The sequence below is a fragment of the Onychomys torridus genome, chromosome 13, assembly GCF_903995425.1.
Source record: "Onychomys torridus chromosome 13, mOncTor1.1, whole genome shotgun sequence".
Lineage (NCBI taxonomy): Eukaryota > Metazoa > Chordata > Mammalia > Rodentia > Cricetidae > Onychomys > Onychomys torridus.
Genome location: NC_050455.1, coordinates 41,663,545 through 41,724,492, shown reverse-complemented (window position 1 = coordinate 41,724,492; position 60,948 = coordinate 41,663,545). Strand labels below are relative to the sequence as shown.

The window sequence follows — 60,948 nt, the reverse complement described above, 5'->3', positions numbered from 1 at the left end:
CACCAGACAGTGGGAGTCAAAGGGTACTTCAGTGTTTAGCTGGAAGATGCTGCAAACAAGCTTACCATTTCAGGACCATGTGACAAGCTGACGATTATTCGCTATCTGAGCAGTATGTTGAACAGGCAATCTTAGAGAAGCCCAGTGTATCATTGTCTCCCTCCATGCACCTTCCTTTCCCTCATGCTGTGCCCTGAAGATCTTGGCTTTGTAGATGCCAAAGACAAAGAATGCAGTTTGATCGGCCAAGTTTACACACCTCTTCAACTGTATATTGCTGTTACCCAACTGGGGGAAAATTAATGATGCCAGTCATAAATTATAATTTCATCATCATTAGGCAATGCACATCAGTCATCTAAAGAGGGCACACAAAGACTTTGAGAAGCTGCCAAAGACACAGTACATTTCACTTTCCTTCAAATTTGTTTTTGCTGTCCTTGGCTACTCCTCAAACCATGGTGTTTTAATATGGCACCAAATCCTTGTCAATCATGACTACAGATGACCTACTTTCAGTTTGAAATAGAGACAGAGGCAACAATAAAACATTTGAAGATGACAAGATGAGCTTAAAAAAAAAAGAAAGAAAGAAAGGAAAAGATACCCATGACATATATGACTGAAACACAAAGACCATCCTTTGTTTTGACTCTCTAGCCCAGATTGGCCTCAAACTTGCAATGATCTATTCATTCCAGCTTTCTCAAGTGCTGGGATTACAGGCATGATTATATGCCCAACCTCTCCTAAATCTTAAATTGGGCATTTATAATATTCTCTTCTTTACCTAAAATGATCAAGATCATTGTTCCCTGATTTAAGGTTGTTTTATAAGACAATATATAAACTTCATTTAGCTATTCAATGTAAGAACTTGGCATTTTCTATCAAAACATTTAAAGAATGACAGTATTAACTATATACATTTAGAAGTATTTCTTCCTATTAAGAAGATCCCTAACATGTTAAATACTCAAATAATTACTAATATTTCACAAGTAATATCATTTTATTACTATAATCACAAAATCATAATTTCTGTACAGGAATGTATAAGTGAACATTAATCAATGCATTTGCTAATTTGCTTCATAATGAGGGTAAACATACTACAGAACATAAAAGAAATAAGATTGTAAAATTTTCTGGCCTTGCGGTGCAATTTTTAGTGCGATTATTTAAGACACAATAGTGTTCAATTCAGCAAAATATTGCAGAATGTCATGCCACAGTCCACTTAATTCAAAGAGGGTCAGGACATGCAGCTTGTAATAAAATGTCAGCGCATATGTTTTTATATATAAAAAAACCACATGTAATTCATAAAATATATAGTGGTTTATTTAGATGGTCTCTAGATGATCTCACTGAGGAATCCAATGGCTCCTTAACAGGGATAACGTTACCGCTAGGCAATAGCTTTGGCTTCAGGTAGGAATGCCTCCCAGTACTTTATCAGCTGTGGGCGATAATAAAAAGATATTTTCGTTACATTTTTGTCATTTTAATGCATATATCCTTTTAAGAAAAATATATACATAAACAGCTAACTCTAATTCAGTCTTTTAAAATTTACACATATAACTGTATGTACTTATGGGAATCACCTGTTCTTACTTGTTTGAGAAAAGGTCCTACAGTTAGCTCAGGCTGGCCCTTAAGTTTCAGGTTTTCATGCCTCAGCCACTCCAGTGCTGGGATTATGGGTGCAGCACCACGCCTTGCCTGTGTGTGGGTTTTGTTTGCTTTGTTTTCTGATGGCTTTTTCAAACAGGCTCTCCCTACTGTGTAGAACTGTCTGGCCTTGATTTTGTGGCAGTCTGTCTGCCTGTGCCTCACTGTGCTGGGATTATAGGTGTTCATCACTAATCCTGGCTGCATATGGTTCTTAAATGGATCATTTCCTCACCAGATGTCTTATCAACAGAATTAATATGTAACCTATTTAAACATTACTCCTAGCTAATTACAGATCCCAGTATAAACAACATAATATCTATTTTTATACTTCTTAGATATATGCAAAATTATAACAGAAACATACTATTATTAAATAGTTAAAACCTGACCATTTCCAACATAAAACAATAACACATCCTAATTTCTTGTGTATTCACATTTTGTATTATTGATAGTTTAGGGGACTAGAATAAGGGAGAAAAAAGTCAATACTGAGTAAGGAAGGAAAACAGGGACTGGAAAAACTAGCTGCCAGTCCCTGGGTCACTCAGAAAACAGACTGACTGTATACTAAAAAGCTCAATTAAAACAACTTCTTTGGGAACAAATTCATCTGACTTAGGTTTTTTTGTTTTGGGTTTTGTTTTTGTTTTTGCTTTTTGAAGACAGGGTTTCTTAGTGTAGGCCTGGCTGTCCTGTTTGTAGACCAGGCTGGCCTTGAACTCAGAGATCCACCTGCCTCTGCCCCCAGAGTGCTGGAATTAAAAGTGTGCATAACCACCCCTGGCAGTTCCATTTTTAAAAATCTAACTTTAGGGCTGGAGAGATGGCTCAGAGGTTAAAGAGCACCAAGTACTCTTCCAGAGGTCCTGAGTTCAATTCCCAGCACCCACATGGTGGCTCACAACCACCTGTAATGAAATCTGGCACCCTCTTCTGTATACATAATAATAAGTAAATAAATCTTTAAAAAAAATCTAACTTTATTAGCCCATTTGAAAATTATATTATTTAGTCCTGGTTAGCCTGAAACTTACTACACAGACCAGGCTCACCTCCAGGGTGCACGCCCCTTCTATATGCCAGGATCCAGGCTTGCACCATTGTGCCTGGCTTGAATTTAAAGACATAACATAGTATACAGACAAGTTTCTACTTCTGAACATTTTAAAACTGGAAGAATTATTCCTATTAAAGACACTAAGTTATTTGATTTGTATATGCAAGACTGTTTTTAAAGATTTTATCTAATGTATCATGAAAGCTCATAGTCCTAGGTTATACCAGTTAATAGTATTCAAGTACCAAAAATTCCAAATAAAACAAAATTATCAAAATACTACAAAGAAAAAAACTTAAAAAGATTTAGTTTTCAGCCTAAGTTTCTACCTGTTGTGGAGGAGAAAAATTTACCAGGAGCACTTACTCCAGCAATCAGTCAGGTAAGGAAAGGAAACCAGGGCTGTAAAGCCAGGGGTCATGGTGTACTGCTACAACCCGAGCACTAGGCAGACTGAGGCACAAGGACGCAATTTCCAGGGTACCCTGAGGTATATTCAGAGGCCATCTCCAAAACAGAATGACCCTCCAAGGTAAGGGGAAAGCTGGTATTTGCTTTCGTGTGTAGGTGTTCTGTCGGAATGCATGTACAGCTGACACAAGTTCTGGGAGTCCAGAGAGGTTGGTGGATCCACTGGAACTGGATGGGACTGCTATGTGGGTGCTGAGAATCGAACCCGTTTCTCTGTAAGAGTAGGGAGTGTTCTTAACCGCTGAGCTATCTCTCCAGCCCCTCTGTGACGTTTTAGGAACTAATTTTGGGATTGTCTATCTCTGTGTATTGTTCAGTAGAGGCAAACGGACCCAAGATAGTTTCCAATTACTTCAGTATTTTCCCCTTTGTTGTCCGAGCTTTCTTTAGTCCACGTTTCATTTCTCCTCCAGCTTAAAAGCCTTTAAACTAACTTTCAGAGAAACCCTGGAAGCTGTAAGGAAAATGAACTTACCTGTTGCTGTGTTTGTACTAATGACTCCAAGTACTTGATGATAACAGATTTAAAATCTTTCACTCTTTCTTTCTGTTAAAGTACAATACATTAAAAAGGGACATTAGTGGGAAATTAAATTGAATTTTACCACAGAGCTGCAGCAAAAATTTTAAAAGTAGAGAATTTTGATACATGCCTCAAATCTTCCCACTTCTTTTCGAATTGTTTTCGAGATCTGCTCAAAGTCTCTTTCTCCTTGTTGTACTTTTGCCTCCCACTAATGAAAACAAAACAAAAAGAGGGACAATTGCTTACTTTTATCTAGAAAACAACTGCACTGTCATGACTACTCATTTACCTTAACCCAACCTAACATAACTCAGTGGAAACACTTGCTGTGAGAGCATGACCATCAGTGTTAGATTCTCTGGAACCCGAGCAGATGCCGGGTGGGCATGGCAGCTTGTCTGTAACTACAGCACCCTGCAGGCAGAGACACAAGACCCCTGGGGAAAGCTGGCTAGCTAGGCAAGTCAAATCAGCAAGTTCTGGGTTCAAGTGAAATACTGTGACTCAATACAGAGGTGAAGCATGATAGAGTAAGACATCCAAACATGATACTCTGGCCTCCACATGCATGCACACACATGTATGTCCATGCATATACACCTATGCCCACACACGTTACAGATGCATACATGCACACCCCATACACATACACACACACACACACACACACACACACACACACACACACACACACACGCCTTTCACTTCCTAATGGTACAAATACATGTCAGCTTAAATTCCATTAATAGTCCATTGCTACATTTATTTAAGATTAGAATACTTTAATATTTAATGAACTATAATGTCCTGCCAGGTGTGGTAGCTCCTGCCTGTAATTCTAACTCTGACAAAGAGGACTGTGAATTCCAGGTTGACCTAAAATTAGATCCCATCTCATACGGCTAGATCCCATCTCAAAACCAACAAATGAAAAGAGCCACCTTCCCAATGCCCATTAGACACACCTGGAGGGATTTTGAGTATAAAGTTCACTATCAAATAAAAGTCCTGTAGTTCAATTTTTACAAATTTTTAAATATACCAACAATATTAATTCCAGTAATACATGTTTATCACAATTCATATGGTCATGGAAATACTTCAACATATGATAAACACTTTAAAAACATTTTGTAATGGTAAAATGACTAAAATTTTTAAAAAGAGGAACTATTTATTGTCTAATGAAGACTCATCAATAATCATTAAATTCAGTATGGTAACAACAAAATGTGACTAGTGACCAATGAAACAGCTAAAATAAAGATTTAAGCAATGAAATGGTATTTCCCCACTATGTAACCAAACCACTGGTCCATATTCTGCCAAGAGCAGGTGTACTTATTTGTAGTAATATAAAGGTTGTCCTACCTCTTCAATTTCCTTATTGAAGCATGGCAAAAAAAGTGTATAAATTATAATAAACTTATACAAATTTATTAAAATACCATATATAATACATATATATGGGGGTTAATATTGCCCAGAGAACTAAACGTGGGTAGGTCTACCTTTAAAACCATTTTTAGACACAAAATGAGTAACCATCTGAAATCAAAACAATTTGAAAAGAAATGTCAAAATACAAAGGTTAACTTTAGATCGCTTCCTTGCATGCTTCTTTATACATTTCATAAGCATGTGAGGTAAGAAAGGTCCCTCGAGACTTCAATGATGATAAAAATGTTAAATACTTCTAACTAACCCACATAATTAATACATAAAAAATATGGAGAAGTAGCTAAGTGCTGAATGATTCAGAAAAAAATATGAAAAATTATGCATATATGAATGACATGAAAAATCTGAGTAAAGAAAGTATCATTTATTACCTCTCTTATTTCATTTTTAGCTTGTTGAATTTTATCTGGTTTATTAGCAACCATCATTTTTGCCTCAGTTTCACGTTTTTTGAGCAAAGTAATTTGAGCATCTTCCCATTTCTGCCAGCATTTCATCCTGTGGTCAAATACACCCTAAGTGGACGACATAAGGATATTAAGCAACAGTGTAAAAATACTCTCACTACAGCAAGTATAATACTGAAATCTATGACGTCAACTATTTAAAATGTGATCGCAACATTTAGAGACAATGAAACTATGCTCGCCAATGGCATTTTCACTAGCTTTTAGGATGTTAGGCTCGCAATAAGATGTAAAAGAGTTGGACAGTCTAAATAAAGATGTATTTAATGAAAAAAAAAATTACAAGTTCTTCTACTGAACAATATACAAAACAGATTTAAATGTTGGAAAGACAGAAATTAAAAATATAAAATGGGCCAGGCTAGGCCAGGCCTACCCCTGTAATCCCATTACCATGCGGCAGAGGCAGAAGGACTGTTGCTAAGTCTGAGACCAGCTTTGTTTATGTGGAGAGTTCTGAGCAAGCCAGGGCTACACAGTGAGACATAGTCTTAAACACACACACACACACACACACACACACACACACACACACACACACGGGGTGGGGGGGCGAAGAAAAAAAGAGGGGAACCCCAAGTAACAGGAAGTGAAGTACTAATGTCATAGATGACTCTAATAGAAAAAAGCAAACAATAAACAAAAAAGTAAAGGCCTAAAAAAATGGGGAAGAGGTGAGTCCTGTGCATGGTGTAAAGGGCCAAAGAACAAACCAGCAGCAGAATTAAATGAAGAAACTGACAGAGACTCTACCAGAACAAGTCACCTAATCCACGCTTCTTTTCAAGGGGTCTGTCAGAGTTCGATCAAGGGAATGAAGAAGTAAGTGAGACACAGACACAGGAGAGCAAGAAGAACGTGGACAAAAAGAAATGGGACGACACAGCACAGGACAGGATGGGAAAACACACTATCACGTTTTTTCTTTTTTCTTTTTCTTTTTTCTTTTTTTGATTTTTCGAGACAGGGTTTCTCTGTAGCTTTGGAGCCTGTCCTGGACTAGCTCTGTAGACCAGGCTAGCCTCGAACTCACAGAGATCCACCTAACTCTGCTTCCTGAGTGCTGGGATTACAGGCATGCGCCACCACCGCCCGGCATGAAGTTTTTTCTATCTTGATATTGAATGTATGTTAACATTACGTTAAATATTTACTAACTCAGTAAACGAGCAAATTATTAACAAACTAGGTAAATTAAAAGGCACTACACCAGAGACAGTTCAATTTTAAAACATATTTTAGTCAAGAAGCAGTAAAAGCACCCACCTTTAGCCCCAGCACTTAGGAGGCAGAGGCAGGCAGATCTCTGTGAGTTCGAGGCCAGCCTGGTCTACAAATAGAGTTCCAGGACAGCCAGGAGTGTTACACAGAGAAATCCTGTCATGAAGGGAAAAAAAGAAGAAGAAGGAGGAGGAGGAGGAGGAGGAAGAAAGGAGAGAAGAAGAAGCTGGAGCAGCAAATAGCTGGGTCTTATGGTTCATGCCTGTAATCCCAATAACTAACTGGGAGGCAGAGGTGAGAGAGTCACGAGTCCAAGGCTACCTTGGCCTAGATCCTGCCTCAGAAAAACAAAACAAAAGTGGAATATCAGGAACTGGACCCGAAGGAAGCACAAATCTGCCGGGCGGTGGTGGCGCACACCTTTAATCCCAGTGTTCAGGAGGCAGAGGCAGGCGGATCTCTGTGAATTTGAGGCCAGCCTGGTCTACAGAGCGAGATCCAGGACAGGCTCCAAAACTACACAGAGAAACCCTGTCTCTAAAAACACACAAAACAAAAAGAAGTACAAATCTTACTTAGTTCAAGCCTGACCTTGCATCTAGGAAGCTCCTCTTTTGTGCAGTGTACCTCTGTAGTATGTGCTAATCATCCTCAAAGTATTCCTAAATTCAAATTATGATCATATTCATGCCATCTTGACAGGAATAAAACAAAAGGCCAGTTAATATCAAGTAGGTATTAGAGACAGGCATGTTTTGTTTTTTTTTTTTAAAGGAACTATGTAAAAAGAAATTAACAATTAATTCAAAGAAAAAGAAAGAAATGGCATAGGGCTAGGTATGGCTCTGTGGTAGAAGGACCTGGGGTTGATTTGAAGTACTATAAATACTATTGGTTTTTGTTTTTTTGTTTTTTTGTTTTTTTTTTTTTTGAGCTGAGGATTGAACCCAGGGCCTTGTGCTTGCTAGGTAAACACCCTACCACTGAGCTAAATCCCCAACCCTTATAAATATTTGTTTTTAAAGAAAAAAACAAAAAAAGAAGTAGCAGCAGCTAGGCATGGTGGGACACACCTTGGGAGGCAGAGGCAGGCGGACTGCTATGAATTTCAAGGCCAGCCTGCTCTCTCTACATAGAGAGTTCTAGGACAACCAGAACTACATAGTGAGACCTTGTATCAAAACAAACAAAAGCAAAATCGAAATTAAAGAAAAAGAGCTGGGGAGTTGGCTCAATGTTTAAGAGAATTTGCTGCTCTTTCAGAGGACCTGGGTTTGGTTCCCAGAACCCACATAGTGGTTCACAACAGTCCACTACTCCAGTTCCAGGGGATTTAATACCCTCTTCTGACCATATAGACACCTGGTAAACATGAATACATTTGAGCAAAACACTCATACACATAAAATTAATAGATCTTAAAAAAAAAAAAAAGAAAGAAACACAAAGAAAGGGGAGGGAGGAAGATAGCGACCTGACTGTAAACAGAAATGCCATTAGGAGGCAGACAAAAGGAATATGTGGTAGTTGTATACAATAAAACTGAGTTTCATATCTCTATGTATAAAACCGTTGGTCAATAATTCTACTTCTAGGGATTTTTTTTGTCAAAACAGCTATTGTCAAAATACCTTATAAAACTTTCAAGTTCAAAGTCATCCTTAATCATATGGTTTCTAGGCCAGCCTGAGGTATATGAAACCCTACCTTAAAAACCAAAAATAGCCGGGTGGTGGTGGCAGTGGTGGTGGCGGCGGCAGCAGCGGCGCACGCCTCTAATCCCAGCACTTGGGAGGCAGAGGCAGGTGGATCTCTGTGAGTTCGAGACCAGCCTGGTCTACAGAGCTAGTCCAGGACAGGCTCCAAAGCTACAGAGGAACCCTGTCTCAAATAAAAAAAAAACAAAAACAAAAACAAAAACAAAAAAACCCCAAAAAACAAACCAAAAATAAATCAATAAAGTGACATATGTATGAATGGTGATCTGGAGATAGCTCTAAAACGGATTGAGTGTAAGATGCAGGCCAAGAACAGTGTGCTTCCTCTTGAGAAAGGGAGGGAGGGGTCTGTGGTACGTGCTGAAAAAGGACAAAACAAGTAGGGACGGGAACAGAGATCATCTTCACGTCCACGTGCAGCTAGTCTTTCATGAAGACACACAGGACTCTTAAGACAGTCAAACTGCTGTCAGAGAAACTGGAGGTCTTGGCTGTGGAGAGATGAAATGTGCCCTTTGGGCTGTCTGGGCTGTCCTGTTACTATCTCAGGACCCCTCCTTTGTGCCAGGCAGCTGTGCTGACCAGTGTTTTGGTGGCAGCAGATCTGAAGAGCTCTGTCTGTCTGCCTTCACAGAACCTGACCACAGCTCTGTGACTCTATAGTCCATCCTTCTGCACCATTTCTCAACACACCTTTGATACATTAAGTGGAAAAGAATTTTGTATGAAAAAAGAATTGTTTTCATATAAATTTAGGTGCCTCCGGATTAAACAGAGTTAAATAACTCTTCCCAAGCTTAGCTGACTGAGGCACATCTTTTGATGCCAGTATTCTCCAAGAACCTTTGGAAAACATGGACATAACTAGTTTCAAAGACTGTAGGACCCTAACAGAAGATCTGGTGTGGGAAGAACGCTTTGTCTTGAGGGTCAGCACAGGACTGCCCTGTCAGTCACTGACTAGTCAGCAGGCCTAGCCTGCCATGGAGCCTTTCCCTGGGAAGCTCTTCTCAGCATGGCCTCAAAGACACCGTCAATTTCTCCTCTGACCCAGGGGTGTCTTTTCTTAAGCAGTTTTGTTTGGTTTTGTTTTTTAAGATTTATTTATTTATTATGTATACAGTGTTCTGTCTACATGCATGCTTGCAGGCCAGAAGAGGGCACCAGATCTCATTACAGATGGTGCTGAGCCACCATGTGGTTGCTGGGAATTGACCTCTGGAGGAAGAGTCAGTGCTCTTAACCTCTGAGCCATTTCTCCAGCCCCTTGTTTTGTTTTTAAAGACAGATTATTACTTCTGTATATGTAGAACATGTGTAGGAGCTTCTGTGGAGGCCAGAAGAGGGCATCTGATCCCCAGAGGCTGGGTGCAAGCCAGGCAACTGTGAGCCATGCAGTATAGGTGCTAGGCACTGAACTCAGTTCTTCCACAAGTACTGTTGTTCATTGAGAACCATCTCTCCAGCTCCTATTTTTGTGTTTGTTTGTTTGAAATAACAGCTCTCACATCTCTCTAGAACAATCAACAGATGATTAGACAGAAATAGGAATCACCATCTGGTGGTACATGCTTGTAATCTAGGCAAATGGGAGGTTGAGTCAGAAGATCAGGGGTTCAAGGCCAGCCTTGGCAACACAATACTCTCAAAAAACAAGAATAAAAAGATACCAGGTCTTGAAAACCAGGCCAAGATGAGGTTAAAAATAAAAGCTGCTGGGCTGGAGAGATGGCTCAGCAGTTGAGAGCACTTGCAGCTCTTCCAGAGGACCCAGGTTCAATTCCCAGCACCAGCATGGCACCTCACAACTGTCTGTAACTCCATTTCCAGGAGATCTGACATCTTCACATCAATACACATAAAATAAAGTTAAATAAAAATAAAATTTAAAAGATAAAATAAAAATAAAAGCTGTCTAATACAATAAAGAATGCACTAAAACTGTAACAGCTCTAAACAAAAGAAAAAACTCACCAGAAGCATAAGGAGTTATATAAAAGAGTATATAAAGTTGGTAATTTTTGTCAGCCCTAAGAAAGCAGCATTTGGAGGTGCTGAATTCTCTAGAGATAGATAGCTCATAAAATATCAATAAATAGGCAGTGTTTTCTCCATAAATGAATACTAGTTTGCACAAGAAAGGAAAGAAGATGGTCTCATTAGCTTTCTAAAATGTTTGAATTCAAGGTAAAGCAGAGGGTTTCCCTCATTATGACTTTTAACCATAACAGTAACTCAAAGACACTGTAACATCACAAAATATCTTCTGAAAAATGTTGACAAACTGATAACTCAGTATGAGAGTATGAATACTGAAGGTATTTGCACAACAGCAATTTTTAACTAGATTCCTTCTGCAACTATTTAGAAATAAGTTTCTTTAAAATGTAATATCATTACATAATATAATCTATGGTCTAATTTAGTCTCACTTCATCTATAAATACATGTACATATTTGAGTACAGAGACAGAAAATCCTTTTAGTGTCCACATTCATGCTAAAGACCTTCTGAACCATTAAGACAATAACCATGCCTACTTTATCCTATTTCTTTTTTGTAAGCTCTCAAGACAGTTCTGGCTTTGTAGACCAAACTGGCCTTGAACTCACGGAGATCCCCCTGCCTCTGATTAAAGGTCTCACCACTGCCTGGCTTTTTTATCCTACTTCTTATGAGAACAAACCTGGTAGGCAGCTTCAGTTACTGCTAGAATAAGCAAATACATGCAAATAGTCACAAATTTGAATATTAATATGTAAATAAATGTATACTGTTTTCAGTATATTTGGCATTCCTTAGACTTCTTACATTTTTTGGTTGAGGCTACCCTTTCTCCAGCCCTAGTTTTCTTTTTCCAATGTGCATTGGAGTTTTGCCTGCACGTATGTCTGTGTAAGGGTGTCAGAAACCTTGGAACTGGAGTTACAGACAGGCGGGAGCTGCCATGTGGTGCTGGGAATGGCATACAGGTCCTCTGGAAGAGCAGCCAGTGCTCAAAACTGCTAAGCCATCTCTCCAGCTATCCTTAGACTTAAAAACTGTTTTACTGTATGTACTATCCATGTCATAAGAAGAAATTAGTAAGTTACAAGTACTCATTTTGAAGTTAGTAGTGCAGTACAGGATTTGCACTTAAATGTATATCTAGTAGAAAACCAAATGAGCTTGTGTGTGTATTTGCTCGAGCATGTGTGCACACACACACATGCACTTGCTGTATAATCCAGATCGGCCTAGAATTTACTATGTAGACCAGGATGGCTCTGAACATGTGATCCTCCTGCATCTGCTACCCAGGTGGTAGTATTATAGACAATTCGTATTGCGTCTAGTCTAAATTATTTTTAAAGAAAATGGTTTAAGTAAAAGAATGTAAGAAGCTTGTAGAATAGGGCTTACTTTCACTGCAGCAATGAGCCGAATGTAGTCACTAAGAAGTTCTGAGAACATGTAAAAGTCGGCAAAAGCTTGTTCTTGATGTAACTGGTCTATCTTCTCCTCAACCTCTGCAAGCTGAGACAAGGCTCTAGACAGGGCAGTGTGGTCCTCAGAATTACCTAGCATGGCAGCACTCTTAGCAAAGGCAGCCGTGTTGGCTGAAAGTTCTGAAATAAAAAAGCATTTAGTATGTATTAGTAAAATTTTAATATTCTCTCTAAATGGTATTTATTCGTGAATTTAGTAAATTTTAAATTACTATGAAACAGCCAATAAAATGCCTTGGGCCTAGATGCTAGTAGAAGCATCAGTGCCATCTGGAGGAGCAGCTGCAGCCCCACAACCCTCCAAAACAGAACCACAGCTATGCTTTCAGATGGTGAACTGTGTCTAAATAATTCAGTACCCTGCCTTCCCTTTTTCACCCCAAAGTGCTCATTTACTCTCTTCTGCATTCTGTTAAAGAGCTAAGTGTGTTTCTAGAAGAAGTGTGAAGATAAAAATGAAAGGAGCTGAAGAGATGGCTCCAAGGTTAAGAGTTTGTACTGCTGTCCTGGAGGACCTAAGTTTGTAAACCCACACACCAGCACACACAAGTACTTATAATTAAGGATAATAAGATCAACAATTAATTTATACTACTCTTTGGCATTTAAACATGTCAATTTTTAATGAGAATCTTATCTACTCAGAAAGAAAAACAAACAAGGTAAACTTATAGATACAATTTATATCAAATTAAAAGAAAAAAAAAAAGAGAAAAAATGCTGGGCAGTGGTGGCACACACCTTTAATCCCAGCACTCAGGAGGCAGAGGCAGGCAGATCTCTGTGAGTTCAAGGCCAGCCTGGTCTACAGAGTGAGTGCCAGGACAGCCAGGTTGTATATTTACAAATTATTTGTATATAATGCAAAGTTAAGCTACAACTATTAAGATAGAAATAATTATCATTCTAGGGCTGGAGAAATGGCTCATCAGTTAAGAGCACTGGCTGCTCTTCCAGAGGACCCAGGTTCAATTCCCAACACCCACATGGCAGCTCATAACTGTCTGTAACTCCAGTTCCAGGGGATCTAGCACAAATATGTATGCAGGCAAAACACCAACACACATGAAATAAAAATAAATAAATCTTTAAAAAATATTTATCATAAGTAATTAGTTTTATTACTGCTACCTTAATGAAATCTATTAAATATTATGCAACATAGTAACTTAGAAAACCATTATTAATAGTCTTCAACTAAAAATACCAAACAAAAATCCAACCCAAGAACCTTGTGGATTAAAAAAATTAAAATTAAAAATTTCTATCAACTTTTTACTCCCTAAAACCTAGTTTTAAATATCATGGTTTGGACTTCCTAATTTTTTTCTGTCTCTAGCCCAGGCTGGCTCTCAACTCCTGACTGCCTGGCTTATATGATGGAGCTCAAGCCCAGGGCCTTCAATAAGTACTACCAAGTAAGAGATATCCCCTAAATATTATGGAAACATAAGCAAAATAATTCATGCAGTTTTTCAAGAAATAGAGACACGATACAAATACTTTGAGGGAAATCTGTAAATATCAATATTTAGTCTTCCTCACCATGGGTCAGAGAATTGAACTCAGGTCTCGTGAATGCTAAACAAGCGCTCCACCACTGAGCCATAATCTGAGCCCAATAAATACAAACTTTAGCATCTCAAATTTATATTATGATCAGTTACTAATAAGACATTCTGATCTATTAAACTATAAATGTTATATATCAAGAGTTAATCAAATGAGTAATAATTTTAAATTAAACGTTTTATAAGCCTTTGATTTTTCTAATTTTAAACGCAGTTAGATCAAACTACAGCAGAAGTTTTGAACAGTATTGAAACAAACTACTCTCCTTTTCTGTCCTGATAGTCTCACTACGTACGCTGGGTTAGCTTCAAACTCACGGCAATTCTGCTTCCGTCTCCTAAGTGCCCCACACCCAGCACAAAAAGGCTCTGAAACCACCGTTTTCTCCTCCCCATAATCACATAAAGAGTATTCACTTTAACAAGGCAAACAAACCTTTTCTATGACAGACCAAGGCTTCAACACTAGCATGAAGTTTCCGAAGTTGCTGGTCAAGATTCTCAAATTGTTGCTGCTTTTCTTCAAACCACTAAGAAAAAAAAATGAAAAACGGAGCTAATTTAGGACGAATGAACCATTGTAAATTAGGTTACCAATAGCAAGCTACCTTCCTTGTGTTAGAACAGCAAATTAGCTGTATATAACCATGGTGGTCAACTGATGTAGTTGAGAACTGAACTCAATAAGCAAATTAATATCCTATTTTCTGCTTGTACAGCTTTAAAATGCAATTGTTGGGCTCATTAATTCATTTCATTATTCAAGTCGAAAAATCAGCTCTTACTGCATCCGATTCATTCATCTTGATTGTCATTTTGTTGACAGCGTCGGCAGCCTTGTTCACCATCCTCAATATTCCTGCCCCACTCAGAGCCTGTGTATTAACTGCTCTCGGCAGCTGGAATTGAATGACAAATAAGGGCAAACAAACCGGTTAAAAGCCTAGAGATTTAACTGGGCACAAAAGGGATCCCCCTCCCAAAATAAAGAAAAGAGAGAGAAGAAAAGAGAAAAGAGGCTGTATTTTCTTCACCCTCATACATTTCAACAGTGAGATCTAATTTCTCAAATGCACTACTTGTACATTCTCAAAGGAAAACTTAAAAAATAGACTTTCCATTTGCTTTCCTTCTGCACGTTTACATTTAGATAGAACAAACGCTGTTTGTCAAAATGCATTAAGAAATTGCCAGGCTCTAATGCTGGCCACCTGTCTGCAAGCACCAACAAGCTGCTGTGAGCAAAGACGCTCCTGAGAAAAGTCCCCCATGCTGCGAGGACTATGCTTGTGAGCTTCTAGAAAATTCTGAGACTCAAGCAAAGTTTTTTTAAAATCTCAAGCAGTAACAATTAAGGCAGTGACAGTGGAATTATTTAGAATCTACTTGATTAAATCCAGTTTACATTTTTCAAAAGAGGAACTGATCAACCTCTATCACTAAAAGGCGGCATTTCATAATTTAATTAAGCAAAATCCAAAGTCCCCAAACATGGTCTTACTGTGTTCACTGAACTAATTATTTACTGACTAACCTTATATTAATTATAACAAATGCAAGTGAGACAACTTAAAGTAGAAATACCTCTGAGCTCTCCAAGAACTGTCTTAAGTCGGGATCCTGAAGCAAGGTTGGATGCTTTACTGTTCTTTGAAGATACCTATATTTAAGAGTTGGATTGATCCAATGTTAGCACAATTTTAAATTGTGTTTCAATAAAAGAATAAAGTAACTAGGCAAAAAAATCTTCAATCTATCTCTTATTAGTCTGCAATCACTATTTATCTAGAATTTTACACAAACTGATAAGGCATGGTGGTACACACACAGCTTAATCCCAGAATTTGGGAGGCAGAGACAGAGGGCAGGCGAATCTCTCTGAGTTTGGAGCCATACTGGTCTACATTGCAAGTTCTAGACTAGGTATACATATGAGACCTTATCTCAGGGAAAAGCACTTTCCAGAAATAGAATAAAAGGGTTTTGTTCATTTTTAAAAATTATCTATTTTATCTGTTAATGCCTACCTACATGTGCCACATACATGGCTGGTGCCCATGGAGGCTAAAGCTGGACTCAGAGGCAGTTGGGAGCCACCATGTGGGTATTGGGAATAAACCAACACCCTCTGCAAGGGCAGCAAATACTCTTAACCTTTGAGCTATTATCTCTCTGCTGTGGGATGTCTTTCTGTATGCTGTGAATATATGCTGCTCCCATTGGCTAGTAAATAAAGCTGTTTTGGCCTATGGCAAGAAAGCTTACAGCCTGGCAGGAAATCCAAGCAGAGATACAGAGAGAAGTGCTGGGTGAGAGAGACACAAACCACCGTGCAAGGAGCAGCAAGATGCTAGGGACTGCTGGGCTGGGTGGGACCGGAGCAACATCTAACTACATTTTGGAGCCCTGTCCGGACAAGGCACAGACATGCAGTTTTTACTGTTCAACAGTGCTTATACCAAAAATAGTCAAACAAAAAAATTAACTTAGGGCTGGAGGGAAGGCTCAGTAATTATCAACAGCTGGTCTTGGAGAGGATCCAGGTCTGGTTCCCAGCACCCACATGGTGGTTCACAACCATCTGTAACTCCAGCTCCAGGAGATCCAACCCACTCTTCTGAACTCCACTGGCACCAAGCTTGCATGTGGTGCCTATACTTACAATCAGGCAAAACACTCATATACATTAAAATAATTCTAAGTTAAAAAAATCGATTTAGACAAACTAAAACTAAATTATTAGGTAAGATAATAAGTATGGCATAATTAAAATAGTAGATAAATATGGAATAACTTTCTAAGAATCTAAATAATTTATATTTGCTGTATTTGGGAAGAAGAGTATGGTTCAAGGCCCCAGAAATGTTCTATAAGCATTTCTCCATGGAGGACCAGTCTTCTCCCTGTTTCTGTTTGTCTTTTGAGACTGGGTCTTCTTTCTTTTTCTTTTCTTTCCTTCTTTTTTTTTTTCTTTTTTGGTTTTTTTGAGACAGGGTTTCTCTGTGTAGTTTTGGGGCCTGTCCTGGAACTCACTCTGTAGACCAGGCTGCTCTTGAACTCACAGAGATCTGCCTGGCTCTGCCTCCCAAGTGCTAGGATTAAAGGCGTGCACCGCCGCCACTGCCTGGCCAGACTGGGTCTTTCTATGTAGCCCAGGACATGCCTGGGCTAAAAGTCCTTCTGCCAGTTTATTGAACACTGGGATTGCAGGAGTGTACACCACACACGGCTTCTCCAGACACTTATCAAGTGTTCCGGCAAGCACAACAATTTCCATGTATGTTTCCCTCTTACAACTACAGCATTGTTCAGTGCTCTTGGTGATTACGATGTAATCCTAACATCAATTTCCTGCTTATGAGGTGGTATAGACGCAGGTGTCATGCTACTAGTCTACAAAGCTGAGGACTAATGATAGCATGGTAACAGTGGTACTATGACTTGAAATTACCTCTCCAGGGCTGCTCTTCGTTTTTCTACAAACTCAGTGGACGATGAGTCTTCTTTACCTACTTTGACCTTGGTCATACCTTTGAAGAAGTTGGATGAAATTTGTAAGAATTTTAGATTATGAAACAGGTCATCATAATATCTTCATAATCAAAATATACTCTTAACTTTATAGTAATGTCCCTATGTTGGCATTTGGGATCTTATGTAAAGAGAAACCCATTTTGTAGAATTACATCCCATGATACATTAATATCTCTAATGAATAAATATCTATGACAGTAACATGTATATAAAGTATAACTTGAGCTCTATTTGTGGGTTTTGAATTTATACAGTAAGTTTATACAAAAGTTTACATAGAAATTTCATTATTTGTGGTATTTCACATTTTAAAAACACAAATGTTTTGATATTTCAAGACTATTTTCTCCCTAGACCTGACCTAAATCCTCAGCCTAATTTTTTCCCTACATTTCTTTTTAGAATGTCAGTATTTACTTCTGTGCATGTGTGTATTTCATTACATAGATATGCAGATAGGTGCTGCAGAGACCAGGTGAGGACAGCACGTCCTCTGGAAGCAAACTCCAGTTCTTTGTAAAAGCAGCAAGCACTTTGCTGAGTCATCTCCTCAGGCCCCATTCCTACATTTCAACACGTAAAATGAGTTTAAAAAACTACAGTCACTGAATGTCAATAGAGGTCTTTATGATAAAGTGTGTTAAATGTAACTGATGAATTTGCTAAATGTTTTTCCCTGCTTCAGAACTAGCCTGTTCTTATTTGTCATGACCAGTTCTGTTGTTTTTGCCTTTATTTTTTTGTTTTGTTTTTCCAAGAGGGGTTGGGGAAGAGAAGGGACGGGATAAGAGGAGAGGAGATGAGAATCTGTGGGTTTGAGGCCAGCCTGGTCTACAGAGTTCCAAGACAGCCAGAGCTACACAGTAAGATCCTATCTTGAAACAACAACAACAACAAAAAAACCAAAAACTTAGCCCAGAAAGTTTTCTATTTAAGTATCAAGAAAAAGATATAACAAATAACAAATTCATTTGAACACATCAAATTTCAAAATTATAAATTATAAAATGATTTTAGGCCAAATACTTAATAAAATTAATGGTCAACAAAATTCATTTTAAATATATTTCAGAGTAATAATTTTGAGTGTAAAGAAAATTAAAATGGGTCCATTAAAAATCCAGGACTTAGCTGGGTGGTGGTGGCATATGCCTTTAATCCCAGCACTCCGGAGGCAGAGGCAAGCGGATCTCTGTGAGTTCAAGGCCAGCATGGTCTAAAAATTGAGTTCCAGGAAAGGCTACAAAGCTACAGAGAAACCCTGTCTCGAAAAACAAAAACAAAACAAAACAAGCAAAAAAGCAAAAAACAAACAAACAAACAAAAACCCCAGGACTTAAACAGACTGGTAATAACCTACAAATTTTAAGATATAAGTCTTAAAGTAGAATAATGGGGGCCAGTGAGATGGCAGAGTATATGAAGATGCTTGCTGCCAAACCTGACTAACCTGAGTTCAGTCCCAGGTATCCACGTGAAAGGAGAGCACCAACTTCCCTGCACTGTCCTGACCTCCAAATGCATGTGGTGGGAAGAGTGACATCCCCTCAACAGGAATTAAAGTAGCTAAAGTTTTATAATAAAGATAATCAAGGCTTTCTGATTCTTTTGAAATGTTCTGAATTTGGTAACTAAGCCCTTACTGCTGATCACAGTAGAAATGTTTTTTGTTTTAGTTCAGGCAGGATCTCACTAAGCTTGGCTGGGAACTCAATAAGCTAAGATAATTCAAATAGCTCTTAATGAGCAAAGCTAAATTGAACTTCTCTTTGGACAATATATAGCTGAGCACCAAATAGCACCTAGCTCTTGGAGAAAACATTAACACTTTAGCAACATTAAGTATCACCAGAAAAGGACTCAGTAAATTGGTATCCTTTTTTTGGTTTTTCGAGACAAGGTTTCTCTGTGTAGCTTTGCGCCTTTCCTGGAACTCACTTGGTAGCCCAGGCTGGCCTCCAACTCACAGAGACCTCCTGCCTCTGCCACCTGAGTGCTGGGATTAAAGGCGTGCTCCACTACCGCCCAGCCATAAATTGGTATTCTAATGACCTTAGAAAGTTAGTTTCTAACCTCCTTCATTTGATCAATTTTCAACAACCAGATATTTGTACGTTAGGAACTAAAACTATGACCCATACATTCTTCAAGGATGCACAAGATCATTGCAGCACATATAAACCTGCACCTCTAGACAGGAGCCCTGATTGGGGATGATTAAGGGACACATAAACCAGAACAGCTAAAATTGAATTAGGAATGGTGAAAAGTAATATCTGACATATGCTTACCTACTATACTCTTTTCTGGAGCTGGTGGCACAATGTAACCAACATGTAAATATTTACTTGCTAATTTGCTATGCAAACCAAGAAAGTCACTGAATCTTCTTTTGACTGAAAACTCACTCTTACTGAACATGGAAAGAGAAGTCTACAAATGAAGAAGAAGTATTTCACATTGTTAATAGAAAGCTATCATTTACAAATTAATGCTGCACACAACTGCAGGTATAGTCTGCTCTATTTTGCAAATAAATGCAGAATACTTAGTGTGGCTTATATATAGATAAAGACAATAACAACAACTAAACTAAAATTTAGGGCCTTAGACAGTTTTTTGGTTTTTCGAGACAGGGTTTCTCTGTGTAGCTTTGTGCCTTTCCTGGAACTCACTTGGTAGCCCAGGCTGGCCTCGAACTCACAGAGATCCTCCTGCCTCTGCCTCCTGAGTGCTGGGATTAAAGGCGTGCGCCACCACTGCCCGGCCAACACTTTTTTTTTTAATTAATGTAAGAGGCTAGAAAACACTTGCTTTATTCCATGGTTAACCTATAATACCTTCTCTACCATATTTTTGCTATTAATTTCACCCTTTTGTGGTTTTGAATCAGACAAGTCTTGATATACAGCACCTAGGTTAGCTTTGAACTCATGATGCACAGGCTACTGATTCTTCAATATTTACCCATGGCTCAGACCTCCCAAAAGGAGCTCCACACAGATCTCACTGAGCTTAAACTCACTGAATTGTCCCTGCTAGAGTAAGAGTCTCGGAAGGACAGCACTTTCCTCTCCTGTTTCCTGCTAGTCCCAGGTGCTCGAAACAGAGCCAATAAGCAAAACTCACCCCACCTCACTGTGTCCCTCCCCATCTTGTCTGTCTTTCTCCAGCCACAAAGCTCCTGTATCATAAATAACTATCTTCCCTACTGCTTATATTCCAACATTATTGATTCTCCTACCTACATAATTAAAAACAAACATTTATTTTGATTACTTTCAAAACTGTTTCTTCAGTACCAAGTGCCAATGCCCTCCCTAGGTGCATTTGTTTGTGTGTCTCAAGCTGGCTTAGAACTCACTATGAACTTCTTTCTGCTCGTCCTGTCCCTACCTACCTCCTGAGTGTTGAAGTCACAGGTGTGCACGACTTCCCCTGATTTTCTGTATACTGGAGAGTGAATCCAGGACTTCATGCATGTTAGGCAAGCACTCTCACCAACTGAGCTACACCCCAGTATAAAGTTAAGATCATCATGATAGACCGCCTTCTGTTCCAAGATTTAATCCTTTAATAACTGCAGTGGTCTTTTAACTAGAAATCTTGACCTGTACTTGGATCCTCCCAGTTCACCCTGAGTTAAGACAACCGTCCTAACAAAAATCTAACAGTGCCATGCTTGTGACTGAACCTAACAGCTCTCCTGCATGCTAAGGATAAGATCAAAACTCCTTATTGTGGCCGCTCAAAACACATGAGGTGAATCCAGTCACAAGTCACTTACAGACAAGACTCTAGAAAACACAAAGGCTTGACGCTGGGCTCTTACACAGCAAATCTTTTTGCCTGAAAAAAGCATCCTGCTGCTCCTTGCCATTCCTACTCATCATTCCCCCACCTATGTTTCACCTTAGAACTACTCTGGCTATGCCTAACCTTCAAGTCTACATTAGTTTACTTCCTGCATATGCTGTTCTTATACTCACATCCTCTCTACTACACAGAGTGATTCACTTCATTAAAAAAGCAAAAAGCTCACCTTTGTTGTTACTCTATATGCCATGTAAGCATTCATGCCATCACCTATAAAGAAAAAAAAGTCAAAGAGTATTATTACAATTCAAATGCTTGGGCTAGAGGCGGCAAAAGGTAGACTGCTTGCCTAGTGTACGTAAGACCCTGGGTTTAATTCTTAGTACCACCAAAATAAATTAATTGAACTAAATGCTTTAAAATAAAAAACAGAAAAAAAAAATTAAAAGAAAAAAACACCATAACCATATATTTAAGTGGAAAACTATAGGATCTAACAATCAAAATAACAAAAAGAAGTACAAAAAATAATAATGACTCACCAACTTTTTCTGGATCTGACACACCAATTTCTATATCAAAAATATCTCCATTTGCTTCTTCTTCAATCTATAAAAGTATATTTTGGTGTTAAAAAATTCCATTTCTCTTGAAGGTAACCGGCAGCTGTCTAAGTAGATTCGTGGCCCTGTCAACAGGAGGGAATTTATGCCTAGTACTGCAGTTCTAGCCAGCTCTCTCTGTTCTAAAGAGATCCTACCACTGTCATTTCTCCAAACCAATATAATGTCCAATTGTATTCTAAATACTCCTCCTTATACCCACAAATAGGTGTAGCTCTTTCCCATCATCAAAGAAGTTTCTTTTTGCAAAAGATGGAGCCTATTACAGAGATCTACAACTAGTCAACATATAGAGAATGAGAGACTGCCTTGTGCCCAGACCAACGGACAGATCTACAACGCAACCCTACATCTAAGACTCAGGAAAATCACGGAAGAGGGCAGAAAGACTCTAAGAGCCAGAAGATCACTGCTAGATACTGTCTTTAGGCATGACAGGAAAGCCACACCCATGAAATCTCAGCAATATGATTGCCTCCACAAGATCTGCAGATGATAATATCAGCTGACATGCCAATGTGGGTGGGAGAAATTTCACAAGATCCCTACCTTTAGATGAAAGGTACAGATAATCACTGGCTGCCCAGAGAGGGAGAATCTGTGTTCTCTAGGGATGAGCCCACTAATGGGAGATCCAATACCAAGTGGACAGTCATAAAACACAGTACTCATGTATGAAATTTTCAAAGCACACAAAATTATAAAATTCCAACTTATATTACTGTTACAGTACCAATGACTAGTTTTTACTATTTCTGTCTACTAGGGTCATATCACAATAGTTTAAAAACAAATATGCTGACTGTAAACAAACAAAACACTCAAATAATAAAGATCATATAGAGAACAGAAAATTTTGTCTTAACTCTTCATATGTATGTATAGAAAAAAATAACAGAAAACTTTTTAAAAAGGGGTGTGTGTGATTTTCTAACTATTGTGACTTTTTTGCTGTTGCTGTTGTTTAATATGGATTCTCTTGTTCTTTTGCCTCTACATCCTGTGTATTGGAATTAGAGTGTGCTCCACTATACTCAGTTAATGAATGCAATCTTTAGATTTAGAGTAATAAATGCTAATGCCTTACTTTTATTTAGTTTCCCTACCCTACAGATTTGACTAGTCTACCTAGTTAACTTAGTCTAGGGTTCCAGTTTCTGGCTCTCTAGCATTGGGATTTATGTTAGTTAAGGTATTGGAACCGCACGCGCACGCACACATTATCCACTAAGTCATTATCCCAGCCCCACCCTTGCCCTGTAATTTCCAGTCCTGAATAACTAAAAAGAACTCATTACTTGAACGAGTAGAAACTTAAATACTTGTAGAAATTATATCTAAAACCAACTTTAACAGAATGATTCTGCTAATTATCTAATAAAAAACACCTTTTTTTTTTCCTTGAAGACAATAAAGGCCCGTAAAACTCAATTTTCAAAATCAACAAGTAGGAAAAATAACTTGATGGGACTACAGAGAGACCCTTTTGAAGGCGCTATTTAAAAACAAGCATTTGGGGATGGAGAGGTGTCTCAGCTCTCCTAGAGGACCCAAGTTCAATTCCTAGCACCCACATGATGGCTCACAACTATCTTTAATGCCAGTTCTGGGGGGACGACACTCTCACACATACATGCAGGCAAAACACCGAAATAACAATAAATAAATTTTTTAAATTACAAACAAAAAACCAAACAAAATAACCAAGCATTTCAGCCAGTCCCATGCCTTTGATCCCAGGTCTCAGGAGGCAGAGGCAGGTGAATTTTTCAGTTCAAGGCCAGCCTAGTCTGTATAGTGAGTTCCAGGACAGCCAGCGCCACAGAGAAACACTGTCTTGAAAAACAAAACAAAACAAAGAAACAAACCCAAGCATTTCAAATATTTTACTACAGAAAGAGTTTGCAGAAAGGTCAGCAGGAACTTAACTCAGAGGTAGTGTGCCTGCCTACCATAAACAAGGCCTAGATTCTATTCACAGCACTGAACAAAAGCAAAAAACAAAGGACAAGAAATCTCAGAGCATTAAATCTCCAAAATGTCAAGGCAATATTAGTAATATAAAGCTATAACAAAAGCATATCTCCTAACCATCTTTCTTTTCAAAGTCACGTTTTTATAGAGACATTAGCTAATCTTCTCTACCTGGACACCGTGATTTGGAAAGATGTACTAACTGTTAAGTGAACTCCCCTTTGTAAGCAGCACCCAAATGAGAGATGCAAGCAACAAGTCTACTTCCAGCTTGCCTACCAGAGACGCCTCTTCACCCTGCTAATGCAGCTGCTACCCTATATTTAACGCTGCACATACTGTTCACTAATTTTATCTGTTTTTAGTGTTCATCTCATGGAATCATGCAGTGTCAGTACTCGTTTATTTATATCTTACGACTTTCCCTTTGTATTACTTTGGGGAGGTTATTCACATTTGTATAGTCATTATTTAATTACATTGGTTATAAATTTCCAGTTGAATAATTTTTAAATGTTTTATATTTAAAATAATCTCCATAGCATGATTTTTTTTCTTCTTCTCCAAATGTGTCATTTCTTTTCTTTTTTGTTTTGTTTTGGGGTGTGTGTGTGTGTGTGTGTGTGTGTGTGTGTGTGTGTGTGTGGTTTATTTTTAATAATTCTATCCTTTATAATAAAGTAGAAACGGTATCAGGTCATGAGAAAGCAACTTTAACTGATCTGTGCCTCTTTAAAAAAACAAAACAAAACAAACTAGGGGCTGGAGAGATGGCTCAGAGGTTAGGAGCACTGGCTGCTCTTCCAGAGGTCCTGAGTTCAATTCCCAGCAACCACATGGTGGCTCACAACCATCTGTAATGAGATCTGGTGCCCTCTTTAAAAAAAAATTAAAAAAAGGGTTGGGAATTTAGCTCAGTGGTAGAGCACTTGCCTAGCAAGCACAAGGCCCTGGGTTCAATCCTCAGCTAAAAAAACCAAAAAACCAAAAACCAAAACAAAACAAAAAACTAAAAGCTTAAGGCAGTTCATTCAAATAGAAATAAAGACAGGCTTGGGCTGGGCATACAGCTCAGAGGTAAACCAGTTTCCTTTCATGCAAGAGCCCCTGGGTCCAATCCTCAGTGCTATAAAAATAAATAGGGGCTAGATAGCAATCTTAAGTATCAACAGTACTCACTATCCAAATAGTACTCACTCTGTCAAAGAAAATCACTTATAGCACCACTTAAGTACTTTCACCCATCACCTGTTCAACAAAGGAACCTCAGAGGCATACACTATTATCCTAAGACCACAAATGTCAAATACCTCGATTTAATCACTAACAGTCTTCTTTTTTGGTAGCTCTGGGGACAGAATCTAGGATCCTGAGCATATGAAGCAATCACTCTACCACTGAGCTACACTCCAGCTTCAAACTCTTTGATTTAAGAAGGTTAAGTGGTAGGGTCTGGTGGGATGGAGATTTATTTAGAGAAGCTAGACCAGGAGCACTGTTGAGTTTTCAGCCAGTCGGGATACTGAGTCTCAGGCCAGCACGGGCTACAGACTCAAAAAGACCCTGTCTCAAAATCAAATCAAACCAGAACAAAAAGGATGTGTGTGTGTGTGTGTGTGTGTGTGTGTGTGTGTGTGTGTGTGTTTAATGCCAGGTCTCACACTATGTAACCCTAACTGGGTTAGAACTTAATTGTAGAACCAGGCTGTCTTCTAACAAACAGAGAGCTACCTGCCTCTGCCTCTCAAGTACTGAATTACAGACATGTGGAACCACATCTTTTTCTTAGAGTTTTACCATCCAAAATGTCTGAAAGGCTTTGATTAGGAATAATTGAACAGGAGAGAAGTGCTGGGTAAAGAACAAAGATGTGTATTCTTTCCACATTAACCTAGATTAAGAAAACCGTCTGCATACCTCTTCCCTGGATCTATCAAAGATCACGGGAGCAGAAAGGCTCTTTGACTGGATTCTAGGAGCAGTGAGTGCAGTGGGCGTGACAGGAGTGACTGCAGGCGAAGGCTCGGAGGAGAGGATAGGCTCCCTTTCTGGACTGTCCAAAGACACTTCTTCTGTGGCTTCTAGACATAAACGAAACAAGTTAATCAAGGAAATTACAGCATATAGCAGTTCATGAAATATGAAAAACACACCTACAAGCAAGTCTCAAAAGTACCATGATTTATAAGTTATCACTACAAGGGATTTTATGCAACTAATTACTTAGTTGTTTATGAAAATTTTACAACAAACAGGAACTGGGTTGATTTTTATGAAGAACTGTATTAAGTCAGCTTAATTATCTATTCTAGGAGAAAAGCAATGATGTGCATTAATTCCACATTCATTTGTGTTTGGATTGGTAATACATCTTACATGTGGTAACTTACCTTTCAAATATTTTATTCATGCTAATATGATTATTTCACACATATAAAAACAAATTTTATGGAAGAAAACTACCTTTAACTATCCCAATTGGGATTGAAAATCTGTTATGGGGAAACCCACCAAGTTAGTAATCCAAAGCAATTAATTGCCAAAGATTACTGGATATTAGTTGAATATACAAATATGACACAAAGCAAAGAGATGTTTAAGTTTTAATTTTAAATGCTCATTCACTTGTAATATCTAAAATTAAATATATTTAAAATCAAACCACATCAATAAACTGAAGTCTACAGACTATATAGTACTGTGCTAAATGCAATGAAGAAACACAAAGAAATGGAAAAAAAAATCATACCTGCCCTCAGGGAGTTTATAATCTAGTTGAGAAAACAAGACATGTGGAATGTTAAAAAATAATAAGAGAATTAAGAGAACAATAAAGAATGTTATAAGACATTCAATTACTATATAAACGGTAGAACAACACTATAATTTGAGTAGATAAAGGAGTCAATACTTCAGGGTGTGGAAAATCAGAAATAGTCTGTGACTCTGATTTGAGATGGTTTAAATAAGGTATAGGAAGAAGTTGGAGAAAAATTCCATGCAAATAGAATAACAGCGTAAGTAGAAGCAAAAAAAGAAAAGAAAAAAAAAAAAAAAAAAAAAAGGCCAGGACAGTGAAATTTAATCAGTGAGCCTAAGACAAAACAGCCCTGCTGGTTTGTAGAATTAATACCAAGAAGATGAAATTGTAAGGCAAACAAGGGATTAGACCAATGGTTTTCAGCCTATGGTTTCTGGATTCTTGGGACTTGGGGAAGCAGTAATTGTGGTCAGTGAACCACTTTTAGCAGTCAACTTGAAATTGCACAGCTTTACATGTTATCAAATTATTTGGACTGGCTATTTAATGTTGACAAGATAGCTAGTATGGATCTCTTCAAATTTATGTATTAAAAGAAAAATGATTAATAACGAAAATCTTCCAAACTATGGTAACCAAAGGGGAAAATATAAACTGCAGATACAACAGACTGCATATGCCTCTGACAAAACAAGATAAAAGCTCAGACCACTTCAGGTTTTGTAGACATCTTCTTTTTTTAAAGAAATGAAAACAGGGCCAGAGAATGGTTCACTGGGTAAAGGTGCTTTCCACCAAGCCTGACATTTTGAGTTTGATTCTCGGGTCCCACATGGTAGGAAGAGAACTAACTTCTACAAGTTATCCTTTGACCTCCATGCGCGCGCGCACACACACACACGCGCACACACACACACACACACACACACACACACACACGCACACGCACACACACACACACACACACACTTATAAACATATAAATGTAATAAGAAAAAAATGAAAGATGAAAATAGTCAACAGTAAGCTTGGCATGGTGGTGCTCGCCTTTAATCCCAGCACTTGGGAGGCAGAGACAGGTAGATCCCTATAAGGTTGAGGCTTGATCTACCTAGTGAGACCTTGTCTTATAAACAAAAAACAGTTAGCAATGTATGAAAGTAAAAAGTAGTACATCAAAACTGGGCATGATGGGCTGGAAGGATGGCTCAGTTATTAAGCACTCTACTGGTTCCCAGAACCCACATGGAAGCTCATCACCATCCATGACTCCAGTTCCAGGAAATCTAGTGCCTCTACAGGTACTGCATGCACCTGGTAACATATACGAATGCAGGAAAAACACTCCCACGTGTAAAATGCTTTTGTAAAAAAAACCGAGGTGTGAGAAGTTTGCAGAGCCCCATCAAGCCCACGAACCCCCCGAGGAAGCACTGCTACAGCAACACCCCATGAGCAACAATAAACCAACAACAGAAATGCACTGACATCAGGGTAAACTCAGCGGTTCTCAGCTTGGGGGTTGTGACCTCTCACAGGGGTCACAAATCACATAGTTACACAGTGAAGTAACAACAAAAATAATGCTATGGCTGGGGGTCACCATCACAACATGAGGAACTGTACTAACAGGTCGCAGCATTGGGAAGGTTGAGAACCACCAGTTTAAAGCCATCTTAAGTTTTTCAGTGACATTTTACTACATTGATGCAAAGTTTGGGGTGCTAGTACTAGTAGCTGCTTCAACAACAAAGGACAGGAAACTTTAAGTGGGCTATGCGGGATCTAAGCAACTAATGCGGAAAGAGAAGAAATCAAATTGATAGGCATAGATTCAGCACACTGACGGTCTGCCTCAAAATTTTTGGTGTTTGGTTTTTAAGACATGGTCTGGGCTGGCAGTGGTGGCACATGACTTGGGAGGCTGAGGCAGGTAGAGTTATGTGAGTTCAAGGCCAGCCTGGTCTATAGAGCTATTTCTACGATAGTCAAGGCTAACAGTAAAACCAAATAAAAAAAAAGTCATGGTCTCATGAATCCTCCAACTCACGTCACTGAGGAGCATCTGCTCCTGCAGTTGCCACCCCACATGCTGGAACTGGAGGTGTGTGTCACTGTGTCCAGACTTGAAATGGGTGACATGACTTCTAGCTTAAGTAAGCAACTACAAATAGAGAGGGCTCAGTTCCAAACAGAGGAGCTAAAGGTTAGGGAAGATGGAGAGCTGTAACTTGAGGGTGAATACACAGTGATTTTGTCAATATTCAGGCTTTCTTTTAAGATGTACCAAATTGAACACACTTGGTGAATATCTTATAAGGAAGTAACAACATGTCACAGTTAATTTTTTTCAGTATGATGCTGATATGAACTACCCATAAACTATATAAGTTATCTAAAACACAACAGCACACACAGCAACACTAGCTGGTTTCTTTTTGGCTTATAAAATCACAATGGCTCCTTTGCTTTAGCCAAATCTGTATTCTATGCACCGAAAATGTTATTACTACTAGACACAAGTTTCATCATCCTGATAGCATATGCTGTATACAGGTTCCTAGCATCATACTCATCCATAGAAAAAGTGATCTGCTTAAATGCATTATAAATATGAACCAAACATTGTATAATTTTTTAAAAAGATGTCATTATAAAACATAGTTAGGTTAAACTGTAAAACATAAAAAATGACTTTATTTAAAATTTTGTTGTGTGAGTCTGCATGCATGGTGTATGTATGGCAGTGCAGGAATACATGCCAGAGAGTACATGAGAGGTCAGAGGACAGTTTTCAGAGTCAGTTTTCTCAATTTCCTGAGAGTTCATTGGATCAAACTCAAAAATAGTCAGTGTTGTACAGAAAGTACTTCACCCACTGATTCCTCTCACCAACCCCAGATTATTTAGTCTGTAAAGCAATACTGACAATACGCTGTTGTTCTTTCTTTGACACAGAATCTTGCTAAGTTTCCTGATCTTGTTATTCATTATATAGCCCAGGCTGGCCTCACACTCTCAACAACTTTTGTTACAGGCTATCAAAATGGAAATTATATGGACTTTTGCAATAAAGAATTGTACCTTGAAGTACAAATGTGAATTTAACAAGAAGTTGTAGATTTTCAACATTGAACACAAACTCCTTTGTTACAAATAAATATTTATGCTTCTAAAAAAAAAAATGTACCTCAAAGCATAATTTATATCAAGGGGAACAGAGCTTATGGACCACTACAAAAGTTGAGAACATTAATTACTTAAAGCTTATTATATAAATTATGTTGCTAAATAAAAAAAAAATTACTATTTTAATTTTGTGTCAATATTAAAATTTTAATTTTTGCTTTTCAATATTAAAATGCTAACTTAAATCTTAACTTAATTTTAAGGCATAACTATTTAGAAGAGTCAAGCATTTTTTTAAGTTAGAATGGACTACACCAAATTCTATCCTTACATCCAAAACAAACTCAACCACCAGCTTACCTAACAACAAACCTATAACACACAGAGATTGTTTTTTTATTTTTTAAGTGTATGGATATTTTGCCTGCAGGTATATCTATGAACTACATGTGTGCCTGGTGCCACCAGAGACCAGAAGAAGGCATCAAATCCCCTGTTAACAGATGGCTATAAGCCACCATGTGGGTGCTAGGAATCAAACCTGGGTCCCATCCCTCTGGAAGAGCTGTTGAGGTATTTCTCTAGCACCCATATAGTGATTCTTAAATCCATACTTTGATTTTGCTTTGTGACAACTTGTAAGAAACAATAACAACAAAAACAATAGAGTCATTGCTACCTCCCAAGGGTATGGTCAATACCATGTATCTATTTTCAAATGCTTAAAAATAAAGGGCAGTTCTGCTTCTCTTACTGGTCTGTGTGTATTCTTACAGAGTGAACTAACTCGATAGGCCCCAGCCGCTAAGTTTTTGTTTTGTTTGGGTTGGTTATAGGTCTTCCCTTATAAGCCAGGCTGACCTTGAACTCATGGCAATCCTCACGCCTCAGTGTCCCAAACAGGCATCAACCATGCTCAGATTCACTTTTCAGGGTGTTACAAGAAGAGTGCCCATTAAGACACAGAATTTCAGTTGCCTTACAGAGTATTCTAAAAGCATATACTATTATACTTGGCTATTACTAAAAAAAAAAAAAAATCAAGATATGACAATTACCTGCAAAAAGATCTTCTCTGTCATCGTCTAGTATGACTTCTACAGGTTTGGAGCCGTTGGAATTTGCACTGATATCTTCTGCAGGAAGACTGGCTGGTTCAGGAGAGGATGGACTGGACTGTTAAAAGAACAATAGTGGACAATGGATTGGAATGCTTCCTTGCTTTTTACTGTATCTCATAAACTAAAGAAATACAGCATTCTCTTGATTAGAGAGGAAAACAATGCCAGACAGTGGTGGCACACACCTTTGATCCCAGCACTTGGGAAGCAGGCAGAAGCAGGCAGATCTCTGTAAGTTAGAGGTCTACAGAGTGAGTTCCAGGACAGCCAAGGCTATACAGAGAAACCTTCGAAAAACCAAAAAAAGAAGAGAAAGAGAGAACCTTGTTTCTTTTTTTTTTTCTTTCAGAGCTGAGGACCAAACCCAGGGCCTTGGGCTTGCTAGGCAAGCACTCTACCACTGAGCTAAATCCCCAACCCCAAGAACCTTGTCTTGAAAAACCAAAAAAAAAAAAAAAAAAAAAAACAACCAGAGAGGGGGGGGGGGGGGGGAGGGAGGGAGGGAAAGAACAGCTACTTAGATTTTCTTCTCTGAGGTTCAAAATACACTTTAAGCAATGCCTTTGCTCAACAGTCTCTTAATATCATCCCTTTAAAAGCACGTATTTATCATCTTTAGTTATGATTAACAAAACCATACTATCCACAATACAACAAAATTTGGAACAAGTTCCTTGATTTTTAGAGTCAGGGCTGGAGAGACGGCTAGGGTGTTAAGAGCACTGACTGCTCTTTCAGAGGACCTGGGTTCAATTCCTAGCACTCAAATGGCAGGTCACTATTTTTGATAACTCCAAGATCTGACACCCTCACACAGACATACATGCAGTAAAATACCAATGCACATAAAATAAAGTAAATAAATAATTTGAAAAACAAAAAAAGAGTCTGCTATGGATACTGCTCTGTATAAATAAAATGCTGATTGGCCAGTAGCCAAGCAGGAAGTATAGGTGGGACAAGCAGAGAAGAGAATTCTGGGAACAGGAAGGCTGAGTCAGGGGATGCCAGCCCACCTTTCAGGGAGCAGCATGTAACAGGCACACCGGTAAAGCCACGTGGCAGCATATAGATTAACAGAAATGGGCTGAATTTAAGTGTAGGAGCTAGTCAGTGGTAGGCCTGAGCTAATGGCCGAGCAGTTTTAAATATCAGTCTGTATGTGTTTATTTGGGTCTGAATGGCTGCAGGATTGGAAGGTGAGTGAGATTTGTCTTGACCATGGGCCAGGCAGGACTGGAGAAAACTCCAGCTACAAGAGTCAGTGTTTTCTTTTTAAGATCATGGTTATTTTTCTACTGGGGGCAGATATATTAAAGTCCTGCTTTAGAATAAAGGGCACACATGGTAGTTTACACCTGTAATCCCAGAATTTGGGAGATGGGGCAAGAGGATTAGGAGTTCAAGGTCATCCCCAACTACATTAAAAGTTCAAGACTAGCTTAAGACCACGCCTGGAAGAAAACAAAACAATACATAAGTAAAATAAACTAGAGCCTGTGAGATGAGCCAGTGACAAAGGCTTACTACCAAACATGATGACCGAGTTCAGTCTCTCAGAGAACTGATTCTCAAAGTCACCTCCAACCTCTACAAGTGTAATGAAGTACACACAGCTTTAATGCTAGGTAAATTATGAATACAGCCATTTCTAAGATTCTATATTTTCAAACTAAAGCTATGCTATCTCTCAAGATACTTTTCCTTTTCTCTTCTTTTCTTTCTTTCTTCTTTTTTTTTCTTTTTTGTCGACAAGGGGTCTTTTATGTAGCACAGCCCAGAATGGACTTGCACTCTCATGCCTCAGCCTCCCATGTAGTTGTGTGTAGGTGTGCACTACATCCATCTGGAAAATTTAATTACTCTTCTCTTTTTCAATAAGACCTGGCTAAGTAACCCAGGCAGATCTAGAAATCGGAAACCCTCTTGCCTCCTCCCCCTCCCAAAGTCTGGGATTATTGGGATTCTACCATACCCAGCAGTTTTTCCTACTTAATGCTATGCCTATATGAAACTCTTCTGTACTGGTCTGTGTAGTAAATCACTCATTATAATATGCTTTCCTACTTCAATTAGCCTAATCTAGATGAACCAGAAAAGACATGCTCAGAGATATGGTTCCACGATGGTTCTAAGTCCCATGGAGGGACAAGACTAACTGACACAGGTTTCAAGCATTTTATAAAAATAAAATAAAATATTAAGTATTAACAATTTTTTGTTTTGTTTTGTTTTTTCCAGACAGGGTTTCTCTGTGTAGCCCGCTGTCCTGGAACTTGTTCAATAGACCCAGCTGGCCTCGAACTCTGAGATCTGCCAGCCTTTGCTCAAGAGGGCTGGGATTAAAGGTGTGCACCCCTATCACCCAGCTTGTAGAGGGTCTTTATATATTTTTAGATAAAAGGGTTTGTTTGGGCAAGGGAGTCAGATTTAAATTACAGATATTTCAAGCAGTCTATGGCTTACCTTTCTACATTGATAATAGACTTACAACAGAATTTCTTAATTTCATAGGGCAAAAAAAATTTTTACTTCTTTAGTGGTTAGTAAACTTTTTGTAGGATGAATGCTTCTTTTGTTTTTGTGGTGGTAGAGGTTGAACCTAGAGCCCTGTACACATGATTGGCAAATACTCTACTACTGAACCACACCCATATTCCTCTAATCATCACTGTGATCTTCTGGGCATGGTGGTACATGTAATCTTAGTATGTTGAGGAGGCAGAGGGAGGGAGGTTAGTTCAAGCCATGTCTGACTACAAAGCAAGTCGGGGCCAGCCTGAGCTACATGAGATCACATCTTGGAACAGAGTGAAGGAACCTGGGGAACTGGCTCAGTGATTAAGAGTTTTTGCTGTTCTTGCAGAGGACTCACATCCAGTCCCAGTTCCACATGGGACAGCTTACAACAGCCTACACACTCAGTCCTCAGGGGACCAACACCTACTTGTGGCCTCTGTGGGTACCCACATGCACATTCGGACAAAAACAACGTTTTTTTAAAACTAAATAAAGAAAAAGCAAAGCAACCATGTGTGGTGGGGCGCTCATACCATCCAAACAATGGGAAAGCCGAGGTAGCAGGATTACTAGTTTCCGGCAGCCCTGACTACACAGTAAGAGAGAAAAAAAAGGTTAGAGAAAACCAAAGTCAGCCAGGCGGTGGTGGCGCACACCTTTAATCCCAGCACTCGGGAGGCAGAGGCAGGTGGATCTCTGTGAGTTCGAGGCCAGCCTGGTGTACAGAGTGAGTCCCAGGACAGGATCCAAAGCTAGACAAACCCTGTCTCCAAAAACCAAAAAAAAAAAAAAAAAAAAAAAAAAAAAAGGAAGAAAAAAGATGCCCAAAGCTCAAAGCCTTAATCTTTGTGACCCTGCATTCACAGATACTGAACATGACACTGAAAAGCATCACCATGAAAGTGGAAGCCAGACACTGCTGTGGGATGTTCTGTATGTCCAATGTGTTGCTCTGATTGGTTAAAATAAATAAAGTGCTGATTGGCCAGTAGCCAGACAGGAAGGATAGGGTAGGCGGGACAAGGAAGAGGAGAAGGCTGGGAACAGGAAGTCTGGGAGGAGACACTGCCAGCCAGTGCCATGAGAAGCAACATGTAAAGACACTGGTAAGCCACAAGCCATGTGGCAAAGTATAGACTAACAGAAATGGGTTAATTTAAGGCAGAAAAGGCAGATAACAAGCAGCCTGCCACGGCCATACAGTTTGTAAGCAATATAAGTCTCTGTGTGCTTTCTTGGTTGGGTCTGAGCGACTGTGGGACTGGCGGGTAAGAGAGATTTGTCCTGACTGGGCCAGGCAGGAAAACTCCAACTGCAAATGGTGCCCAATGTGGGGCAAGAGTTTCCACCTAAAACCTGACCAAAAAGATTCTAAAACGGAGCTAAAAACAGCTTTCAAGTTGTCTTTCTCAAGTTAGCGGCAGCCTGCCGGTTTGAACTACTATGGCGGGTTTCTGGCGTGTGCGTCTGACCTGCAGTGTGGCAGGAATGAGGAGTCTACAAGTAACACTTTACTCTGCTACATGGTGGATTTAGCCTTTGCTAGTTTAAAAAAAAAAAAAAAAATGGTTTCTGGGCTATGCGCTGCTTTGATAGAACTGCTTCTGATAGTTGATGTTAACATGGCTCCAGACCCAGAGCTGGCGGTAAACTGTACCACCGCCTAGTTGGGAAGCTGAGGTGGGCGGAGCCAGCAGCCACAGTGGTGTTTCAGTCTTACAAAGATGGATATTACACAGAGAATCTGGTTTGTCTTGTTTTGGGGATTTTTAACTACAGAAAATGATTTAATCGTAAAAGCTGTTGAGTTAAACAAATATGTAAATTTTAAAGGTACCTTGACTTCAAAATTTGGATATAAGGATATGTTGCTTTGGAAAAGAGTCTCTGCTTTTGTTTCCACAGAAAGCCAGAGGCTGTGGATTTGTTCCAGATTAAGATACATCAGGTTTGATCAGCCAAGACCACCTGAAAGGTCTCCAAGGACACCATGGCCCAGATGATCCAACATCCAGAATGGTTTCAAGACAACTGGCTCAGGTTTAGCCTCATGGACTACTCCATAATCCTAAAATTTTCTTTGTGTCCCCATAAGATACAGCGCCCCCCTCCAGCAGGAAGTAGTAAGAAAAACTACGCCCAAATTCCCATCTGGCTTTGGAGATGGAAATGGCTCACTCCTTCTCTAAACCCAAGCACATTGTTAAAAGAAAAGGTTAAGAGATTCTTATGTCCTGAATCAAAAGAGCCCTCTGGTGTGGGACAGAGAAAAACCACTATTTTATTTAAAACAGGTTGATTATAAATACAATCTCTTTCTAAAGATAAAAAGGGGATATGATATAGATGATAGGATAAAATGGTAGATTAATGAACTTACTTCTAAAAAACAAGAACTCATTTAAAATGTTTTACATTGGTACAGATTTTAGTCTATTGATACAAACTTAAAGTTAATTTTGTTATACTGTGTGTATATTTCTACTCTTGTTTAAGATATTATGTTTGTACAGCTCATTTAAAATGTAATGGATAATTAAAAATAGATTAATAACTGGTCATCTATGATAACCATACTCATAGCCATGTTAGTTAAGTCTCCTAGGTATACACAGAGATATTTCAGATAGACAGGTAATCTTCAGGTCTACAGAATATGGCATTTAAAATATTTTTAAAATTTAGACTTTCTGGACAGTGAGACATGTCTGCTCCTGGCTGCAACAATTTACTTCAGAGAGAAGGATGGACATTGAAGACACTTCATATGGAGTTTATCTTCACCTTGGCAAAAATAGTCATTTGGGCAAGAAACTGTTCTTGCCTGGACTGCTTGATTGACTGGATGTGCAGGACCCATAGAAAGGTGATCACTAAACTTTGCTTGACAAAATGGTCCTTCAGGTACCTGCTTCTCAGAGGAAACTGCCAGACATTCTACAGGACACTGAGTTTAGTGACCGAGAGACTCTAGCCCTGTGGGCTGAAGACAAATGCCCCAACTTTACAAAGAAACATTAGGTGACTGTCCAGGCTGTCAACTGTCTCTGTCTACTCTTGCAAGACTCCCGAAAAATGCTTGCATCCTTCCCCCATTCTCAGGTAATATTACATCCTTCTGAGGTCTTTGATGTGGTTGAACACTAGATAGTTATAATTTCCTCAGTTATGATAAAAGATAAGTTAGATATAAAACCTTAGTCTCACATATATAAGATAGATAGGATATCTTCTTTAATATTGTAACTGTAATTTCTTGCTTGATAATTGTTTTGTTATCTGAAACTTTACTATATAAAAGTTAAAACCTTGCTTTAAAAAAAAAAGAGAAAAGGGAAAGTGCTGTGGGATGTTCTGTATGTCCAATGTGTTGCTCTGATTGGTTAAAATAAAGTGCTGACTGGCCAGTAGCCAGGCAGGAAGGATAGGGTAGGCGGTACAAGGAAGAGGAGAAGGCTGGGAACAGGAAGTCTGGGAGGAGACACTGCCAGCCAGTGCCATGAGAAGCAACATGTAAAGACACCAGTAAGCCACAAGCTATGTGGCAAAGTATAGATTTACAGAAATGGGCTAATTTAAGACAGAAATGGTAGATAACAAGCAGCCTGCAAGGCACAGTGACAAACTTCTGAGACTGTAACACTGAGGAGAAACTGAAGCCAGAGGATCACAAGCTTACGGCCACTCTGAGCTACAAGGCAAGACCCTATTTTCATCTATTTATACTGCCGTAGCTGTAGACAATAAACTATGATAACATCTCCCGTCCCCAAAATACTGAGTAGGAAAAACAAACATTTAAACATACATATACACACACACACACACACACACACACACACACACACACACTTATATAGTTCTACTCATTCAAACTCCAGAACAGGGAAATCTATAGAGACAGATTAGTTGCTATATTAAAGTCAGAGGCTAGGAAAATGGCAGAACATCTGAAGGGTACATGATAGCTTTCTAAAATAGTGAAAATATTCTAAAACTAACTGTGTAACAGATACATATATCTCACTATACTAAAAACCACAGGAATGCACACACTAACAGGTGAACAATTTGGCACGTAAGCTGTACCTTAACAATGCTGTTCAGAGAAAGAGGTATAGTGGAGCATGGTGGTTCACGCTGGCAGCACCAGAACTTGGGAGGGTACAGTTGGAGAATTGCTGAAAGCTGAAAACCTATGGTCAGCCTGGGCTATGTAAGTGAGACCCTTCTCCAAAACAAACAAACAAACGAACAAACAACCCCAAAAAGACTAGCAAGATGGCTCAGTGAGTAGGATGCTTGCTGTCAATCCTGATGACCTGAGTTTGAGTCTTAGAACCCACATGATAGAGACAACAATTCAATAAGCTACATACCGCACACACAAATTGAAAACAATTTGGACTTCCAGGTGAGATAAGAGGATCAGAAGTTCCATTAGTGTGATGGTAAAATACACACAATAATGTCTACTCCTTCAAGATATAATTGCTATAAAATAATCCAGGTACAATCTTTGTAAGAGAAGCAGGTAGAAATGACTGTGACCAGTGTCCAGTTGACCTAGACGCTCTTAAAGTCTGTGGCAAACACACACACACAAACACAATTATTTAAAACTTAAAAGTCAAGGCTGTAGAGAGATGACTTGATGGTTAACAGCATTTGCTGCTCTTGCAGAGAACTCGGGTTCAGTTTCCAGCATCCCCATCATCAGGTAGCTCATAACCACCTGTAACTCCACTTCCAAGAGATCCAACCATCTCTTCTAGCCTCTGTGGACACCAAGCTTAGACATGCATGCAGGCAAAACACCCATACACATAAAAATAAATAAAATTAAAAAAACAATAAAACAGGATCCCCATATTTGCTACCTCCAGGAAATGTGCTTCATCATCGAAGACAAATGAAACAATAGAGTGAAAGAATGAGAAAAACATGTTCCGAGGAAAGAAAAACAGGCAGTAAATATGTGTCATTCTGCTAACATCTGACAAAAGACTTCAACCCAAAAGATTAAGAAAGTCACTTCACACTGATGAGGAAGCAATCCACCAAGAAGACTACAACTTAAACATATGCACAGAACATGGGTGCACCTAGTTCATACAACAAATGCTACTAGATAAAAGATCAAATTAACCTCAACACAATAATGGTGACTTTGACACCCCACTCTCACCAATAAGACAGGTCACCCCACTAATACAAACCAACGAAATAAAGAAGGGGAGAGCCAACTGCACAGAGGTGTTCACTTACCCCTCCCTACTCATGTATTCTAACATGTGTAACTGCATATACCCTCACACACTCACCCATCCCCCCCCATTTAAAAAATAAAAATAAAGCCTAGGGGCGGTGGTGCATGCCTTTAGTCCCAGAACTCAGGAGGCAGGCAGATCTCTGTGAGTTCAAGGCCAGGCTGGTCTGGTCTACAGAGTGAGTTCTACAACAACTAGGGATACACAGTGAAACCCTGTCTCAAAAAAAAAAACCCCGGGGGCTGGAGAGATGGCTCAGAGGTTAAGAGCACTGACTGCTCTTCCAGAGGTCCTGAGTTCAATTCCCAGCAACCACACGGTGGCTCACAACCATCTGTAATGAGATCTGCTGCCCTCTTCTGGCCTGCAGGCATACATTCAGGCAGAACATTGTATACATAATAAATAAATAAATCTTAAAAAAAAAAACCCAAATAAATAAATAAATATTTTTTTAAAATACAGACTCTTCTCAGTAGCCCAAGGAACTTTCTCTAAAATATATCCTATTAGAACACAAATAGAGAAAACTAGAATAGCTTTTTGTTGTTTCCAATCTGGCCACAGTGTAATGAAGCAGAAATCAGTAACAAGAGAAGCTATAGAAAACACATAAACTCATGGGAATTAAACAACACCCAACTGAATGACAAATGGGTCATTGAAGAAATCAAGAAGGAAAATTTTAACAATTCTAAGAATTGAATGAAAATGTAGAGAACATATCAAAACCTATGGGATACAATAAAAGCACTCCTAAGAGGAAAGTTCATAACTACCAGTGCCTATATTTTAAAAAATCAGAGGGTTCTCACATAACCTCAGTACTCTGGAAATACAAAAACAAGGCAAACCCAAGTCAGTAAATTGAAAAAAAGTCAGGAAATAAGTGACAGAAAATTTTAAAGATACAAAAAAAAAAAAAAAAAAAAAAATGAAGAGTTGATTCTTTGAAATGAACTCAATAAAACTAGAGATGAAAAGGTAGACAACCAATGAAAGTCAAAATCGGTGGTGCATGCCTTTAATCCCAGCACTCGAAAAGCAGACAGGTCTCAAGTTTCAGGCCAGCCTGGCTGACAGTAATTTCCAGGACAACCAGGGCTACACAGAGAAACCCTGTCTCAAAAAAACAAATAAATAAAAATTTTTTAAAAAAGTCAGAGAAGTCTGGGCTGGTGAGATGACTCAACAGGTTAGGGGCTCTCAGCCAAGGCAACAACCCAAGTTCCTTCCCCAGGACCTACATAATCGAAAGAATCAACTCCCAAAATTTGTCCTGACTGCCACACATGCACTGTATGTAGGCAGCACACATCCCAACCACCAATACAATGGAAAAGAATCAGCCATAAAATCATAAGGTACACATTAAGAATGTGTATTTTAGCAGGGCATTGGTGGTGCACGTCTTTAATCCCAGCACTAGGGAGGCAGAGGCAGGTGGATCTTTGTGAGTTCTAGGCCAGCCCGGTCTCCAAATCGAGTTCCAGGAAAGCCACAAAGCTACACAGAGAAACCCTGTCTCAAAAAAAAAAAAAAAAAAAAAAAAAAGAATGTGTATTTTGTGGCTAGGGTGATAGTTCAGCAGGTAAGAGCACTTGCTGCCTTCCAGAGGACCCAAATTTCATTCTAGAATCCATGTCAGGTGGCCTATAAGGCCTATAACTCTAGGTCCAAGAGATCTCAATGTTCTCTCCTAGCCTCCACAGGAACCACACACATGTGGCATTCACTCACCCATACAGATACACATAAAAATAGTAAAAATAAATCCTTCTTAAATTTAAAATACTTATATTCCACTAAATTTGAAAACCAAGAGGAAATTATTTTCTAGGTGCCTATGACCTCCTGAAGAAGAAATAAATGATGTAAACAGGTCTGTAACAAGCAAGATTTAGACAGTAATAAAAATCTTCCAACTAAAAGGAATCCAGCCCCAGATGTGGGGGGGGGGGGGGGGGGGGGGCGACACGGGACTCATACACAAAAAATAAAAAAGCTTAAAAAAATAGGATAATTCGGGCTAGAGAGGTGGCTTAGTGATTACAGTACTTACTGCTCTTTCACAAGACCCAGGTTCAATTCCCAGCATCCACATGATCGCTCATAACTTTTTGTAAATCCAGTTCCAAGGAATCCAACACCCTCTTCTGGCCTCCTTGGGCTCCTGTATGCACACTGTGTACATACATATACTCAGGACACATCACTTTTTTTTCCAAAAGAGGTAATTCATCATGATCAAGTTAACCTCATTTCAGAGATGTGGGGATGATATAGCATACAAACTAGTAAATGTTATATATCACATGAATGGATTCAAGGAAAGAAATCACATTAATTATCTCAATAGATGCAGAAAAGGCTTTTGACAAAATCCTCCATGATAAAAGAAGCCTATAGTCAACATCACAATAAATGGAGATAAATTCAAAGCATTTCTATTAATATCAGGAACAAGGATATCCACTAACATTCCTATTCAATATAGTGCTTGAAGTCTTGGCTAGAGCAATAAATCAAGAGAATGAAATAAAAGGAATGTAAATAGGAAGGAAGTCAAATTATCTTTATTTGCAGATAATACGTTTTTATATAATAGACCCTCAAGACTCCACCAGAAAATCTCTGCATCTGACAAACACTTCCAGTAATGTGCCAGGATAAATTGACAGACAAGAATCAGCAGTTTTCCTATTTACTAATAATAAATATGCTAAGCAAGGAATCAGGAAAACAACCCCATCAAAATTCTCTAAAAAAAATAAATAAACAAACATCGACACATCTTGGAATAAACCTAACCAAGGAAGCAAAAGACCTCTACAAAAAATTAAAACAGCCAGGCAGATCTCTGTGAGTTCAAGGCCAGCCTGGTCTACCAAGTGAGTTCCAGGAAAGGTGCAAAGCTACACAGAGAAACCCTGTCTCGAAAAAAAAAAAAAAAAATTAAAACAATGAAGAAATAAACCTGAAGACACTATGAAATGAGATAACTTCCCTCACTCACGAATCAACAGAATTACTATTATGAAGATTTGTCTTTCAAAAGGCAGTCTATAGACTCAATGAAATCCCTAACAAAACATTCTTTACAGAAATATACAGAATAATGAGGTTCATATGGAAGCATCAACAAACTGGAAAGCAAGGAAAAGAGCAATGTTGCAATCATACCTGATTTCAAGCAATACTACAAAACAAACAAGCATGGAAGCAGATGGAATAAAATAGAAGATCCAGCTATAAATCCATGCAACTACAGGCACCTGATTAAAAACAAATTTAATTTACATTTATTGAGGGGATGAGGGGCATATGCATGGCATTGTGGAGGTTAAAAAGCAATGTGTAGGGAGCTGGTTACCTCCTTGGGAAATGAACTGTGGTCATAAAGCTTGATGGTGAGTTACACACTAAACCATCTCACCAGCTCCCAGCCAAAATACACACCACTGAAAATACACCCTTTTCAACAAGGGGCTGGGAAAATGGGTTAACCACATGTGAAAGAACGAAAGTGACCCCACTACTCACCTTGTAGAAAAACCGACTATGATGCACTAAAGACCCTAAAACAGGACCTGAAGCCCTGGAACTGTCAGAGGAAAGACAGGGAAGCCCTGGCACAGACTTTCTGGAAAGGACACCACTAACTCAGGAAACAATGCTAACAACCTACAAATGGGATTTCAGAACATTAAAACGCATCTGCACAGCAACTGAGTGAAGAGGCAGTCTACAGATTAGGGAAAAAATAATCTTTATACACCAGACAGAAGATTACTATCCAGAATACACACAAAAAAAAACACTAAACAAGAAATCAAACATCCCAATCAATAAATGGGCTGATGGGCCAGGCATAGTGGTGCACACCTTTAATCTCAGCACTCAGGAGGCAGAGGCAAGAGGTTCTCTATGAGTTTAAAGCCAGCCTGGTCTATATATTGAGTTCCAGGTCAGCCAAAGCTACATAGTGAGAACCTGCCTCAAAACAAACAAATGATAGGCCTCTACAGTGTCCTACAGAATCATGATACGTAGGAAAGCCAGTCTCAAAACAAACAAATAAATGATAGGCCTCTACAGTGTCCTACAGAATCATGATATGTAGGAAAGCCAGTCTCAAAACAAACAAATAAATGATAGGCCTCTACAGTGTCCTACAGAATCATGATACGTACAACAACAAGACCCCTGAATAAATTTTATCTACAGTTCGAAGACACTGATCTGGGGCTGGGAGTGTTGCTGAGCATGTTCAACCCAAGCACAAGAAAAATACCAATCCACGGCCAGGAACGGACGTACAGGTTTGTAACACTAGCACTCAGGCTCGGCCAAGAGGAGTTCCATGCCAGTCTAGGCTACAAAGAGAGAAAGAAAAAGCATTTGTTAAACATACAGAATTGCAGCCAGGTGCAGGCATCTGTGCATGAATCCCGGGGATTCTTTTGCCCCCAAAGTGTAAGATGCTCTACATGAAAGAGAAGTGAAGCAATGACACAGGACCCCTCATGGATATTTCCCAAACATTCTGAAGAGGGGAAAATGGACCTTGTATGCCAACCTGAAAACTTAAAACACAGCAAAACATTCTCACAGTTGACTAGGCGGTGGTGGCGCACGCCTTTAATCAGCATTCGGAAGGCAGAGGCAGGCAGATTTCTATGAGTTCGAGGCCAGCCTGGGCTACAGAGTGAGATCCAGGAAAGGCGCAAAGTTACACAGAGAAACCCTGTCTCAAAAAGACCAAAATAAAAAACCCCAAAACGGCCAAACATCAAATTCAGAGATACTATAGTCCTTTTTCCTCTGTTTACTATATCTAAGGAAGACAATGCAGGTTTTAGGACTCTGCAGACATGTTCAACACACCATAAGCTATATAGAACATATCAAAGTATACAAGGATACTAACTTTCCCTGCCCAGAAAAATATATTCTGCAAAGTAATTTTAACTAATTTTAGAGATAGGGTTTTGAAAATTAAATCGGTCTTAGCTGCATCAAGATACAAATACTCAAGATTTTGTTTAGAACAGACGATCAAGGCACCATCCAAGTAATTTACAGTCTGGGAGGGGCGGGGTTGGCTTCACCACTACAGATACAATTAGTAGACTGTAGTTAGTGGTTTTCAGTTTCAGGTCAATGAAATTCAGATAAGGGTGTTTTACAGTTAGTTCCAGTTGATTTGGTGCAGAACTGAACTAGAGAACTCTGTAAGGAAGTAGAGAGCAGGTGAGATGCTAAGCTGGGAAAGCTGCCTGACCAGGGTAAAAGCAGAGAAACAATTCTCAAAAGTTGCCACACACACACACACACACACACACACACACACACACACACTATACATAATCCAAAGAGGAAAAAAAAAAAAAACTACATCTGAGGTAAACAATTTTCTGAGCAAAGTGCTTACATGCTTAAAATTAGGATTTCCGGTGTATGCGCTCTCATTTAATGTAAAGCAATCCAAACGTGACTAGAAAAAGGCGGGCCAACCCAGTTAAACTCATAGTGTTTCCTTTGACAAAAACAGGAACACTCGGCTACAGAGATCGCTGACCATGCGAAAAAAGAGGAAAAAGGAGTGGAGGAGATCTGTTTCTATTTCTCCCCTAGTAATAAAATTGAAAAAAAAAAGTTTCCTGGACTACTCCCTCCTTTGACTTTGTATTTTCCAAACATTACAGCCCCTAAAAAGTCTAAAACCCAAGCGGCGGCTCACGTCAGCTAATCTCAGCAAGTTCAAAGCCATCCTCAGCTACATAGTGAGTTCGAGCCCAGCCTGGGCTGCACGAGCTCTCGCCCCGCAAGAAGTCCACTAATTAAATGCAATTACCTATTCTTTTTTTTTTTTTTAAAGAGGCTCCTATCTCCAAGAGAACGAACAGTCAGTCCATGAAGGACACCACGGACAGTGAAAAGCGCACCCAGACCTCCCGGGGGACCCTCAGCCACTGAGCGTTCCCTTGGTGACTTCACGGCTCTCTCTTTGCGGGGCACACCCTCCGGTGGGCAGGGAAACAAGCCCCTCTCTCCCCGGGGGGCTGCAGAAATCCCAGAGGGAACGGAGGTGCCCGGGACGCGGAGGACAAGCCTTCCTCCTGCCTGGAGGAAGAGGCGCCAATGACACGGCAGGCCCGGGAGCCCGCCAGCACCGCCAGGTTCCACCCGTGGGTCCCGGCCCCCCGGAGGATGAGGTCGGCGGACCCCAGGCCCGCAGGCTGCTGCTGTCCGGAGGCCTGCCTGGCCGCCCGGGCCACCCCCGCCGCCTTGACAGGCAGCTGAGGTGCGGCCAGCGTCACAGGTGTCACCGGACCTGGCCTGGCCGGGACCCGGGAGTGGGGAGGGACGGGGCGCCGCGGCAGGGGAAAGGCGGGGAGGGAGGCGCGCGGCGCGGAGACGCGCGCGGCGCGGGGCCTCCTCGGCGGGGGCCCGCCCGCCTCACCTCCAGGGTGGAGACGGTGCTGGTGAACAGGTCCTCGCCGTCCTCCAGCTCCTCGAAGTCGGTGGGCTTCACGTCCCCCAGCGGAGGAGGTTCCCTCTCGGCCGCCATCTTCGCTACCCTGGACGACTGCGAGAGCCGGGCCTCGGCGACCTGTCACGTGAGCACGCAAGGCAGGGCTGGCGCGCCGACCCCCGCTGGCTGGCCCGCCTCCCGGCCCGCCCCTCGGGCCCGCCCTCCCTCGAGGCCCCGCCCCGGGCTGCGAGGCTCCGCCCCCGGCTGAAGCTGAGCTCCGAGCCGGCCCCGCCCCTTCACCGCTCCTCCCGCTTCCACAGTGGAGTCTTGGCATCCCTTACTCAGTTACTGCTTGCATGCTGACCTGACAAAATTCTTACACTTGTTACTACAGGACTAGGAAGTAGAAGAGCTTAGACGCACCAGCCTTTGAGCTTGGATTGTACACAGATTCAGGGGAAGATTGATTATTGGTAAATAGAGAAACACGCTCCAATGTTGCCAGAGCGGTCTCTAAGAAACTCCTGACAACAGTGGAAGTAAGTGTTCTCTTCCTGTACTCTCCAACACAGTACACAGTTTGCACGGGACTACTGGGTGCTTGAAATGTGGCGTGTGTGAGAAACTGAGCTTTTCAAAATTTCATTTTAATTTATTTATATCTAAATAGATCCATATGCCCGGCCAGTAGCTACCTATTAGTGGAGCCCTGGATAATTAAAGGGTCCTGGGGTGGACATGTCGCTTAATTAGCCGAGTACGCGCCTAGCATGTGCGAAGCCCTGGCATGATTGCCAGCACCGCACAGTATAAAATTGGGTGTGATGGGTGTGGGTCAAAATCAGAAAAGCTGGGGTTTGAGAGACCATCACCTGTGTAGCATGCTTATGTAGACCAGGCTGACCTTGCTTATGAACGTCCGGCTACATGCTTAAGTTTCTTAGTTTGATCTCCAGTAATGGGGCTTGCTCTCTCTTGTTTAAATAAAAATGTCCCAAATAGGCTCATAGGGAGTGGCACTATTTGAAAGGATTACGATTGTAGAATTGTTGGAGTAGGTGTGGTCTTGTTGGAGGCAGTATGTCACCAGGAGTAGGCTTTGAGATTTCAGATGCTCAAGCTGGGCCCAGAGGCTTTTTCTCTTCCTGCTGCCTGAAGATCTGAATGAAGAACTCTGGGAGTGTGCTGTAAGAAAGCCCCAGTTAAATGCTTTCCTTTGTAAAGAGTTTTTTGTTTTTTGGTTTTTGGTTTTTGGTTTTTTTTTTTTAATGTGGAGCTGAGGATTGAACCCAGGGCCTTGCACTTGCTAGGCAAGCGCTCTACCACTGAGCTAAATCCCCAACCCCTAAAGAGTTTTCGTGGTCATAGTGTATCTTCACAGCAATAGAACACTGTCTAGGAAATCCCAATCAGCTTTCTTGTAAAGCCCAGACCCAGCTGTCTGGGGATGGTACCACCCACAGTGGGCTGGACCCTCCCACAAACATTAGCAATCAAGACTATTCCCCAGAGACATGCCCATAGGTCAATCTGATGGAAAGAATCCTTCAACTGAGGTTCCCTCTTTCTGGTGACTCTAGTCTGTGAAAGCTGGCAATAAAAATCCCAGCACTCGGGAGGCAGAGGCAGGTGGATCTCTGTGAGGTCGAGGCCAGCCTGGGCTACAGAGTGAGATCCAGGACAGGCTCCAAAACTATACAGAGAAACCCTGCCTCGAAAAACAAAACAAAACAAGAAAATTAACCAATATAAAGGCTTTTGTGTCAAGCGAAATATCAAAGCTTTACTTTAGAAGGCAGGGAAGGGTTTCTCATTCTTTTAAAAGAAAAGAAGAAAGAGAGAGGGGGAGGGAAGAAGTTGAAAAAAACCTGTATTATTTTACTAATAGACCATGAGTGCAAATAAATAAACTACCAGTAGTGTGGAAGTACCAGCCACACCCTAACAGATCATATTACTAATAGAGGTAAAATGGTCGTACGCTGTGAGCAGGCCTGAGTGGCAGCGAAGTCCCACGCATGCTTTCATAATAATTCCTCCCTTCTTTTCTTTCATCTTCTCTTCTGTCATTCTCCCTCCTCTTAACCCCCACGGGGCCGCCGGCGCCCACGCCCCCCACCCCCCATAGCCTAGGTTGGCCTTGGACTCTTGATCCTCCTACCTCGACTTTCTAAATGCTGTGATTACAGACATGTGTCATCACTCGCAAATATTTATTGTCTAAAAAATTTCTGGACACCATAAAGAGAATCATAGAGTCACTCTAACACCTGAAAAATCAAACCAACGAGAAAATGCTTATCCCTTCTCTTCTCACCCTCTGCCTCTTTTACCCCAAAGGGCCCTGAAACAAAACTCTCATGATGTGTCTCTGTCATTTATTCTCCGATTGCCCAAATGTTTCCATTTTTCCTGCCCATCGCCCAGGCATCTGTCACTATGGTTACGGGTCGCGGCTCTATGCCTGGGTATGACACCTGCATAGCCATACAGGACCCACATTCAGAAGTGCTTGACCTGGGTTTGACTCTGCTTCCGCCATCTTGATAGTCTTAATTACTTCAAACGATGAGCCTCAAATTCTCATTGTACCGCAGACCTTGTAAATCACAGAGCTTTCCCAGCCCCATTCTGCCAGTGATGAAACTACCAGAGAACAACAGGAAGATGGGGCAGCTCTTCCCCAAGGCTGTAGACACTGGCTACATTCTTCTGCACCAATTTCCCCAGAGAACTGATTGGGTGACTTTGGTTTCCTTAACCCATAGCCCCTATCTCTTTATTTCTGGGAACAATAGGGGTAAATGTTGTAGACATGTACATTATTGTCTTACTCTATGGGTATTAATGTTAAGGACAATAAGTTAAATTTAGTCACAAATTATGACCTCTGGATGTTTACCTTCACAAAGGAGGATGGTTCTTGTTTTTTGTTTTTTGTTTTTTTTTTTTGAGACAGGGTTTTACTGTGTACCTCTGGGGGTGTGTGGAACTCTCTATGTAGGTGAGGCTGGGCTAGTACATCCAAGCCTGGGAAATATATATATAAAGATATATAAAGATATTTCTTAGCTGGGCAGTGGTAGTGCACACCTTTAATCCCAGCACTCAGGAGGCAGAGCCAGGCAGATCTATGTGAGTTTGAGGCCAGCCTGGGCTACAGAGTGAGTTCCAGGAAAGAAAGGCACAAAGCTACACAGAGAAACCCTGTCTCGAAAAACAACAACAACAGCAACAAATATTTCTTTTCCTTTTTAAAAATTATTTTATTTCATGTATGTGGATGTTTTGCCTGTATGAATATCTGTGTACTATGTATACCCACAGAGAGCCAAAAGAAGGTGTTAGATGCCCTGGAACTGTAGTTACAGTCAGTTATGAGCTACCATGTAGGTGCTGGGAATTGAACCTGGATCCTCTGGAAGAGTAGCCAGTGCATTACAACAAACAAGAATAAAGAGAACTCAGATCCAAGCATGGTGATGCATGCCTTTAATTCTAGCACTCAGGAGGCAGAGGCAGGCAGATCTCTGAGTTTGAAGCTAGCCTGGTCTACAAAGTTCCAGGACAACCAGAACTACACAGAGAAACCCTGTCTCAAACAAAGAAACAAAATGAACTTTTTTTCTCTTCTTTCATAGTCAGGAATGACTATGTGTATATCCTGTACACAGAGTTGTATTAAATAAAAATTCCAGGAAAACATTGCCTCTGATTGAACTCCTATACTAGATTGGAGCAGACCAGGCTAAAAGTCAAGATAGAGAGCTGGGAACAGAGTCCAGTTTTAGAGCACTTGCCTGGAATGTGCAAGGCCCTGGATTTGGTTATAACTAGAAATTCTGGGGAGTCCTATCAGGGTGTCATGTATTTCCAGAGAAATTGGCCCCTTCTCTAGGGTTCTAAGTCTCATTAATAAAAGTATTGAAGAACAGACTCAGACAAAAAAAACTCCAAGACAACTTTATTTAGAATATAAAAACAAAAAACAACAAACAAACAAAAAACAGCCAAGCAGGCAAGCTGTAACTTTTAGCTGCTGCCTGGAGAAGGGAGATGGAGAAAAAGAAGAAAGAAATGCCTTTTCGCTCTCTGTACTCTCCTTCTGCACGGTTTCTCTGTCTCTGTCTGCGTCTCTTTGGTGTGCATGCTCTCTCTCTCTCCTTCTCTTAATAAAGCTTGGGGGGGGGGGGGAAATGCCTTTTGAGTTTAGCACAGATGTTCACTGAGCAAGCGGCCACATGGCAAGGGTGAGGGTGGGAGAGATAGCTTCAGAGAAATAGTAGAAAAGCCCAAAGTACCAGAGAAAGCATGTTGGGCTTGGACCAGCATCAAAAAGAAAAAAAAAAAGAAAGAAAGAGAAAGTGAAAAGTGTGCCTTTCTCACGGGGCTGACTTAATGTAACCCAGGGTTGGCCCTGTAGTAACCACACAGAGGGCTGCAGTTCTGGGAAAGGAAAATGTAGTATCTCACTAAAGGAATGATTATTCCTCCCATTTCTTTAGTGGGGTATTAGATGAATCCACTTTCCGGAGGAATGGTCTTTTAGCCAAGTAATTGATAGACCCAACTGGGTTAAAACTCGTGTTTGAGGAATCCTGGAACGTTAGGTCTTCACCCAGGCCAGTGGTAGATTCCATTCACCAGATCGGCCTAGCCCTGATCATAGCAACTGTAACATTATCTCCAGCACAACAAACAAATCAAGCAAAATCAATGGTGGAGTCATTCACCTAAGTCAACTTGCCTTAAACTAAAACAAACCATTTAATCGGGTATTCAAAGGAGAAGTGAGATAATAATCCCATTCCCAAACAAGCTCTCTCTGCCTCAGGGCTCACAGGAGGAACAGGGTAAACTGAAATGAGTAACATTAACCAATCTGTGAGTTTCCTCTTGTTCCATCAGTACCAACTTTGAAATGATTTGCTTTGGGGTTCTTCTAATAGGTATTAGTAAGGTAACTCCATTTTATAGACAGCTTGTCAGGGTTACAGGTCCTAAGAAAGCAAAAGTGTCTACATATCCCAGCGAAGCTGGTAGTCAACTTCTAAGAACACCCAGGTTTTATAATGAACTCTGCAAGGCAATGAGCTCTGGAGCTAAAATCCACAAAGGCCTTGACTCAGCGACTTATCAGCTAACCACCAGACATCCTTCTTCCCGCTTCCTGACTCTTCTTCCCACCCCCAAACTTTTTTTTGTAGTTTTTTTTTTCCCCCGAGTTTGCCTTCTTGACCCACCAGAATACCTCCCCTCACACATTCAAAATAGCCTCTCAGGGTTCATCGCTACTCCTTGCTGGATCAAACTGGCACGTTCTCAGGATATAAAAGCACATGCGGTCCGGAGTGCTACTCATTTCCAGGCTCTGCCTGGCGGCGAAGAGCTTTCTTCTCCACACTCTGCTTACTTCCTCTTCTACTACTGTTGTTCAAGATTGTTGGACAATGAACTCAGCTCTAATGCAGGAAGCCAGGAGCCAGCCGCCCCTCCCTCCCCCCACCCTTCCCTGCCTTCTGTGACTTTAGCAGCTCTGAGGCCTTTAACACTTGGGATCTTACCTCTTGGATCTCCATTCTTCTCTGATTTCTCCTTTCCCTCCCCTCCTCTTTTCCTTCTTTTCTGGGTTGTTTTTGTTCCAGCCCGCCCGCCCCCATATTTTGAGGCTGATCTGGAATTGGCAGTTAGTAGTTCTCTTGCTTCAGCCTCCAGAGTGCGGGATTGAACCTGGCGTATTTCTTTCTCATTCAGCCCTTTTCTGTCACAAAACCAACTTCTGCTCAGACTACCACCAAGCCTATGCTATGGAATGAAATGCTGCCTGATTTCAGAACTGGAAATCGAACCCAGGTCCTCTGGGTCCTCTGCAAGAGCAGCAAGCAAGGGCTCTTAGCCACCGAGCCTTTTTTCCAGCCCCAAGACGACAAGAGACTTTAAAAACAATAAAAATAGAAACCATATCATCAAATAAATACAAATTGACTACAGTGGCACATGCCTGTAATTCCAGCACTCAGGAGGCTGAGACTTGAGGATCTCTAGTTCAAGGCTGCATAGTAAGAGTCTGGGCTGCATGGTAAGATGGGAGAGCATAGAGGGATTTGAGATGGTGTAGCCGTTAAAGGCACATACCACTCAACAAATGCAAACTTGATGACCTGATGCGAATCTCCTGGGAAAAAGTTTAGGTTGTAAATGTTTTTAAATAATAAAGATTATTTCCAGGTTTAACAAAGAGATGCTCTGAGACAGATTTCTGGTGAATATATTAGTTATAATGGTCACTCATAGCAAGAGGGATGTCTGGGATGATAGAAGATACAACAACCAGCTGGGGGTGGCATCACATGCCTTTAAACCCAATCCAAGCAGGTGGATCTCTGTGACTCCCTGGCCAGCCTGACCTATAGTGAGTTCCAGGACAGCCCCGGCTACGTAGAGAGACCAGGTGGCATAAAACAAAACAAAAGTAACAAAAACAAACAAAACCCCTGCAGAACAAAGGAAACCCCTTACTTGTATAGACTTGGGGGGGGGGGCATCTCTGAGTCTAGAGGGGATGTGGGGGTCTCTGAGTTTAGCAGAATAGTGAAGCGGGTTCTGTGGCTTCATCCTACCTTGGGGCTGCTATACGCTAGTTAGTAATTTAGGTGTTTTTGTTTTGGTTTGGTTTTTGGTTTTTCTCTGTAGCTTTGGAGCCTGTCCTGGAACTAGCTCTGTAGACCAGGCTGGCCTCGAACTCACAGAGATCCACCTGCCTCTGCCTCCCAAGTGCTGGGATTACAGCCACCACTGCCTGGCTTTTTTTGTGTTGGTTTGTTTTTTTTGGTAATTTAGGTGTTTTTGAAGGTTCTAGATAGGCTAGAAGGCATGGCTGATTCTGTCTCCAATTTGATGTTTGTTTGTGTTGCTTTTTTTTTTTTTTTTTTTTTTTTTTTTTAAATTTGGATTTCCCCTGTAGTCCAATAGGACTCAAACTTACTATATGTGATTGAAGGTAATCTTGAATTTCTGACACCCCTGCTTCCATTTCCTCAGTGCTCAGGTTATACAGTTCTGGAACTAGATAGATTCTTGGACCTCCAACATGCTAGGCAACCACTCTACCAACCAAGCTACATCCCAACCTTTAGGGTTGCTTTTTTGTGATATGGTCTGACTGTATAGCCTTCGCTGGCCTGGAACCAGCTTAAAAATCCTAGTTGGCGCCAGGCGGTGGTGGCTCACGCCTGCAATCCCAGCACTCAGGAGGCAGAGGCAGGTGGATCTCTGTGAGTTCGAGGCCAGCCTGTTCTACAAAGTGAGTTCCAGGACAGGCTCCAAAGCTACAGAGAAACCCTGTCTCGGAAAAAAAAAAAAAAAAAAAAAAAATCCTAGTTGGCTTTATTTTCAGTTCCAAAACCAGGCAACATTCCATTCCAAAAAACAGTTTTAGACTGAGCAGAAGTTGATTTTGTGACCGAAAATGGCTGAATGACAAACAAAAAAGCCAGGTATGATGGCACATGGCCTTCAAGTACGGCATTATCCCTTTCCCTCACCCACAGACAAAATCAAACCTTTGTATACAGTAAAAACATCTTGGCTTGAGCTAAGCCCTTGAGACCTAGGGCTTCATCTTATCTGCCGAGTCCAGCACATGGGAACCCCACCCCTATGACCTCAGTTAGCCACTTTTCCAGGCGTGACTTCCGAAGCCACCACAAACAATGTATATAGCTACTGTAAAGACACTTTCTGATAAGCTCTCTGGTGGAGAAGCCCACACCCAAGCTCTTGTGTGTGTCTTTTTTTTTTTTTTTTTTTTGAGCTGAGGATTGAACCCAGGGCCTTGTGCTTGCTAGGCAAGCGCTCTACCACTGAGCTAAATCCCTAACCCTCTTGTGTGTGTCATACTTTCTTCCTGAGTGCCTTTCTATTAACTGTTGTGCCTAAGAGCTATGGGCTACAGAGTTAGACCCTGTATACATACATATACATATATTCATGGAATTAAAGGAGTTCCTCTATATATTATTATATATATGTCATAATATGAACATGTATTAAAGATCCTGTATACATACATACATATATATATATATATTATATTATATTTTTAAAGGAATATTAATACACTTCAATTCTGCTTCCAATTGGCTCATCTTAAAATTCTTTTCTGTGACAAAGCCAAGATTTAACTTTACTTGAATCGAGGTCCCCCAAAAGATTGAAAGAACTCCTCAGGCTCTGGGTGACAGCGTGGGGCTGTGAGTCTGTCGGTGCCACCTCCATTTCCCAAGTGCTGGGGACTGCAGGCTTGCCCCACATGCTGGGCTGAGGTTGTACCTTGTGGATAGTTTCAATGAGAATGGCCGAGGAGGACTTTGAACTCCTGGCTTGTCTGTATCTGACAAGTGCTGGTGTCATAATTCATCCTAAGGATTTCATTTGTCCTTGTATTTTTATTTGTGTGTTTCTGTTTGTCTATTTGCTGCCCCCCCATGTGTGTGTGTGTGTGTGTGTGTGTGTGTGTGTGTGTCTGTGTGTGTGTCTGTGTCTGTGTGTGTGTGTGTGTCTGTGTGTGTGTGTCTGTGTGTGTCTGTGTGTCTGTGTGTGTGTCTGTGTGTGTGTGTGCTGTGTGTGTGTCTGTGTGTGTGTGTCTGTGTGTGTGTGTCGTGTGTGTGTGTGTGTCTTGTGTGTCTGTGTGTGTGTGTCTGGGGTTCTGTGTGTGGTGGTCCGTGTGTGTGTGGTTGTTCTGTGTGCTGTGTGTCTGTGTGTTGTGTGTGTGTCTGGTGTGTGTGTGTGTCTGTGTGTGTGTGTCTGTGTGTTGTGTGTCTGTGCTGTGGGTCTGTGTGTGTCTATGTGTGTGTGTCTGTGTGTGTGTCTTGTGTGTGTCTGTGTGTGTGTGGTGTGTGTGTCTGTGTGTTGTGTGTCTGGTGTGTGTCTGTGTGTGTTCTGGTGTGTGTGTCTGTTGTGTGTCTTGTGTGTGTGGTCTGTGTGTGTCTGTGTGTTTCTGTGTGTCTGTGTGTGTGTGTCTGTGTGTGTGTGTGTCTGTGTGTGTGTGTCTGTGTGTGTGTCTGTGTGTGTGTCTGTGTGTGTGTGTGTGTGTGTCTGTGTGTGTGTGTGTGTGTGTGTGTCTGTGTGTGTGTGTCTGTGTGTGTCTGTGTGTGTGTGTCTGTGTGTGTGTCTGTGTGTGTGTGTCTGTGTGTGTGTGTGTGTCTGTGGTGTGTGTGTCTGTGTGTGTCTGTGTGTGTCTGTGTGTGTCTGTGTGTCTGTGTGTGTGTGTGTCTGTGTGTGTGTGTGTGTGTGTGTGTGTGTGTGTGTGTGTGTGTGTGTGTCTGTGTCTGTGTGTGTCTGTGTGTCTGTGTGTGCGTGCGCGTGCCATGTTCAGAGGTCACAGACACATTTAAGGAATTGGTCTTCTCCTTTCACCTTGCTAAGTGCCTCTGCCTTTTCCCATACTCCGGTCTAGCTGACCTTCAGTCTTGCAGGAGGGGCTCCTGCCTCTGACTTCCATCTCAAACTGTAGGAATGCTGGGATTACAGGTCCGTGCCACCACATCCAGCTCTTTGACTTGGGTTCTTTGGGGACAGACCTCAAGTGGCTAGGCTTGTGTGCCAAGTGCTGTTACCTACCCAGCCATCTTGCCAGCCTTAACGTTTTCCTTTTAGAAGACGTTCACCTTATTGGTTAGGTTTATTCCTGAATAGGCTCTTTTTCCCCCCTTTATATCTGAGGGAATATATCTGAAAGGATATATAGATATAGATATAGATATAGATATAGATATGGGTGTCTAAGGGAATCAAGTCAGCACCACAGAGATTCTTGCACATCCATGTTTGCTCTAGCACTATTCACAATATCCAAAAATGTGAAACTCACCTTGCTGTCCACCAGCATGGATAAATGAACAAAATGTACAAAATAGATTTCTATTCTGCTGTAAAGAAGAGTGAAGTTATGTTATTTGGAGGAGAAAAGAATGGAACTAGAGAGCTTATGTCAAGCTGAAAAGGCTGAAGATTAAATACCATGACTCTTCTCTTCTACAGAATCTAGCCTGGTGTGTGTGTGTGTGTGTGTGTGTGTGTGTGTGTGTGTGTGTATGTGTATGTGTGTGTATGTGTGTGTATGTGTGTGTATGTGTATGTGTGTATGTGTGTGTATGTGTGTATGTATGTGTGTATGTGTGTGTATGTATGTATGTGTGTGTATGTGTGTATGTGTGTGTATGTATGTGTGTATGTGTGTGTATGTATGTATGTGTGTATGTGTGTATGTGTGTGTATGTGTGTATGTGTATGTGTAGTTGTGTATGTGTGTGTGTATGTGTGGTTGTGTATGTGTGTGTATGTGTGTGTATGTGTGTATATGTGTGTGTGTGTATGTGTGTGTGTTTATGTGTGTGTATGTGTGTATGTGTATGTGTGTGTGTGTGTGTGTGTGTGTGTGTGTGTGTGTGTGTGTGTGTAAAACAGGGAAAGGAAAAAGTTTTAAAGGCAGGAGAGAAACGAGAGAGGATAAAGGGAAGGAGACAAATGTTGCATATTTTCTCTCATATGCAGAGTCTAGACTCAGCATGCATATGGATAGGATTTGAAAGTAGAGGGGGGCTGTTTGGGTGGAGAGAGCAGACCATCAGGAGGGAAAGAAAAAGCAGGTAAATATGGACAAAGTAAGTGATGTATGTATAGAAAAATCATAATGAAATTGATGATTTTTATGTGCTCATCTTTTTAAACTTACATTTATGAGTTTGTTTTTTCCTTGTATGAGTTAGTATTGGTGTGTAGGTGCACATGGAGAGGTCAGAAGACCATCGTTGAGAGTCCCTTGACTTCTTTCATGACTCAGGTCCCAGGGATTGAACTCAGGTCCTCGGGCTTGGTGGCATGTGCTATAAACTGATGTTTGTTTGTTTACATTTACTTAATTATTTTGTTGTGTGGTGGGGTATGTACATGCGATGGTGCATGTGTAGAGATCAGAGGACAACTTTTGGGAGACTCCTTCTACCTTGAGCCTCAGGGACCAGATTCTGTTCCTCTGTGCCACAGGCTCAGTGGCAAGTGCTTGTACCTGCCAAGCCATCTAGCTTTCATCTCTCCCATCTTCTTTTCTTTCCTTCCTTCCTTCCTTCTTTTTTCTTTTCTCTCTCTCTCTCTTTCTTTCTTTCTTTCTTTTTTTTGTAGTTTTTAGAGACAGGGTTTTGTTGTGTACCCCTAGTTGTCCTGGAACTAGCTCTATAGACAAGGCTGGCCTTGAACTCACAGAGATCTGCCTGCCACTGCTTCCCAAGTGCTAAGATTCACCATGTGTGCTACTATCGCCCCATTTTCTAAAAAGCAAATTGCATATAATTAAAGCTTGATACAGAGCAAATGTTCCGTGAACTCTTAACGTAGATTACTGAGTCTTTAAAAAAAATTGTTCTCAATAAACCCCAATTTTGCTCTCAAAAAAAGGAAAGAAAAGAACCAATGTCTGGAGGATAAATTTAGTAAGTTAAATTTCAGATTGAAGAAAGACAAAGCCATGAGTTACATCAGCACAGAGAAGGGTTGCATGACAGTCATAAGAGCCGTGACCAGGGAATCTGCTCAACTGGATGAGATCCGTGACTTTGAAGTTTCCTGAATTACATCACAGGTAAGGATTAAATGGGCGACAGTTATGTAAACTTCAACTAAACTCATCAGAATTGGCAGCAAGTGCTCTTCCCTGCTGGGACATCTCACCCGTCCTTTTCCCCCACACTAGAATCCAATTCTTTAAAGCTCTTACTTTTGCCAAATCTAAAAATAAAAACCCCCAGATCCACCAATCAACAGTGATGCACGAGGCAGAAGCAGCAGTTTCTTTTTCTTTCTTTCTACATTAACGTTTTATTTTATTTTATTTTTATCATACAGACCTTTTTTTAAACGTAAAAACAGGTTATAATTCAAAAGTCCAGGGTTATTTGAAACTGGAAAATACTTTCTCTATAGAAAATAGTAAAAATGATAACATTTCCCAATAAGCCCTTTTAAGTCAAATAATAGCTGAATTGTGCATATAAATATTGATTGGATTCTGGGGTACAGAAGAAACCTATCTTCATCTGTTCAGAGAGCTATGTTTTACTTAGGTTGTGTAAGTGAGATTCCTATTCATCTTCCCCTTCACTGTTTGATTTACGGCAGACATTTTTCTATAGGCTAATCCATAATCTAAAAAGATTTTAGCCTCCCCTCCTGGAAGTACAGCCAGCATATTCTTTCATCAGCTTGATATTGTACAAATTCTTTTCTTAAAATTATTTACTTTTATTTTCTGTGTATTGGTGTTTTGCCTGCGTGTATATCTGTGTGAAGGTGTCAGATCTTGGAGTTACAGACAGTTGTGAGCTGCCATGTGGGTGCTGGGAATTGAACTCAAGTGTTCTGGAAGAAAAGCCAGTTCTCTTAACCATTGAGCCATCTCTCCAGCCCCCACGGTACAAATTCTTATCTCAATAGTGAAATGTTTCACTAAAGCTTGCCCAGTGATTGGGTGAAACCAAAAATTATTATAAGCCACAGTCATCCTAGGGTCTCCCCTGCTAGGTAGCCTCCCTGGATCTGTGGGTTACAGTCTGATTGTTCTTTGCTTTATATCTAGATTCCACTTATGAGTGAGTACATACCATGCTTGTCCTTCTGGGTTTGGGTTACCTCACTCAGGATGATATTTCTAGTTCCATCCAATTGCCTGCAAATTTCATGTAGTCATTGTTTTTCTCTGCTCTGTAGTACTTCATTGTGTAAATGTACCACATTTTCTTAATCCATTCCAGAAGCAGTTTCTATATTCACCTATGCAAGTGCTTATATCAATTAACTTATTAACGTGTCTTATTTTCTAAAAAGGAAAAGAAAATCAGGCTTGATTTTCTTTTTCTTTTTCTTTTCTTTTCTGAGGCAAGGTTTCTCTATATGACAGTCCTGACTATCCAGGAACTCACTCTGTAGACCAGGATGGTCTCAAATTCACAGAGATCCACCTGCCTCTACCTCCCAAGTGTTGGGATTAAAGGTGTGCACCACTACCCGGCCTGTTTTGCTTTTTCTGAGACAGGTATCACTGTGCAGCACTGGATAGTCTTGAACTTAGACTTTTTCAGTCCCAGTCTCTCAAGATCTGAAATTACAGGAATGCACTACCACATCTAGTAAAGATTTATTTTTGACAAATAGAAGTATGGATGCCACTATAAATCATTATATTTAGATATCATTAATTTTAAAAGGCATAGGATATATATCCAGTAACCATATATATGTATGGTAATAGGATTTCCCCCCCACTTTCAAGGAATTCACAGTGTGACATTCATAGTATGTGGAGACAAGTAGAAACATAAAAATGTTGAAAGCTCTAGAAAGTCTGTCTGATGAGATAAAGGCTTGTTCAGGGAGGGTTTAAGGAGAAGAAATGATAAAGGAAAACAGGTCCTAAGATAATCAGCAAAGAACTTCAGGGCAGCAGAGACAGGATGGGCACAAACTGGTGTTAGCTGTAAGACTCCAGATAAGGAGGCTGAAGGAAGTTAATATGTATTCAGCTTGCTCACAAGGCCCAGGGGTTTATGTCTGCAAAACCAGGAGTTTCGAAAGATCGCAAAGTTCAAGTTAATATGTATTTTCAAGCATTTTTTAAAAGAAGAAAAGTCCAATTTTTAATAAAGTCACTATCCCATTAGGCTGTAAAACTTGACTTCCAGGTGTTAGAAGTAAGACTGTGAGGCTGGCTTTCAGTCGGCATTTGTGAGGAGGTAATGGAAGTGCAAGTTTTACTGATAAGGTCTTTTCTTTTTTATTTTCTTTTTTTTCTCTTCTCTTTCCCTTTCCTTTCCTTTCTCTATTTCTTCCTCCCTCCCTCCCTCCCTCCTTCCCTCCCCTTCTCTCTCTCTCTCTCTCTCTCTCTCTCTCTCTCTCTCTCTCTCTTTCTTTCTGAGACAGGATTTTTCTGTGTAACAGTCCTGGCTGTCCTGGCACTCGATTTGTAGACCAGGCTGGCCTCAAACTCACAGAGATTCACCTGCCTCTGCCTCTCAAGTGCTGAGATTAAAGGCATATATGCCACCACCACCCAGCAGTAGGTATATTCTTATACAAGCTCCAGGAGCCTAAGGCAGATGGATATGTTAGCCATGGGCATCTGTCCTCCTAATGTGAATCTGTGCAGGGAGTGAACACAGAGAGAGGACCAGACTCTTCCTAAACGTCAGGTAAAGGCAATTGCTACATCTTTTTCATGCCTTCCTGTATGCCCTTCATAGATGGAGCTGGAAATCTGACCCTTAGTTCTATGACTCTGATCTGGTTTGTTTCTTCCAAATGTCATGGTGAAATTTAATCTCCAGTAGGGCCCAGCCCTCATCAGTAGACTAACCCATTCATTTGATTAATGGGTTAATAGGTTAAATAAGCTATCTCAAACGTGGGTCTGTAGTAAATCAGTTTGTTTCTCACTAACTGATTCTCTGTGCTGCCTGGGGACTGAACCAGCAAAAATGTCATACGAGCAGATACCACCCTTAGAACTTGGGCCAGAGTGAAGAGAGGAACCATGACCCCTGATTCTCTAGCCCAAGATAACCTCCCCCTCCCCCATCTTATTCTTTCCCTTAGGGCCAGGATATGGGAGAAATAAGTGAATAAATTGTAATTGTCCCCACATTTCACCTTTATCAGATGGAATCTTAACCCCTGAACTGTGAAGGTCAGTATGTTTATCCAGTATGTTCTGGGAAGGCAGAGCAGTAAGAGGGTGCCTGACACGCATGCTAGCCTGGACATAGCAGTACCTGACTTCTCCATCAGTCACATTCCTTTGGCCACAATTAGTCCCAGGGCCACACCTAAAAGCCAGGACTGAATTCCTCTCAGGCTCTGACACCCTCCTCTATAAATGCACCTTGAGCCTCATTAGGGTGTAGGCTAGGTGGTGCCTCAGATTTTATTCGGATCTACGATGTTGGCCGTGATGATATTAAGATTTTTTTCAACTAGTTGTTAGTACTTTAAACAGAGGAGATATTTATAACAACAACAACAAAACCAAATAACGAATCCCCTACATTTTGGAGTTTTTCAAGGATCAGACTCTTGGGCAATACTGGGCCTGCATTTCTTCCCAGAAGCTGGCTAAAGCTGGCCACTGTTTACTTTCCAGTTTGCCGAGTCCCTTCTGGGAACCCTGCCTAGTCTGACCGGCTAGATCTAGGGCTTTGATTACCTGCTTTGTCTCTGCAATGCTGGAGCTTGCAATTGCAGGACAGAAACTCAGCTTACAGCCTGTTTGAACTGGGACTGAACTTGGAAAAAAAAAAAAAAAACAAAACAACAACTTGTTTCCTTTTCTCATATATGTTAGTTTTCCAGCCCTGCTGTAACAAGGGCCACACATTGGGTTCCTTAAATTGTAGAAATTTATTTTCTCCAGGTTTTGTAGGCTAGAAGTGTCAGATCAAGACATTTGGTGGAAACTGAGCCTGGTGGTGGTGCACCCTGAAATCCCAACACTCAGGAAGTTGGAACGAGCTTCATGAGTTCGAGTCCAACCTGAACTATGTAGTGAGACCTTTCCTTTTCCCGAATCTCTCAAACAGGCCTCTGAGGGAAGGCTCTATCCTGGCTCTTTCCTTGGCTTTTAGATGCTTATCTTCATATACACTTGGTCATGTTCCTTGTAACCCTCCCTTCCATTTATTCAGTGTGTGTGTGTGTGTGTGTGTGTGAATGCATATGTGCCAGAGCACACGTGGGAGGGTCAGGGGACAACTTTCAGGAGTCAGTCTTTCCTTCTACCACATGGGTCTTGGGGATTGGTCTCCAGGCTTGACTGTGAGTCCCTTACAGACTGAACCAACTTGCTGACACTACTTCCCCTTTTTAAATGAAATACCAGGTCTGGGGATGTAGCTCTTTGTTAAAGCTCTTGCCTTGCATGTATTCTTCATTCTTCAATGCTTGGGGGAAAAAAAGAGGACCCTGTTAACAGTGAATGGAGGCCTGTCATACTGAGCTTGCTTTTTTACCTC

At 40.6% G+C, this 60,948-nt stretch overlaps 1 protein-coding gene across 3 annotated transcripts; it reads right to left on the bottom strand.

Annotated features, from left to right (window-relative positions):
- Positions 1–814: 814 nt before the first annotated feature.
- On the bottom strand, positions 815–45,072 carry Snx2 (sorting nexin 2). 3 transcript variants are annotated; one of them, XM_036205041.1, is made up of 16 exons: positions 44,882–45,072; positions 30,563–30,680; positions 25,532–25,695; positions 21,560–21,626; positions 21,244–21,287; positions 19,493–19,634; positions 17,119–17,197; positions 15,252–15,327; positions 14,453–14,566; positions 14,104–14,197; positions 12,011–12,216; positions 5,573–5,716; positions 5,112–5,123; positions 3,868–3,948; positions 3,690–3,761; positions 815–1,462 (listed from the first exon to the last, which is right to left on the bottom strand). In XM_036205041.1, the coding sequence occupies exons 1-16, from the start codon at positions 44,987–44,989 to the stop codon at positions 1,412–1,414; spliced, it is 1,572 nt and encodes a 523-aa protein (XP_036060934.1). In that variant the 5' UTR covers positions 44,990–45,072; the 3' UTR covers positions 815–1,411. The 3 variants fall into 3 exon arrangements, with proteins under 3 accessions (XP_036060934.1, XP_036060935.1, XP_036060936.1); XM_036205042.1 differs by having other exon boundaries at positions 25,532–25,692; XM_036205043.1 differs by lacking the exon at positions 5,112–5,123 and having other exon boundaries at positions 44,882–45,071.
- Positions 45,073–60,948: the final 15,876 nt, after the last annotated feature.

Excerpts from the sequence above, each read along its gene's own strand:
- Snx2 (XM_036205041.1), bottom strand. The coding sequence starts at position 44,989 with ATGGCGGCCGAGAGGGAACCTCCTCCGCTGGGGGACGTGAAGCCCACC. Across the intron at positions 19,635-21,243 it reads CATATAGAGTAACAACAAAG|ACTTCTCTTTCCATGTTCAG; the intron begins GTGAGCTTTTTG and ends CTTCATTTGTAG. Across the intron at positions 15,328-17,118 it reads CGAAGAGCAGCCCTGGAGAG|GTATCTTCAAAGAACAGTAA; the intron begins GTAATTTCAAGT and ends TCTTAAATATAG.